The 52,856-nt window shown below is 41.1% G+C and overlaps 2 protein-coding genes across 3 annotated transcripts; one reads left to right on the forward strand and one right to left on the reverse strand.

Moving 5' to 3' along the window:
* Positions 1-3,377: 3,377 nt before the first annotated feature.
* On the reverse strand, positions 3,378-29,799 carry LOC124272438 (innexin unc-9-like). 2 transcript variants are annotated; one of them, XM_046707603.1, is made up of 3 exons: positions 29,717-29,799; positions 6,095-6,260; positions 3,378-5,347 (listed from the first exon to the last, which is right to left on the reverse strand). In XM_046707603.1, the coding sequence occupies exons 2-3, from the start codon at positions 6,257-6,259 to the stop codon at positions 4,286-4,288; spliced, it is 1,227 nt and encodes a 408-aa protein (XP_046563559.1). In that variant the 5' UTR covers position 6,260; positions 29,717-29,799; the 3' UTR covers positions 3,378-4,285. The 2 variants fall into 2 exon arrangements, with proteins under 2 accessions (XP_046563559.1, XP_046563558.1); XM_046707602.1 differs by lacking the exon at positions 29,717-29,799 and adding an exon at positions 28,529-28,692.
* Positions 29,800-35,205: 5,406 nt separating this feature from the next.
* LOC124272439 (innexin unc-9-like) lies at positions 35,206-44,955 on the forward strand. Its single transcript, XM_046707606.1, has 4 exons — positions 35,206-35,289; positions 40,761-40,956; positions 41,986-42,126; positions 43,159-44,955. Coding segments are annotated over exons 1-4 (1,296 nt in total). The 5' UTR covers positions 35,206-35,287; the 3' UTR covers positions 44,116-44,955.
* Positions 44,956-52,856: the final 7,901 nt, after the last annotated feature.

Here is a 52,856-nt window from a genome sequence, read left to right on the forward strand (position 1 = left end):
ACAAAGGACTTGGCACCGACCAACACACAGCGAGCGCCAACAACGTTCCCACAGCAACGTAATGGTGTAACTGGTCAATGAGGTCATCGTCGCGTTGCCCGTGCAGCAGATAGTTTTGCAAGCTGGTCAAGCGCTTGTTTCAACCTGAAAATATTAGTCCACTTTTCCTCATTTAACTGTCACAATGGACAGGAAACAAAACACGACATTTAAGGATTAAACATAATCTTTGTAGTGAGTGAGTGAGTGAGTTAAGGTTTACGCCGCATTTACGATATTCCAGAAATATCACGGCGGGGGCACCAGAAATGGGTTTCACACATTGTACCCATGTGGGAATCGAACCCGGGTCTTCAGCGTGACAAGCGAACGCTTCAACCACGAGACTACCCGTCCGCCCCAAATCGTGTAATGTTGGTCATACGACAATGCGTATTTGTACAAGATAACATAATAATAGTCATCTTTTCAAACATAAAATATAATGGTTTTCGCCAAATGGAGGGGCACAAATGGCCATATTTTTTTAAGAATGTGATTGTTGGTTCGAATCCAGATCGCCTGATTATATTTCTAGGTTATTAGCAGCAACACTAACGTGTTCGTAGGTTTCGCCAAGGTGGTAAGCATCTGCAACCTTCATCACTTCGTATTTTCTCAAAAATTAACCTGACACGCCGTGATACTACTGCTGATAGAACCGGGAATCCAACTCACTCACAAACTTCATATTTCAAAAAGATATTAACCCTTTGCAAGACATGGCAGATTTTTAATCTGAATGTGTCTGTAGGCCATATCACTGATGTCACGTATTATCGCCTTGTACAGGAAATACTCGAGTGGTCTGTATTGTGATAGGGAGACGAACCAAATGCATTTAGTATGAAGCAAAGTTAACAAATAAAATATCTAAACTATTTAATGAAATAAATGATAGCACCAAAGAGTAAATGTATTTAGGATTCGGATACTATAATTTCTATCAGCCTGACCGTTAGCTTGTTTGTTGTTACACGCCGCAATATCCCAGTTATATGGCGGGGGACTGTATATAATCGAATCTTGACTGGACATTTCTGTCATTGATATCATCAGTATCATTGAGATACAGTGACCTAGATCTCAGCGAGAATGACCACCCGATTAAGTTAGTCGCTTCTTAAACAAAGCATGGGTTGCTGAAGATCAATTCTAACCGGGATCTTCACGGATTTCGTACGATCGGGTTTGTTCAGCATATCCTACCTAGATATATGTGTCTATCGATCATGATGCTTCACTAGTAAGGTAATATTTAAAATATTAAAAGAACGGATAACAGGTTAAAGCACCCTCCTCCCCCTCCCCATCTCCTTCAATGAACATTTTCATGCTAAACGTCTTGCATGTGGTTAAAGTTTAACAAAATGATACGTCATTAACAAGCTATTTCCATAGTGAATGTTCAAATATTGATCTTGTTATGATTTTACAACACATACATATAAAGAAGTAAACAATGCATACCCGGCATGCATTGATCCACATAGCAAACTGTAGCGCAAATAGGGTTTGCGCAACAGAGAGAAACATGCGCTACAGTTTGCCTGTGATTGAACATAATAATTTGAAGGTATCTACTTACATTGGGATGAGTATCCTCCTTCCTCAATACTTACTGTCTCTGAAAGGTAGGTGCACTGAAATCGATAATTTCCAGTTTAGGTTGGTTTCTTTGATATTTGAAACACGTTACATGTCACCTCCGAGTATTAAATTAAAACTTTTGTAAACCAGTTTTATGACATGGAAACACACAAATACGTGCACATTTCATATATGGATCAAATGAGCTGTCGAAAAACGTTATATGTAGAATAGAAAGTTAAAATCTATAAATTTTGACTATTTGAATGAAATTTGATGACGTTGCGAAGAATATATTCGTAATACATAGAATTAATATTTGCTGTCGTGTTTCGACATCGGTATACCGTATAATCGTATTGCACGTGCATTTTATGCGATCGTTGTAACTAGTGCATACCTTGAAGTTTTACACGTGCTTAGATTAAAATTGCAGAAAGTAGTAAATTTGAAATAACAGAATGACTTATTTTGTCCAGTTGGATATAAATAATTTTATTTTTTATAATAACAAACTTTACTATTTTTGCTAACTAAAATATTGCATCTCTGAAAAAGAATATTTGTCCAAGTTCCACATGTATTTTTTTCTTTTCACACAAAACAATAATTACATAGTCGCTGTTTTAACATATGTCAGTGTTCTAGATCGGTGAAAAATACTAGACTAGTTAAATGCTCGTATCTAGAAAGCATACCATACCTTTGTTCGTCTCTCGATCCCTCCTGTCAACTGTTGATGTCGAGCTGTCTCAGGCCACTAACACAAGGAAGATAACGTCGAGACAGGTTCTAGGACTGGGAGGGGTAGTTGGGGACAGTGGGGATCTGGTGGTTATCTCACGTCTTCTAAGAAGGAGGAGGTGACTTGGAATGCATTTCGCAAGCATAGTGATATTTTCAAAGAAAAATATTACAGTATCATGATTGATATTTGATATCTTGAAGTATTGATAAAAGAATTAGGTGCTCTGTCTTGAGATGGCTGCCATTGTCATAACAGTCCTCCATCTTTGGAACGTGACCTGCTGTATATATTTGAAAAGTTCTATTCTTAGCATATTCGCAATACCTGGTGTCATGGCTGATTTTTGCAGTGACCCCACATTGCCTGGTAGGTCCTGTAGAATGTCTTTCGTCCAATACACAATATATTTTCTGACGATGACGTTTGTATATATGTTACAGGCCCCCCAGCACTTTGAATTTTAAGAGTTTAGATAATGTTTTATGATCCTTTTGCAAATGTGTTTTCCATCATTACATAGTCAATCACAAGATGATAATTATTAACAATAAAGATCATACAAATAAATATCGACGCGTATAGTTTTGCTGAACACTTACCTCGAGAACACACATGTTTTCTATTGTATTTGGGGGACTCACGCCTCCGTATATTAATATTCACATTCAAACTGGGGTCGTTTACTATCCTACATGCTTTTTTTAAAAACAACAACTTATTATTCTTCCATTTTTCGAGAGAAACTGAGAGCCAATTCAAATTTGGTGTTCATAGGTTTCCATCGGTGGAAGTCGGTTTGTTTGGGCGTTCTCAACGCTGTGTCAACATCAAAATACCGTAAATGACGCAATAGATATATTTTAATGTTTCCCTTAGGGTAGTCTGTCTTTAAACTGCATATTAGTTTGTGAACAGCGATGACACTAAGACAGAAAAATATACTTGCAATAAACTGAGAAATATCCATCATGGTTAAAGTCCTAAAAATAAAATAAAATAGTTAAAGGCACAATGTTGTTTTATTCAGTCCTGAAACAAATGAACACACGTGATTAAAGCAAGCGACAAAACTCTTTCCATATTCGTAGGAAATATTAGCAAATATCGGTCAATTTGTGGGTCCAATAATATGTTGAGTATATGACATACAAAGTGTGCAATAACAGTTATGATACATTGTATCATCTTGAGGATCACATGTTTTGGGAATTATTATCATTGTATTATGAAAGGGCGTGCTATTGAACTGTCTCCAGTTACTTTGTTTACAAACTAATATATACTTTTTACAAATTTTCAAAATTGTGTTCGTGTTAATGTTCTCTTCAACGAAACAAAATCGCCGAATATCATTTTCTACAAACGTTAATGTAAATTTATATTCTTACATGTAATCGTCAAATCTTTTCATAATTGTTTTTTTATCGCTTATTATATGTTGAACATGTTCAATCTACAGAGGATTCTCTCGATTATATAATGTCCAGATTTCTAAATCACAATATCCTTGAGACAATCAGTTCATCCTTCAGTTCATCAAAACGGAAGTAGCAGCAACGGTGTTCCTGTCGTCTCAGGAGTTGCAATTGCTGTGCAGAACGGGGTCCCGTAGTGGCAAATGTCTGAGACATATATGTTCTCTATCAGGTTTTTCCTTCCATTCAAAGCTGACAACTGAAATACTGTTCAAAGCTTTGTTGAAACAAACTCACTCTCTCACTACAAACCCAACCTAAGGAGACGTTAGGTGTTAGCAAACAGCAAATCTACAAAATCTTTAAAAATAATCATTAACTTTTTACCAGCACCACACGAGTTAAGGCGAAAACGTTAGTATTTGAAGGACGTCAAAACAATTTGTCGGCGCTGGAAATTGACTCAGGCATTGCAACTCAGTACAACCAGGAACTATTCAGGTCCGTTGGTAAGAGGTTTGGAATCTGACAAAAGGTCTTCATCGTCATCTGATTTGTGCAGCTCCTTCTTATACTTTGCCCAAAGAAGCTTCAGGATATCAAAGGCAAGAAGCTCCCCAGCGTTGTTCGTCACTATCCTCATCAAGAAGACGCCATCATCTCTCAGATAGCGCCTCACAAAGTGCTGGAACAACCGGACGTCCACTTCAAAATCCATCTGTCGGAGCATCTCGAGGTACTTGTTCAGAAATCCCTCCCTCCTTGAGGTAAAGACTTCCGCCACTGTCCACTTGATGAGGCTGATGAGGGTCGCCAGTGCGAGGATCACAAAGATGAACCACAGAGCAGCGTAAGCCTTCTCCAGGTACATGTTTATGGGTAGGGCGCACTGCACTGTGTGGCGTTGGATGTTTTGGAGCTGGCGGATTTCAAAGTCACACATACCAACCCGTGGGAAGTTATCCAAGTCCTTCATTGGTGCGCCAGCCTGTAACATCCTCACAACTTCGGCACCGTAACCCCAGAAGTTGAAACCAAGGAAGGCCGATAGGATCTGGAACTGTACTAATACATTGAGGAGGTAGAGGACCTTGACAAATAGGTAGAGCCTTGTCAGGAAGCGTCCCGAACGCTTCCCCAAACAGAAGGCAACGCTGAAGAGCATAGACTGAAATCTTGCGAGAGGACTGGAATCAAAGTGCCTGTATGACTTCAACCATCTGTGGATATATTCTACTGTGTATCTCGTGTTCATCTCCCTATCTTCTTCTCCCTCCAGCTGGGACTTGAGGGCCAGTTCCACGACCTTTTTTATGTTGATGCCAGAAAAAGTGTTGAAGGATCTCCAAATGAAATTGGGAAATTTGAACATGAGCGCTTGCATAAGGAACACCAGAAATACCCAGCGATAAAATCGGAGACTCCTGTCCCCTGACATTCTCTCGTCAACGTCCTCGGGGAGATATTCACTGAACGGCACGTTGTACATGTTGCTGATCCAACAGTACTGGTGGATGTAGGGTTTGAAATTTTCTTCGTTGTACTCTTTTGGAACCTTCAAAACAAAGAAGAGTCCATGCTACAATAGCTGTACATAAACTGATGAACATGTTTAATCAACTACAAACGAATGTTTCTAGGACTTCAGTCCTGCCCCATAACGAAGCATGCATGTGGTCAGGCAAGTGTGTTTGTTTAAATTGGCTCTGATCACCCAGCAGTGAATGGGTACCCAGTGGGATAGATGTTATATGACTGTTATTCTTCTAGCTCCTCAGAGGCAGCTTGGGTTATCCGGGGTAATATAATAATGCCTGTGCTTTGCGTATAATTAGCGCCACTGAGCATTACTAAGATGGGTATTAGGCGCTCTACAAATGTATTATTTATAAGTTTACCAGTGTACTCTGTTTAATGTACTACAGGTTATGTCACACGAGAGAACAGAGTTGTGAAATGACCATATGCTGGACATCAACAAAAGGTGTATTGCCTGTCAAGTATTTGGTATTGAAGCAATCAATATGAAACAAAACTGGCTTACTAAAACTGGTTATATATAGTACCGCTAATAGCCCTAAGGTTTGCAAATGACGCTTAACCGCACTGTTCCATGGACTATGCCAAGGGCCGTGCCATCCCAAGTGAAACACATTACCATAGCATAAATTAAGGGGGAGGAAGAGTAACGGGCTTGATCTAGCAGTAACATTGCTCGTAATATTTGTACAAAATGCGTCTGGAGTTACTTGATTAAGACAATTGACAGGTGAATATTTCATAAGCTGTGAAATAAACGTACCCAACAGTCGATGGAGCCCCATTTTGTTTTAGCGCTAAAGAAGACTGTCATAAGGACCAGAACGATGACCATCATCCTGTGGTGTATCTGATCCACGGCATCGTCGTCACGGATGAGACTGAATATTTTTAATGCCACAAACTTCTCCACAGCCTTCTTGTACATCCTGCAACGATTAAGACGGTGACGATTAAAATCTTATCCTTGAGATCCAAGTTCAAATATGTTGCTTATTAACGTATTGTATATAAGGTAGATCATATATTGTATATAAGATAGGCTATATCCACAATAATAGGGAATATGTGTTGTCAGGGAATATTATTAGGGGATGTGTATTATCAGTGAATATGTATTATTAGACAATGACTGTTAATATGTGTTAACAAGAATTCTGTATCATCAGGTAAATGTATTATTAGGGAATGTGTATTATCAGTGAATATGTGTGATTAGACAATGAGTGTTAACAGGAAATTTGTGTTAACAAGAATTCTGACCGTATTATAAGGTAATATGTATTATTGGGGAATGTGTATTATCAGGTAATATGTATTATCAGGGAATATATATTGCAGGGATTTTTCATCATCAAGGAATATGTGTAATTAAGCAATGTATATTATCAGTGAATATGTATTCTACCATGAATCAAGAAAATACTAGATTCTGATTGGTTGTTCAGAAAAATCAGACGGCATCAATTCTGGATTGACGCTCATCTGATTGTAAGGCCGCTTCTCCGCGCATTAACAAATCTTATTGTGAGAACTACTTCCGTTTGACCACAATGATGGCGGAACATAACAACAACAACTCCATGGATTTTGACGCGGTCTTTGGAATTTTCCACGTAGGCAATTTTTCGGAAGTTTACGAGATGGATTTCAGCGACGAGGAATTTAATGAAATTGTGTCTACTATTGATACCGCAGGTGAATTGACTATCACATATTCTTTTAAGTAAAAGCTATAAAAGTATCGTGTGCTTACAAATCCAGTCACAATATGTTTTTGCCCTAACTTATAACCAATTTCACAATGAAATTACAATAAAAATTTAAACTACATTTCTAGAAATCTTCGCCAATGCTGCTACAACAGAGAGGGACCTAACACCGGTTGAAATAAAGGAAGAACCAAAAGCAGGCAGCAGTAACGAAACTGAGGGTAATAAATTGACATGAAAATAATCAGATCTCCGCATTAACTTTCCCAACAAATTAAAAAAATGAATATTTCTCTCCGGGAAAATACACTTATAGCAATACATAAAAATCTGGACTAAAATCCTAAATTAGGCCACCATTACATACGCAACCAAACTGTTATTTTAATATTTTTTTTCTAAAGAGAGGCCTATCATTCACGAGCACCAAAATTCTGGACGCTTGGCTATAGTACCGGAAAGTAACCTGGATTCTATCTTCCTGGACGGAAGATCAAAGGCAACCCTTCGAACAACAAGCTGGGGTGTTAAAATTTTCAAACGTGAGCAAAAAAAAAATTGTTATAAACTGATACAGTAGTATAGGGAATGGGGGTTTTGGACCAGGTCCAACAAAAGCCTCTACAAAAGCCTTATTTCCCAAATAAGGCTTTGGTCGGACCCTTAGCTCTTGCTACCATTACCCCTACCATGAAAAATTAGTAAAATGTCCCCGGCAGCCACAATTCCCCAAGGGAGAAATAGAAATGTATTGTGCTTCCTCCCAAGGGAATTGTCATCTATGTCACGTTGACTGGTGGTAACACTGTGCCATACGGTACGATCAATAATTCTTCTCTTACAAACCCTCTGCCTGGCCCATCCCTCAAGTAGTACAAGTTAGGCTCGTCTGCTTTAATGTCCACTTTATCTATGTTGTAAGTTTTGACTGACCATATTGGGTCAGTGGCTCGCTTACGGCTATCACCCTCGTGTTCCCCAGGCTGGTATAGATACCTAACTAGGGCCCTATCTGGTATCTGTTTCTCTTTCCCACGCAATGGAGCGGCCGACTCTGACACTATTGATTTTAGTTTGATAGCGTCTGCCGGTTTCTTACCGGTGAGACGGGTGACTTCATGGTTGATTGCCGACACCACCTTAGGTAACCTCGTGACCCATTCAGTCGATCGTTTTCCCGGGGCAGCCAACTCCCTCGCATACTGATGTCCGAATAATCGCTCAGCCAAAGTCCTATTAAATCTCTCAACTATGGCTTGGATGCGATGAGCTCCTACCACACCTCGTCTCACTCGTACTTTGTGCTTAGCCAGCAACTGCGACACGACACCCATGAACTCCCGCCCGGGGTCAACTTGCGGCTCTGTTGGCCACGTCAGCGGACTGCGTTTGTATATGCGTTCGAATCCTCTGGCTACCTGGACCGAATCTTTCGCGGTCAAGGGTTCGGCTTCCTTGTAGCGACTAGCTATATCCACTACGGTTAAGGCATACTTGTACCTCTTATCGTGGGGTAGGAACAGTAGGTCTGCCTGGTGAACGCTATTAGGTATGTTAATACCAAACTTCCTTCTAGGCACGTAGCGTGGTGGCGGCAAATAGATCTGCCACAGGGCTTGTTTTTCAAACCCACGCTTTGGCCTCCTCGAGTACTCGCGCCATTTTAGCCAGCTTATCTACAAGCTAGCTCCTTTCCAGTACCCACGCGGGCTATAGTAAATAGCCTCAAACTTTCTCTGGTTCCGTGACATATTTATATCTATGTTCTTGGTTCAATTTTCTCATGCCCGTACGCGTACGTGTTTATCCCATCAATAGCTATCCAACGTTTAGTATCCATAGGCGACAGGGACGTCTTGTTTATAGTCAGTCCGTATATCTTATGGCCATCACTTCTAAGTGTGTTCATTTTATGTCTAAAGGTACGGGTCTTGAACAGGGCTTCCTTGAATCTGGCGTGTTTGATGTGTTGTTTCACCACGTACTTCTTAACACCCTTAGCCTTCCGGATCTCACTATTGTCGGCCTTCAGGATGGAGTACATCTTAGGTCTCAACCCTATGTACTCGGCTATTGGCGTGCCGGCACACTCGTCCTTCATCTTACCTAGGACTTTTTTATTTACCGTGCTGTGTATGGCATGGTCCTTGGGGTAGTCGCTGGTGTCGTACAAATCGAGGTGTTTTTTCATGTCCTCGTACACGTCCTCGGTTCGAATCTCCATCAGCAGGGGAATCCGTGTCAGTGTACAGCACTTCGCACCTGTCGTCGTACTGTTTCTTCAGCTCGTTGTAGTAAAAGTCGTACATCAGGTGTTTGGATAAATCGAGGATGCTCATCCCCACGTAAACAGGCCGGTTGAATTTTATGTGGCTTTTCTTCATGTGTAGGGCAACTAGGTCATCGGTGAATATCTTGCTACGGGTTGAATGCCGGACTGGCTATCAGTCTCCTGAGCTTGTCTTCCTCATTCGACCGAACCAGCTTCACGGTCACGCCAGCTTCCTCAGGTTCTCCATAGTCTTACCGAACACCGAGTTGTTCATGAGCTTGTAGAGATTTTTTTCAAAGTCACTGGTGGCAAGCTTTCGGAGGTCTGTGTTCATTCTGATGTAGGGATCCATCCATGGGCTCTGGTTGAACACGAGCACCCTGTGTATTTTGGTAAGCCTCATACCCAACGACAGGTACAGCTGTAGGTTGCGATAGTGAACGATGTACTTGGTCTTATTCATTAAGTTGGGCACGAGTTTTTCAACGTCAGCCACCCGCCCACCTAACAAGTTATGTTGGTACTCAGACATCCAGTCTGGGTTAACTCTCATACGTTCGGGGGCCAGGGGGTAGCTGTTGTGTGATGTGTGTAATGCCTTGGGGTACTCTAAGTCAACCTCGAGGATATAACCTTTATTCGAATCTGGCGCGATGCTCATAACATCAACATGTGACGCCCATTCGAATCCCCCTGTGGGTAGATACTGGCTCATAGCCCAGCCGTACAGGTTGTTGGCGTAGAGGTAGAGAATGTGATTGGTTGGCTTGTTAGGGTCGTAGCCCTTCACGTATTGATTATTTGCTTTCGCTTATCGTTTGGTTGCCATGGAGATCCCACCTCGCAAGCCTTTCTCAATGAATAGGTGCATGTCGTAATCCGTAAGCAATTCCAAGTTAACTCCGGTCTTTTTAAGCAAGGCATCCCACGACAGACCTGGGCTGGTGTAATACCATGCGGGGTCGAGTTTATACTGTTTGAAACATGTCCGCCTAAACGTCTCAAACACGTCGGCTAACAGCAGTACATCCGTCCTCAAGTACAGGTCGTGATAGTCACCCAGGTTCTCACAACCCAGTTTATCCCATACATTAATAGCGTGTGAGTAATCGTCTTGGGATATTTCCGAGTCTGTCAGATTGCTGTAAAATTCTCTGATGGGGGGTAGTCTGGTCTCAGCGAACTTGGGCCAACTATCCATGTACTCATAGGGGTACACACCCTTCCTCATAAGCAAGGGTCTAGTCTCGGCGTCTGTGTATCGATCGGTAATAGGGAAGGTATCATTGGCCTTGACCAGACTGTCTAGTGAAGACAATAGAAATTGTACTGAATCTATGAACCTAAGACCGTTTAAGCTGAAGGAGATGTATCTCTCCATGTTGTTGGGGATGCACGTTATATTACCATCGATTTTCGTGATGGCCTGCATGATCAAGTGTGAGTCATACCCTCTCAAGTTGTGAAAGACAACGGGGATGTTTATTGTCTTAGGGGTGATTCTAAGCTTGAGGTTACACGCGCTATGAGCGAGCGCCTCTATACTTACGGTTAATGTGGACAGTGATCTCTTACCGAATCACCGTTAAGTGGTGAGTCACACACGTGACAATTAGTGCTACAGGCGGAGCTAGCCTGTCGGCTTAAGGGTCATACACATGGGGCGACTCTATACAGCGGCGTTCTAATAATTTTTTCTTCCTCCTGCAAACACTTAAGAAACCTTTCAGCCGCGTCGGGACCCCTGTACACTACCGGAGCTTTCGTTTCCCCATCACAACGGACGACAACGTATCCAAACCCACAGGCTTCATGCTCCTGTGTTTTGAGTGTGAAGCTCTCACCTGTGGGAGCCCCGCCGGCGGCAGCCTCAACAGGTTTAACCAAGGCTTCAAAGTCGGCGTATATGATATAAGGCACAGACATTTGGTGCTTGTGGTTGCCGAATTTTAGGATATTGTCACCTTCCTTAGGCATGTCGACCCGTATGGCCGTCTGCCCCACACCTTGGCAATCCTCCCGGTGGGATTCTAATAAATCACCTCGTGTTAAACCGTGTAGGCACCGTTCGCAGAAGTTGCTCTTTTCTCTGTGTGCCGATTGGTCATACAACAACCTGCTAAAGTGTTTTATCCAAGCGTAGTGGTACTTGTCACCTCGCTGAATCATGAATATATTGATAACGCGTTGGGGTTCCCCCAGTTGGGGTTTACCCAACGATGGGCTGACTCTGTGTACTATTGTTGTGTTACCTTCGTGCCCAAAGACGTTTATAGCTAGATTATTCTGTTTTTCTACTTTAGTGATCTGAGATATGGGGGTTGGTTCATCTATACCATCCCAGTTGAGCCCATCATCTTGGGGATAACTAGAAGGCCTGTCTGAATGAGTGTTAGCTGGAAACAAGGCTGATCTGATAGTTACCCTCAGACAATCGTCTCCTCTATTCTTAACGTTTACTATGGCATGTTTTTTCTTATAGTAGGGAGGCAAGTCTAGGTATGACCCACCTCTGAACGGCACGTAGTTAGCTATGTCTAGATAGACATTATCGATTTTATCTACAGTCCACCCGGACCCCAAGTGCGTGTAGCGTTCTAGGTATTCCCGTATCTGCTGAAAACTGGTATCGATTGATGTGTCTATGGTCTCTATATGGGTCACGACCTCTTGTTTACCTCTGAAGTAAGGTTGAACGTACTCAGTGACCCTTCCCCCCACGTTCTTATCGAGCGACATTTTAACTGTGATCTGAAACTTGATACTTCCAAGATCGTTTAGTTCCTGGTTTATTTTATCAGCTATCAGAGGCTGGATATCTGCGACATCTATATTCCTATCAACATGCATGCGCCAGCCTCTCAAATAGTTACCTACAGCGCGCTCAGTGCGCACAAACTGTAGATCAATAGCTCTATTCTGCCGTAACAGTTCTACAAGCTGTGGTTTCCTCATACGGGAATACCCCCCCTAACCCCAAATCACGAACCTCAGCTTTTAGTTGTTTTACAGTAAGAGGTTTTGCTACGGGGGTATGTGATAACAATGCGACTAACCCGGCTCTCCCCAGGTTTGAATAACCCGTGAATCCAAGCTGTTTAGCTTGAGCTTTTGATTGTTTTACCGTAGGAGGGGCTTCTAAACCTAGTAATCTCAACAATGCTGGCTTCCGCATTCGAGAATACCTGATCACACCTCTCTGTCTTGCGATATGCTTAAGCTCGCGTATAGTAGTCATAATTGCGTACACACCTAAGAGAACCAATGTCTAATTGGACCACAGTAAAGGGAGGTAAATGACAAAAAATATAGTGAGGCGCTCATAAAATCAGAGGGTTATATCAACTATTCTTAGATGGGCCGTTTCGACCCAGTACTCACACTGTTGGACATAGTATTCCTTGAAGTTGTGCATGTATTCCTGTATACTTGTAAAACAATTTATCTGGTGTTGAGTCATGATGTCCCCCTCACATGTGAAGGGGTGAGTACACTTAACACCCTCCTTAATCCATGCCACTCCCAATGTGACCTGAAATCTGAAGCGCCCCAAGTCGTTCAGTTCCTCTTCGAATATGTTTTTAACCAGAGATTCGATCTTAAGTTCCACAGACATAGTTATACCTAGGTGTGCACAATCTCTAATTGGGGGTCTATCTTGAGAAGTCGCCTACGTTCTTTTATGTAGGCCTTTTTATTCTCGTAGATGAGATGATGTCTGACTACGTTCGCTCCGTGAGCTTTACATAGGCAGTAGTGCCCTTTAACCCTGATACCACACACAGAACACGAGTAGTTAGGGCTTCCCATGTGGAAACAACAGTATCCCTCAGTCCTACATTTCTTACCACAGGGTTCTTTCTTCCCCATAAGTATGTATTCGCATCGGTATGGAGCAGGTCTCATGTTTAGCATACTTATATGAGTACTTAGTCTAATTGCTTTGCAACCAACGCAGTCGCAGCTATACCCAGCGCTATGAAGACGGTCCATTTGCCCCTTGGATGGTGTGTAGTACTGAGCGAGTGTGGGTTTATTGAGCGGTTGCAGCCGTTTACCTGTTAATAAGAAGTATTCTCTCGCTGCGTCGTCGACATCTTGGAATGTTTTAACGGCATAGTTTTCACGCCTGAGTTGTTCGTTAATGTAATCGATCCTCTGGAGGCGTTTTTTACCGTACTCAGCCTGTGCCGCCTGTAATCGTTCTGCAGCGAGGTCGTGTCTCTTCCGTTCCGCGTCCGCGTCCGACCCCCGTAGTTTCGAGAAGAGGAAATTACTCCCGGAAAATGCCAGGGCATTTACTAACGCACCACCGACCATCATAGCTATCGTAGCCATCCTATATTTATTTCATAATATCTTCAGGTATTATCCCTTGTTTTACTAGGATGTCTTTTGTAGCCATCGCCATACCAAGGTTCATTATGAGCATACCCATATCCTGCAGGTTGAAATCTAGCTTGATAGTCGGTTGTTTAAGCACCATTTTGGTCAACCGAAGCGTACCCTCTACGGGTTAGACTGGCGACCACGGTGGCGTGGTATCGTGGTTGACGAACGTTTTCCCCTCAGACATTATGTATATGATATAAAAATATATATTTTATTGCATGATATGCGGGTTGACCTTTAATTGCGGGGGTGGAGGGTCTCCCTCCCTATGTCGTGTATATAACCATGAGATAGCCACGGCAGCAGTACATACAGCCAACAATAGTCGAGACGGGTGGGTCACCTTGATAATTTTATGTTGGTTACACCACCGTTTTTTACCGGCAGCTACTCTCTTAGGATTCTTCTGCCTGGTTACTGTGGGTGGGGTCTCCTCCCTGGGGGCTTCCCCCATTTGTTGGGGTTCCCCTCTGGGGGGTTCTGAAGGGGTCTCCTCCAGTTGGGGTTTCTCCTCCTGTGCAGCATCCATCCTTTATACTATTATTATTATTTTTCCTCTCAAATTGACAATGCTTTGCCGTGATAATCGCCGCCGTAACCGGGGCTAACAACATACCGTATTTGTGGTACAGCTCGCAGCTAATAGAGCTCAAGGCGTGTTCGATAAAAGGGTCTTTCTCGAGGTCTTCCCACAATCGGTGCTCCTGGGGGATGGGAAGGAAGTACGACGCAATACTAGTGTATATCTGGGTCATAGCCGATCCTATTGTTTTTGTCATTTCTGCCCCGAGCCGGGACTCGTATCTAGTGTACAGTTTATCGATTTCTTCGGCTGACATTTTGTGAATTTTATCTGGAGTGTACTCCCCAAAGTAATGTTTGGCTTTGCCACCAACAGCCAACGCCACCAGTTTCTCTCGCTTATCATCGTCCACCTGTGGTGATTGGGGTACCAACAATTGTTCAAGCAATTCCTCACACTCCATCTTATAATGTGATAAGTAAGTTTTAGTTTTAACTATATAATATACGATATAAGCGAAACACAGAGAAATAAAGGTTAAGTTGCACACGACGAACACTTCAAATACCATAGCTATAACTAAATGCTAAGTATTTATACTAAGCATTGCTAAGCTTTGCTAAGCATTTGCTAAGCATTGCTAAGCTAAAACACCCTATAGGCCACAGGTTGGTCGGTCTTGAGCACGAGCTTAGCGTGTTTAGTTTCAGCGAGCTGTTTCTTCACCCGTTCCGTTCTAATTTGCTCATCACATCGTTCTCTCTCAAACACTCCTCGAACGAATCCCTGTCCTTGCAGTGAAATAAGGCCACCCATCGCGTCTGCTCCCTGAGGTCTTTCAACACCGAGTTGAACTTCTGCGTTAGCACCCAGACGCTGTGATTTGCGTGTCGACCGGAGAAGGCCAGGTACGATAGCATGTCTCTCTTTTTTGTTATCTCGCGATTAACGCTGCAGTCATCCAGTATGAACAGCGTAGACTCTCCTTTAAATTTATCGTGAAGAGCTTTTAACCAGTCCTGCAGGCGTGTTCCCGGGTCGACTCTGTGTACGTCAGGGTCCGTCATCACCCAAGGTCTTTCCGTGTACGTTTTATTCATACTCAGAGTAGGGCACATGATAACGATGTGGTCGAACACATCCCTGTAGTACCCCTCCAACATATCCAACACGAAAACGGTCTTCCCACAGCCAGTCTGCCCGCACACTATGGCGCAGTGTGGGTCGCGGGGTAAATTAATAGATGGCTTGCACGAATCTCCCATTGTCTATATTAAGTTGCGCGTCCATAATAACGTACGGATATAATTTCAACTTGCCAGCGGGTTGAGCCTTCTTGGTAATCTGGATGGTTATCCCCTCACTACCGTTGTCTATACGGCGACCGCTACCGTGCAGTTTATCGTCATCCGTGGATCGCATGTCCAACCACAGCACGTACTTGTTGGTTAAGTATTCACCGATATGCACGGAGGATAGGTCCAGGTCTTTGGTTACGTATGGGTGTTGTTTGATCGGTAGCTTTTTTATCTCATCCCACTGCTGGTATGCCCTCATACCATGTCTGAATAGCTGGTTGGGCACGCCCTCGATGGTCACTTCCACCTTTTCAATCTCGGGGTTGAAAAACTTCTCGCTGTCCCTCCGGAACGGCTCGTAATCCTCCACGGGGACGATCAGGATACCTTTCATCGATCGCGCCGGCACGTTCAGGTTGATATTCCACACAGTGTCGCTCTTATCACGCACGATAGATCTATGCCTCAGTATGCGATCGTACAGGATGGCCACATTCCCCGAGTAATGACTTCGAACCTGCCTGGCCAGCTCGGGTTAGTGACCATGTCGAACTCCAGAGATGTTGTCTATGGTATAACTGGCCTCATCGCCGCCGTTAACGTCACGCATCACTTTGCTGTAGTCGTTAAACGTGAGCTCGTATTCAAGCCTATCACCCAGCGCGGCCTGGTAAAAGCGGCGCGTGTTCCGTGAGCAACTCGAAGTCGAGCGGCACGCAGAACCGGTTCCCGTACGCTTGAGCGATGGCCTTTTCACTGTCTGATAGCTTGTCTAGCTGGTCTTGCGTGAAGGCATACCCAATGCGCGACCTGGTCGATTTGCTGATGCCCTGGTACACGTCATTGACGCGTTCTCCCTCGCTTTTCCAGAGGTCCCTGTAGCAGTGAAACACGTCACTGTCGTCGATACTCAGCAGCTCGTTACCGGTGATCTTGATGGTGGTTTTCATGATGATAGCTCGACCTACGTTCAGCACTAGCTCGCGTTTGTCGTTGTCGGAGGTCAACGTGATGTTGAACGCCAGTCGAACAGTGCCTGGTACAATGAGGTCATTCGCGCCAAGGTTTGGAAATCTAACCAGCAGCGTTTGATTCTGGTCTATCTTGCTGGGATTGTTGGTGATGGTCACCGACTGGCGCACGGCTTTGATACCTAGGGGCTCTCTCGATCTTCTGAAAGGATCTAGTTTTCTACCGTACATTGTTATATAAATGAAATATATAAGTTTTAATACTAAATAATGGCTGAAGGCGGTCATGAAGAAATACCTATGGATGATATGTGGGATGATAGTGCCCTGGAGGATGACACATTCTCGCAAGGTAACGAACCCGTGAAGCAGGCCGTCAACGGGTTTTACGATGGTTTAAAAGAGGATAGAAATTACGTAGAGCCGTTGGGGCGAGACTATACCAAGTTTTTTGTTGATAGCAAGGACACGCTGCTTTTGAGGGCTAACCCGGATATCGATCTCATGAATAAGCGCACGAGAGAACCGCTTGCCTTATCAACAATGTTCAGTCGCCATGGGGGTGACTTGATCCGCGATGAACTAGGTTTCGTAGATTACGGTGGCGCACGGCCTAAGATTCCCATTCAAGATCTGCAAGACATCAGGGACGCCACATCGGATCAAGACATGACTGATATCATTGAAAAGCTGTTGGCCACCTATCATGACACCCCCTTACCCGGGTTCGAATTTACCGCTCGGGAACTACGGGGGCTTGACATGGCCATGCAAACCATTCGCGGACATCTCGTGAACAGCACGGCCAAACTGGACGCGTTAGACGACCAGATCTACCATCAAAAGGTCAAACTCGGTGAAACTGAGGACGAGACTCTGAAAGCCACCATCGAGAAAGTAATACGTTTTTTGGAAGAGGAAAGGAAGACCCGGCTGGAAACGGCATCCTCCTTCCGAGATCAGCTTCGATCCCAGGTCAGCCGTGTGCGGGAAACCATTGATCGGGTCCTCTACCAGGACACCACGCTAGCTGATAGGATTTGGATCCTGTTCCGGGAGCAAGGGATCACCATCGTCAGCATTCTAACTGCATTGGGCTTCATCATATCAACCCTGGTGGTGTCACTGACAGGGGTACGCCTACCGGCGGCACACCACCAAGTAGTGGGGGTGTCAAAGCCTGGATAAAAAAACTAGGGGAAACCCTGGCTAAACTGGCTGGTAAGGCCGCCGAAGCCCTGCCCGGCATCCTGGGTAGCATCGTCTCGTGGTTGCTGAGCGCTCTGGCTAAAACTGCCACGTGGCTTAGTCAAAACCTGTGGGCAGCCATCGTAGCCGTGGTGGGTTTGGTGTACGTAGCGGCTAAGGAATTTTTAACCAAATAAGCCCTAACCCGACCGCGACCCCGCCAACCACCAGGGCCGTTTTACGATCGATGTGCTGCTGATTGGACGCCTGAACGTGTGCAGGCTGTGTGTGTGAACCCACATGAACCCTAGGCTCCGGGGGTGGCGCCACTATACCCGTTTCACCGGTCGTGGGTGGTGGGGCATGGGGGATGTTGACATTGGGGTTGACACCAAACTTTTGGGCCGCCGTGGCTATGACTATTTCGTTGTTGTAGCCCACCACTTTTTTTACTCTCAGTTATATATCACTCGGGGCCATGTACAGTCCCACGTCGAACACGTAGTCGACTTTCGACCTGGCGTATTCCAACACGTCTTGGTAGCGTTTGATGGCCCTCGGGAGATCAACTGGAGCATTGATAGCATCCTCAACATCGACAACGAACTGTTTCTGAGCGTCGTAAGCAGTCCCCTTACCGAGGATGTTGGAACGCGTTTGCGCCTGCGCACCCAACAGCGCCCACACGTACGTTCGAATCGAGTCGTTCAATCTGATGAAACCGGCACGAGTAAACCCTTTCGACTTGTCCAGCATAAACATTTTCCAACTGTCTTCAGCGGATTGGGGCTGCTCGACTTTTTGGATGGTGAAAGGAATTCTACCTTGACCTGTAAAGTTCATGCGATCATCTCTCCATTCATTACTTTCCAGAACATAGGCCGGTGTTAGTAGGATATCTTGTTTTAATAAAGCAGCGCTGGCCTCTTTCACAGGAAGTCTATCACTGTAGGGAATACCCAAACCGTGGTTCGTACCCGGTATACGCCAATCCATCTTCGGGTTTAGTTCGAATTCGTTGCAAATACGTTCGTAGGCCCGTCTATCGTACTGGTTGTTTACTGCGTCCCATGCGTCGTCCTGTGGGAGCGGGGCGCTGATCTCTTTGAGGATACGCCTGACCTGGTAGTACACGTGAAACATGAACACAGACTGACTCAGCGGTCCACGCCGAGTGTCAGTCAATGTCACACCACACCCCGTTGTAGCGCACCACACGGCGAAGTTGAGTTGATTTTGCCAGAACTGCATCGGGTTGTTGAACCAAGCGTGGACTGCCTTGACGTTAGTCACCGAAAGCTTATACTTGTCGAACACATCTATGAACCGGGCGTCGAAATACAACCCATCAGCGACTACGATCTTCATGGGTGAGAAATTTACGTCCAGTTTAGGGTAAAACACACCAGGGGAGTACATTTTAAAACTATTATATAATGAGTTTATATACTCTAACATGTACATAACACTTCCAGGAATAACGAGCGGTGAGGCCGTTCAGCTGACGCACGCGATCGATAACACGTCGGGTCAACTCGAAGTCGCACTGTGCGATATCACCTACCTACCACGATGGACTAACATAAACGCTAGCAACAATAAACTGTTCGTAGGTGGCGCTCGCAACCAGATAACTGACGGCTACTACAGTGTGTGTTCACTAAGCGACGAGGTCTTCAAACCCCTGGGAGCCGAACTCAAGAACTATAAGAGGTTAACCCAGGGCAACATCCCTGATCTGATAATATCGGTGTTAGATATAAATCATAATCTCGTGAATATAGGATACCTTAGCATAACGCTGCACATAAAATGACCAGCGCACAAGGTCCCGGAATGAAGTTGAAAAAAAATGCATCAATGTGGGGATCTCCGACCTCGGGGACACACGCGGATTCGACGACCCCGGAGTAGATGGTAAATTGTACGCCTTGCAACTGAAAAACAGCATTTACAAACGCGTTGAAGTCCCCTCCGGTGGTACTAGCAACCTAAGTGATATAGTAGATACCACAAGAGCGGCAGTCAACACTAAGTACACCCTTGTCAACACCGGTGATGATAACTGGATAATATACCCATCGTTCGGGGGCAAACTGTTCGACTTAGACGATGTTGAGAGCACTACTGTCGCCAGAAACAAACCATATACGCTCGTCTTCACCGATGATGACAAGTGGGTGTTATTACCCGATAAAGCCGACTGGTTTCTCAATATTAAGCTCGGCTCCCCCTACGTGTTCACGGATAATAAAGACAACCACCTAAACAAAGTCGTGAACAACGGAACCCTGCTCGTGGCTTACGTCCCGACTCAGAGACGTGCGTAGTCATCGGCCCACTCGCCAGTATGGCAGCCCACATGCTATCGAGTAAAGCGGGCATGCAAAACGTGGTATTGCAGTTGGTGTCTGAATTCGAAGGCGTGGTCAAGATCCTGGAGAGTCTACTGGCGAACTCAACACTGGCCATCCAAGTCTACCTAGGGGAACCATCGCGGGATGATGTCGAGATCGTGAAGGGGGTCAAACTCCGGTGGGGGAAACAACACCAGTATCACGTTTGCAACGTTTACGTGCGGGTGGGTGTCGACTCCAAAACCAGTCTGCAGGGAGTCAACGTGATCGTGGAAGACACGATATCACTAATCAAGATATTCCTACCCGACAACATACACTTCATGGGGGTGCACTTCACCCCTGAACTATTATCAGAAAACCAGTTGGAAATTATATCGTTATAGTATTATAGCAATGTCTTGGCTTCGCCCCAACACTACACTTAACGACTTAGGGGACACGGAGGGATTCGATCAGCCTGGTGAGGAAGACACCTTATACATCCTACACTTGAAAGACAACGTGTATAGGCGGGTGTCGTTATCAGATTTTAAAGAGCCTAAATGGATAGTCAACTTAACCCTCACCTCACCTTATATCTCCCTGAAACAAAATACTGACGAGATCTCCGAGATTAGGAATAGCGGTACCATACCCTCGTGTTTCGTTCCTGGGCCTAATTCAAGTATTAGTCTAAAAACAGCGTCCACCCCCCATATGTTAATGGCATTCCGCGGGGGTGAGTTAAGGTATAACTGCTCTGAGCATATAAGGGTTCCGATTATGATACCAGACTCCACACTCATCATAGAATTCTATCTCCTGGGACATTCTGTTAGTAAACAACACCAACTCTTACCCGGGGTGAATGTGTACTTTAGTCCCAGGACCAGTGATGAACGTTACCGTATCATCGTACAAACGTACTCCTCAACAGGTTTTATAACCGCCTCAATGAGCCCCCAAGAGGATTGGGATGTTATAAATATAGGACCACCTATTAGATTCTCACCTATTCTCCTACCTGAGGGTTTACGCCTTATAAGCCTCAAGTACATTGATCGACTGTTAAATGAAACCCAATTAAAATATCTTTTGTAATATATATTATAGGATGGGGCTGTACCCAGTCATAGAGGAAGTAGCGAAGACACTGGAAACCGTAGACGGGTTCCGCTTGAGACAGTTATGTGATGTAAAACGCCAACTAGAACAAGACCGCGACACGCGGAAAGCACTATACAAGAAGTACCATAGAGCTTTCAATGCCGTGGACGGGACTGATACTACCCTTATGGCAGCCAGCATGGGCCTAGGGGCGGCAGGTGTTGGGGTGTTAGCTACCATCGTGGCTGCACCTATAGTGCTAGGTATTGAAATAACAGCTGGGGTGACAGGGGTGTTAGGGTTGGTGCTTAAATTTGTATCACGCAGACTGCATCGTAAGGCGTTGAAACACGATGAGATCAGGGTTCTGGCTGAAGCAAAGCTGAACACGGTGAGTGAGCGTATTTCCACTGCACTCACTGACAGTAAGATCTCAGAGGAGGAGTTTCGTTCAATCCTCTCTGAACTCACAAAATATGACAAAATGAAACAAGAGATTCGATCCAAGTCACGTAAGTCTGCTATAAGCGAGGATGAGAAAAAAAAGTACATAGAACAAGGGGTGAAAAAAGCCCAGCAAGCCTTTATTACGAACACCAAAGAGATCATAGGCGATTCACATTAAACTGTTTCATCGAGGTCAACGTGACATAGTGTCACGTGGAGCCAACATAGATAAAGTGAAAATAAAATCAGACGAACCTACCTTGTACTACTTGATGGGCCAGACAGAGGACTATTGATCCTGTCAACAGCACGTGATGCGTGGGTGTGTGTGATCACATGATACAATACCCGTTAAACTGACCTACTTCAGCTAAGTCCGCGGTAGCTCAGTCGGTTGAGTGGTGCGACCCCATTATGTATAGTCTGCGCAAGTCTACATGCGTATCCTGTACATGTGATGTGAGGTTCTCTCACCCACAATTCCCCTGGGAGGAAGCTAATACATTTCTATTTCTCCCTGATGTGATTTTCTAATCTCATAGTAGGGGTAGATGACACAATTCCCCTTTGGGAGGAAGCCTGGTCCAAAACCCACATTCCTATACTACTGATACCTAAAAAACCATATATTGAATTGTGGCTTTATTTTTCAAATTGAACAACCTATTCTGCATATGTCAATCATTTATCAAAGAAAATAAGTAATTCCTACGGTAATAAAAGAAATAACAAGACAACCCTACTGATAATACAAAGGTCCACTTGTCCTACCTCCATTTTTCCTTTTAGAATGGCTCTCACAACACGGTAAATCTGAGGAATTGGTCACTTCCAAAACAACTTGCATCCTCTGTTCGCCACTACCTTTTATGCGGAAGTTCGGACAACCGAGGGGGGATTATATGCCAAATCCTCCTACGTGGGAATTCGATCTTCCATCCACAGACATCTCAGGGCCCCGCCCTTTGAGAGAAATATCAACATCCTCCAAGATATTGAATTTCATAGCACCAATAATGTCTTTGTTGGAATGTTAAAAAAACTTTTAAAAATGGGCCTTGACAATTCGAAACACCAGGAAGCCATTTCAAACGCTGATCTTTTGAAATTGAGAAATAATCTCACAGTAGACACTCCCACTAACGTGCAGAAAAAGGTTTGGTTCGATATCACTCTGGGGTTGGGTCGTTGGGGTAATGAAAATCAAAGAAGTCTCAAGATAAATTCTTTCGAAGTTCAAAGGGATGATGTTGGTGCAGAGTACATTACTATGACCCATTCTGAGGCCACAAAGAATCACCAAGGCGATTTACGCGATACTGCACAAGCCAAATCCCGCATTTATGCTACCAACACTGATTCGTGCCCTGTGGCGGCATTCAAAAAATATGTCTCAAAATTAAATCCAGGAAATGAATGTTTCTTCCAGTATCCTCGAAAATCTGTCACAGAGTTCGACTCGTGTTGGTATACTTTAAAACCAGTAGGCCACAATGTCTTGTCACAAATGATGAAGGCAATTTCCAAAGATGCAGGTTTAAGTAAGGTGTACACAAATCATTGTGTACGTGCCACAACGGTCACTCTTCTCTCGCATGCGGGTGTTGAGGCAAACTGACAGGGCACAAAAATCAGCAATCTTTGATCAGTTACAGCACTGATTCTTCCGTTGATCAGAAACGATATTATTCTTCAGTTCTTCAGGGTTCAGATAACACTCCCAGTCAGGTAACATCAGTTTCAAACTTCAATCAGATGCAATTATCCAGTGCTGCCACTTCGGCTGCCTTGCATTTTTCGAACCGCAGTGTCACGGTCAACAACTATTACCGCGAAAGCAAGTAGGTCAAGGTGGACGACTCTAAGAATTTCAATGCAGGTGAAATACTGTGATGACTAATTCTGCCTAGAATTGTTGTCCAAATGAATTTTTATTTTTCCCGAAACGAGATGTTTCCAAAGAATGTTAAACTCAAGTTTGTTGATAAAACGATTTGTTTGTTATTTCTTGTGAGCGAGAAAGAGTAAGTGTGAGTCAATAGTGGAACGTTCTGAAAGCGCTTAGTGACCCTTGTCACCCCTTGGCAGGTAAGTCCAACTTCGAAACCGCTGTACGCACCGTAAATACCGCTTATTGCGCCAAGTAAAAGAATCTATTATTAAATGGGTAATGGTAGAATGGAGATAAACCGAGTGTGTTTGAAAATCAGAGACATGCTTTACTGAATTGATGGCGACTAAATATTACAATTGGAACCTCACGCTACGCGTTCGGTTCCAATTGAAATTTAGTCGCTACGCGTTCGGTTCCAATTGAAATTTAGTCGCCATCAATTCAGTAAAGCATGTCTCTGATTTTCAAACACACTTGGTTTATCTCCTAATTATTAGACAGTGATTGTTAACAGGGAATATGTATTAACAAGAATTCTGTATTATCGGGTAAAATGTATTACTGGGGAATGTGTATTATCAGTGAAAATGGATTATTAGACAATGAGTATTATGCGGGAATATGTGTTAACAAGAATTCTGACCGTATTATCAGGTAAAATGTATTATTGGGGAATGTGTATTAACAGGGAATATGTATTATCAGGGAATATATATTGCAGGGATTTTGCATCATCAGGGAATATGTGTAATTATGCAATGTGTATTATCAGTGAATGTGTAGTTTTAGACAATGAGTATTATGACGGAATATGTGTTAACAAGAATTCTTTATTATCAGGTAAAATATATTATTTGGGAATGTATATTATCAGGAATATGCATTATTATGGGATGTGTATTATCAGGGGCGCGTTCGGTTTTAAATGACATTTAGCAGCGTTCAACCAACTATAATCACTTCCAAAATGTAAACACAATAGGATTATCACCATTCTACCATGACATATCCACCATGAATAAAACGCGTTTTAAATATGCACCCATTACCCTTGCGTAGTGTTGTTTACCTTTGTAAGGGTTAATGATGCAAAATATTCCTACGCGCAGTGAACCGGCTCTCAGAAGTGGTTATTGAAAATTTTCACTAAAGTCTTCTAATCTTTTAGTAACAGCCTATCAAAAACGAACATACTTAAATGTCATGGTAGAATGTATATTATTAGAGAATGTGTATTATCAGGGAATATATATTATTAGAGAATGTGTATTATCAGGGAATATGCTTGATTAAGCAATGTGTATTATCAGGGAATATCCATTATCAGTTTTTACTGAAGTAAAATATGTTATCCCTGATCATTTACAGATGATAATAAATGCCTGATTCACAAAGGAAATGGACATTAATCGTCTCTTGGATCATACTTGCATCAGGCATGATTTTCGTAACGAATGCATCAAATTTGAATTGTCCTCCACATGTGTACCATCAAATTGTTTGAAGGCCTTACTGGGGCCTTGAATGTTGTTCCCTTGAGCAAACAACTTCTGAGTAAGAGTGATATGGTTTTGTTTGAAATATTGATAAAAATAGCATGCTCGAAAGGATATATTATCAAGGAATATGAATTGTTGGTATAGCGTATAATCAAGAGATATGTATCAACTGTGAATATGTATAATAATTGTAAAGGAACATGTATGATCTATAACCGTAAAAGTTTTCTTATGAAATTAATATGTATTATTAAGAGGGTTTTATGATTATACGGGAGGTGGGGTAGCCTAGTGGTTAAAGCCGTTGGCTCGTCACGGCGGGTTCGATTCCCCACATGGGCACAATGTGTTAAGCCCATTTCTGGTGTCCCCCGCCGTGATATTGCTGGAATATTGCTAAAAGCGGCGTAAAACTAAACTCAGTCAGTCAGTCAGTTTTATGATTATACAATTTTATAGTGCGTCACTCTTGTTATTGATGGGTAACCAAATTGATATAAAATGCATTTCCTTATTTTGACGTATACCATATGTTCCCTTATTGTTTTTTCAGGCAAATAGTGCATTTACCTGTGCTCGCGTTTATGACCGGTGTTACGAGAAAAAGGATAGGCTAAAACCGTTTGCAAAAACCTTGCATCATTATTTGACACTGTTTCATAAACGTGTGTTTATGCAGTCAGAATCGTTCAATGGACTTAGCTTAGAGAGGACATGTATCATGGTAATGTCTTTGTAGTTTTAATGCTCTGACTATAGTTATATGAAACATTCGAGTGTTCCTAAACAATTCTTCAGTTGTGCATCTGCTGTCATTGATCGTTTATAATGTAAACTCTTTCGCTTGGGTCAAATTGGTCTGTAACAAGCTTGTTTTTAAATAAGTTTTGAAAACATACAGTCTAATGATTTCTTCAATCTTTATATCAATGTGTCTTGTTTATAACTCTTCTCAATGCGATCAACATAATGATAAAATGAGCTGAATGTGCACGACGTATGGAGAGAACGTTTTATAGCGTACAGGAATTGTCTAAATAGTTACGGAAACATTAGGAATACTGGTAAGAAACTAACAAACACTGTCCATATGGCCGACAGCATGCTGCTATATTCGTTCTTGCGCTTGAACGCTCAAAACCTCTTAATGCAAATAGTACTCCAAAAGACTGGCATAATATCAAAACTGCGTGAAAATTATATGACTGAACAATGAGTAGCTTACTTCACGAAATGGTTAAACATTCCCCGCCATAATGGTATCATGCACACACGCAATAGGTGCATAAAAAATATGTATGTGTATATTGTCCCACGCCACACTGCAGTACTCCTGTAAAACAAGGGCAGCCTGTAAACAAACAGCCTTCACCTACCAATCAAAGGTCGAATTATTAATTTAGAATTACCTCTGTTGTTTACAAATGCTGCTTAAGAGTAAGGAAAACCGTTTAGAAATACGTGTATGTTCGTTTCGCAACTTATTTGGAGTTAGTGTCATGCCCCAAACATTTAAATTAAATCCTGAACATTTCAGGAATAACCATATTCATAATCATATTATTGAAAAGTGAAAAACTATTTGATACTCTGGAATTACCTTTGCTGGGTCCAATTAAGTACTGCTCATAAATAAAGAGGATCTTTAACAATATGTTCGATTTGCAACTCATTTGAGTTCGTGTCTCGCCCCAAACGGTCACCGGAAACCTCCAAAGGGAACCATTGTCACTCATTTCAGCTTCCCCTGAAGGTAGTATGAATACTCTCTCTTATTATTATTCATATTATTGAGAACGAGTATTTTCACGGATTTAACATATTCCCTGAAATAGATGTATACCTGCACATACGCCCCAAATATATTGCCTACACTAGTTATCACATTAATACATATTTACCGAAATAATTATCTCTTTATTAGTCCTATACCTGAAATATAGTTTAGCTAAAATATTATTTATACATATTTCCTAAAATAGTTGTCATATTTATGAATAGTTTCTAATATTGTTGTCATATTGAAACAAATTCCACGAAATAGTTTTTCGTATATATGCATATTTCATGTTGATACCATCTGTATACATATTCCTGAAATAATCATTGTTCTTGTATATATGCCCTCCCATTAGGTCCTATCAACCAAGAATATACGTACTGCTTCAGGATATGGTGGCACGCTCAACCTCAGTGTTACAACCACATGAACAGTGAATTAATTTTGGAGACCCAACAAAAATATTTTAAATGATATATAAAATCTTAATGTGAATTGTGGGGAATCACAAAATGCACTGAAAGAATTCACTTAAAATTTTGCAGGGGTATTTTGCAAATCAACGCCAAATCTCCAACAGTTGTTGTATATTGAGAACTTGGGAGGTACCCTTTATATATTAATACGTATGTCCGAGTGTTAAGTTATTGGTCTAAGTTATTACGCAGTGAGAACAGTATACTGCTGGTTATTTATGGTCTATGTTTAACGGGTTTAAATAGGGTTGTAAATCTTGGTTGATTGATGTTAAAATATGCGATAAGAACTTGGTTTGGACACGTTTAGGAATTTCCTGATGTGAATGTTGATATTTTTTGTAAAGTTGCAAAAAAGCGTCTCATTAATATTTATATTAAAAAATGGAGATCTGAGTTAGAGTTAGATGATAAATTATTTTAATACAAAAACATCAATGTACTTTTTGTTATGCAATGTACATTGATCAGGTTGTCAAAGATAGAAAATTGATCATGCAAATGTGAAGGTCCACTCATTACCTAATGTTAGAAATTGGTAGATACAATAATATTCCAAGGGAAGACCGTTTATGTGCATGTTGTAATAGCTAGGGAAATATTTTCATTGAAGACGAGTATCATTTTATGTGAATTTTAGAATTTTTACAGTTTAGAAAGATATATTAAAAGTTTTATTGGTTTGACCTAGTGCATTTAAACTTGTGTCATTGTGTAAACATGACCCGTTGGTAACAATCAATCTCAGTTTAACACATGTTACCTTAGCTTGTTCAGCTTGACCTGAGCTACTCTACAAATGCATGACCCGGGAGGTCAAATGGCACAAACGGCAGGTCGAGTTAACTTCATTAAATAGTGTCACAACTCTGATGTCACAGATGTGCCTTTTGATTTTTTTGGTCTTTTTCATAAGAAATAAATATACAATTTCAAAACTCATTGGCCATGTTATATTGTAAAACTAGATAATTTAATATATACGTACATTAAAAAATATTATCTTTGGATTTTTTCTTTTCAAAATTATGTTACAATATTTCGAAACCTGGATGGGCGAAGAAGCCTGGTGGCTTATATAGACGCAACTCCAGTACATTGTTCCAATAGCTTGATATATAATTGAAATAATTTGACAACAAAAGCAAAATACTGTGACAAAATAACAGATAAATGATTGAATAATAAATATGCTCGGCATGGTGTTGGTTATGCCTAACAACGAAATGAGCAGCCACGGAAAATCAAGTTATAGAAAACTTGCCTTACATTAAATATATACGTAGATTTGATAATTACCTGAAGCGGTTACTTTTAGAAATGAACTGTTGTAACGAGTTGAGAATGTCACTATTAGTTGAGTTATTCAATGCGCCGTTACCGTATAAAGCAGCTTTCACATCGTATTCTTGAATATAAAAAAATACACACTTGTTCTTAAATTTTGATAGTTCCGACATAATAGTAGATTTATTTACTATCTGCAGTCCGATTATCTTATAACAAACTAGTTTTCCCCATAAGAATTTAGTTGATGCCGTTTTCGCCATAAGATTTGTTGCCGTTTTCGTCAAGTCGAGGTTCCGTTATGTCCAAATTGTGCCGTTTTCGCCATGTGCCGTTTTGCTGTGGGGACATTTTAGCCTGAACCCGTATTGTGAGTGTTGATATAACCATTTTTTGTCGTTTTGATAACCTATGTAACTTTGCAGAAATAATTTTCTGCTTAAGAAATACACTTCGCTCTACCACCATGTATAGTGTAATAAAACACACTTTTGCCCTGAACTATTATAGTTAAAGCACGAGGACGCTTGATTATTATCGAGCAAGAAGCAGCCTGGACTCTATGTGAAAAACAAATAAGAAGATGCCATGCCGGAAAATGTTATCTCCCTGTTCAGTTAAAGCAACGAAATTCAGCAATCCTAGGAAATCTCTGTCAAAAACAAAGCTATAATACATGTATATGACATAGCATCACAATGATTCAACATCAAATTGTGAATACACCAGCTGAAAGGTGAGCGTATCCTACTCCATCGGTTGCACACATCATAATCAAAAGCATAGGCACGCGTAGTGGTCACCTGAACAGTAACGGTATCAACTTCTTCATGTAACTCATGCTTGTTTTAAGAGGCGACTAACGGGATCGGGAGGTCACGCTCGCTGACTTGGTTGACACAAGACATCAAATTCCAATTGCGTAGATCGATGTTCATGCTGTTGATCACTGGATTGTCTGGTGCAGACACGATTATTTACAGACCGCCGAAACATACCAGGATTATTGCTGAGTTCGGCGTTAAACAACAAACCAACCAAACCTCATGTAATTACCTTACATACCAAAGATATGACGAAACGACCTTTCACATCAAACTTCATAAATTGAGATTATGTATTTGAAAGTATATAATGTCTATCAGAGATACAAGAAAATTACAATTATGATTGCAAAATTATTACAATATGCTCCATTACCTGTCAGCTTGTATCAGTGTGTGAGCAAGTGAACTACGGCGGTGGACTAAACGCCAAGAGATAACGGTAACGAGATATCAACTCGCATGTATGAGGAAGTTGAGATTGCAATCCTGGAATGCCATTGGTTACACTAGCTATATGCATGTCCAATACAAGAAAGCGTCTTTGTCATCCAATACTGGTTTAAAGAGGAGATATCGCTTGTACAAGATCAAGCGATATCTCCCAAGAGATATCATTTTGGTAAGTTTTAAGCTGATTGGTCAATATTTTTGGACTACTTTCATCTCCAAGTGGGACTGAGTGAAGTGTTGCAACCGCCATGCTTCGCTTCGAATTGGCATTTGCAAGAGTTTTGAATTCTTTGGAAGTTTCTTCTTTGAGGTCGAAAGAGGTATTTTTGTTCATGATTTGTTCTTAGGACATAGAGGTTTACTTAAAATGCCACCAACAAATGGTGAAACTTATGCATTGCAGAATCTAAAGCAATAAATGTTAGCACTACTTTTATGTGCCGTCCTCCATCAATCCTGTTCACGTGGATGTATTCAAATGAACTTGTTACGGGTGACGTTTCGTTTTTAATTCCTCTTAAAAGACAAATTAAGTATGATAGTGGATGATGAATAGAATCTCATCCTCGTGTCTTTTGATATCAAATATATCACCACTCGTTGATAAAAGTGAGACAACTCCTCGGCAAGCCTCACTTATCAACTCGTATATTGCATTGTCCATTCTGACTTGCTAGTATGTTTTGCCTAGAATTGTTGCAGTGTACCTCTCAAGTGTGTCTCTAAAGACGTTTTATTGTATAGACAGTTCCACTGGCTACAGTCCATTGTAGACTGGTTACCTATGCCAAGCGCCTTGTCTTTGTTGTTAACATACCTGTTATTCTGGCGACTTGCTTCATGTTAATAACTCAGTAGGAACACTTTTAATGAGTTTTCCAGGGCAGGTTTAATCCATGTTTTGTCTTGTTGCAGTGTACCCCATTGTGTCAAGTCGCGCAGTTGTTGGTCTCCAAGAGATGTTTTATCATATTCACAAGACCATTGATAAAGCATCACCTGAATCCAAGAGCATTTTTGCCTTCAAACAGGCGATCATACCCAAACATACTGGAATGCCAGTGAAGCATTGCTCCACAATATCGCATAAGCTGTGGACCCGTGAAGATCCCGGTTAGCATTGGTCTTCAGCAACATATGCTTGGCGACTAACGGGATCGCGTGGCTCGCTGATTTGTTTGATAGATGTCATCGTGTCCCAATCGTGTAGATCGATGCTAATGTTGTTAATACTGGATTGTCTGGTCCAGACTCGATTGTTTACAGACCGCCTCCATAGAGCTGGAATACTGCAGAGTGCGGCGTTAAACAACAAACATGAATGGTATCTTCACCAGTTACAAAGGTTCTGAGTGAGTGAGTATGGTTTACGCCGCTTTTAGCAATATTCTAGCAATATCACGGCGGGGGACACCAGAAATAGGCTTCACACATTTACCAACGACATGGAATCGATGAACTCAATTCATTTCATGATAAAGTTGTTTTGGCACACCTTTGGATGGAAAACCCGTTTGAGATAACAGAGATCCAAGGTCTGGTTTTCGAGTAGTTACTTCATGACCTGAGGTCAGATTATGACGAAGTACTTTTCCGATTATAATTCAGTGATAACTTTTTCCCTAGCTACAATCCAAAGCAGTCATGTTGCTTATGCCAAACAATATGTATATCTGTTATTCTGACGACGTGCAGGCTGACAAATTTCAAGGCTTACGTATATAAAACTTGAAAAGTGTTATCACCCCTCCAAAGCACCCCAATATTATACCCCAAACTTACGAAATGCACGTTGTCAAGATACAATGTACCGCATGGGAGCTCACTTCATAAATGAAATGGCGATACATATTCTACTGAATCCATCCCGCCAGAAAAATGAAATACTTTAAATATTCCTGCTTATTGAACTCAAGGAGCAAACGGTATCAGTTTCGAACAATCTATTTCTTGCTAGCAGTCACACCTTGGGCCAGCCTTATCACTTACCCTTGCACAACGTTTTCTTGACCAACGGTCCAGCGTTGATTTGGGGTTGGTCAGACGTTGGCACAGATACGTACAGCCGACGTTTGATTAGCGTCGAGTTTGTTCCTCCCTACTCCCCAAGAAACCTTTTTCGTCTGTACCAATTCAGTTAAAGTGACATGTAGCAAATAGTTGGTCAATGAAAGGCAACCACTCATCGTACAGTACCTCTGAGTATTATGATTTGGTTGGTTGGTTGGTTGTTTAACGCCGCACTTGGCAATATTCAAGTTATTTGACGGCGGTCTGTAAACAATCGAGTCTGGACGAGACAATCCAGTGATCAACAGCATGATCTACACAAATGGGATACGGTGACATCACGTCACATGTGTCAGCCAAGTGAGCGAGCCTGACCACACGATCCCGTTAGTCGCCTTACGATTAGAATGGGTTGCTGAAGACCAATTCTAACCCGGATCTTCACAGGTACTAATTATAATGATAATAATTAGGTTTTGTATTTTCTATTCTTCTGAACCAAACCATGTTCTGTAAAATGTTTTCCACAATTAAATGATATTTGATTTTACAAAGAATTGGAAAATATCAGACAACAGGAGCTACACACAATGACGAGAAACAATTTTTGTTGTTGTTTTTTTATCTTGGCCTAACCGCAATGTGCAACATTGAAGGCTATAATAAGGCATCCGATGTCCCATGATCCATGTCTATGATTCAGTGAAGACTTTGATCATGATAGCAACAAATTGCCGAAGAATTTAGGATGAGGGGACCTATTTTTGTTTAATTTTTTAATGGCTAGTTTCATGCTTGCCCTTGACGACTGAATAGAACAGATGAGTATACTTTTCATTTTCAACCATTTTTGCGTGAATCATCCATAAATTCATTTACATACACATCGGTTTGCCACGTTGTCGTGTAGTTGCTGGCTGTCAGGTGTCCTCCTAATATTACAACCTTAATCAAAATAAAGCAAATTTGCATCACGATCACGATCAATTTAAAGATATTGACAAACTCGATTTTCTATTGCTACTATGATGACGAGAGTTGGAGAATAAGCTTAATTGGCAGGGGTGCCAATGTGGACTACCAACCTATACAACACACGACGGGAGTAAATGAATGACGAGTTTTTGCAATAATGTTTTATGATAGAATGTTTCAATCATATATAGAAGTACATATATACCAGGAACAGCAATGATATAGATAGCGTAACGTGATATATGATACGTAACCTAACGTAATACAAAAGTTTATACATGATTAAACATTATATATCTGAGTGAGTGAGTTTTGGTTTTACGCCGCTTTTAGCAATATTCCAGCAATATCACGGCGGGGGACACCAGAAATGGGCTTCACACATTGTGCCCATGTGGGGATTCGAACCCGGGTCTTCGGCGGGACGAACCAACGCTTTAACCATTAGGCTACCCCACAGTCCCTCTCACGCACTGTAATTAACACATCATCACAGTGGTCATTCACATAAAATGATAACATAACTGACTGACTGACTGAGTTTGGTTTTACGCCGCTTTTAGCAATATTCCAGCAACATCATGGCGGGGGACACCAGAAATGGGCTTCACACATTGTGCCCATGTGGGGATTCGAACCCGGGTCTTCGGCGTGACGAGCAAATGCTTTAACCATTAGGCTACCCTACCACCCCTGATAACATAATGTTCACAATTCACGATAAGAGGTAAACGAGTCATTCACATAATAAATCTACCACTGGCTATTTACACAGTGACTCATTTTTATAATAGAATGTTTCAATCATTTATAGGAGACTATTACATATAGACCATAAACAGCAATGATGTACGTTGCCAAGATGTTTAAAAAACTTTTCCCTAGATAAGCTTCCTGTGCATTGGTGTTCTAAAATTGCAAAAAGTCAAAGGCATTATAGAGATAAAGAGATTGACGATTGTAAATGGCAGCCATGTTGTAAAATGATCGTCACTGTCTAATCCGGCACCCTGTCTAAACCGGCATTTTATTTCGGACCCGTTGGGTGCCGGTTTAGACAGGTTTCACTGTTAATTACGTTACGTATTATATGATTAAATATTATATATAAGACGCACTGTAGCTAACACATCGCTCCTGTGGGAATTTACACAAAATGATAACACGATGTTCACAAGCGTGACAAGTTAAACAGAATTAGGTAATCTAGATACACCTGGAGTAGTACACGTGAATATATGAAACGTACACCAAAGTATGACGCGTTCCACATAAACCCGAAGGTGTTGTCAAGGGTAACATATAGTTAACATATACATCTGACAGAAAGCTAACTGTATAGTCTGGCAGAAAACCTTTCGTGACGGTGTTTACTCAAACACTACAAGTACAATCGTTTTCTAATTTGGCATGATGCATTATAATTTTTCTACCATTGTAAATGTCATGAATTATGATTTAATAATTAAAAAGTTGTTTAACAAACTATCATTAAAATATTGATATAGTTCACTATATGTTACGAGGGAGGAGTGCAGACAGAGGAACAGCCAGGTGTGCTATTGATTCATTTACCTGTGCCGATCCTTTTTCGAACATCTGGCTGTTCCCCTCTCTGCACTCCTCCCTCGTAACAAATAGTGAAATGTGTCAATAGTTTAATGATAGTTTCTTAAACAACTTTTTTATTATTTTGTGGACCGTTATGCCCCGATGTAATAAATACCCGCTCTTATCCTTGCATACCCATGTAACCGAGGTCAGCTTGACCTTTCTAAATCTACATTTACTAAAAACCTGCGACTCGATTTACACAACAGAGTAATTCAATGACTGAATTAATTGATTTGAAATTTCTTAATTAAGTTGCACAATCAGTAAAGAACAATGTACATATATTTTAAATATTTTCATTTATTTGTATGCCCGCCCGCTTTCTTGTAGGCTGAAGATGACAATAAATTTTTTTTTTAAAACACGGCGCTTAAATAAGGCCATGTGAACGCGTGACTATAAAAGGGAATGAAAAACTATTAATAATAATATTCTCTAAAAGTTTTATCACTGCGAACCATTCACTGTAACACATCAACTATAGGACCATTGCATGGAGATTGACGACCAAGAGTTACTTCCCTTACATCATTCAAGAAAATAGACATCGCAGCATTGCAAACTAGTCTGCTTGACAAAATGCGCAACTGGAATAACGCACGTACTTGTAAGACAGGCGCCTAGTCCAACTGAGGAATGCGGGTCAGCCTTAACGCCCCACAGTGCACTTGTGACAATTCATTGTGACATCGGTTATCCAAAACTAAAGTCACCCGAGTGAAAATAAATAAATACGAGTTTGAACAATATCATCACTGAGTTAGTGACGTAAGCTCTTGCAGATTTTACAGTATGCGCCACTCCCGCTATTTCGCCATAATTTCCGCTTATAGCGGAACTCGAAGGCAGTCACATTCAGTTGACAGTCAGTCAATATTAGAGCAAGTCGAGTGATATGTAAGTAAAATTTTGTATCTACTTTAGGACTCTGTAGCTCAAAGATATCATTTCTCATTATTTTCAAACTTTGTGACGCTTTAGTTTGGCTAGGACTGTGATAACCGAATAACTGAAACCTTGATCTTACGTCACAATATATTCCCTACAAAGGCTTTGAATAGGCCTTTTGTTTCATCAATTTAAAAAAATTCAGTTTTTAATTCTTCCGCGTTAGGAAGATGATAGAACGTTCGCAAAAAGATCGATAACGACATTAAAAGTTAGACACGTATAAAGTCCTCAGTGTATTCATTTAAAATAAAAAAAACTTTTTTAAAAATGAGCAATGTGTGAAAATGTTGATAAACCATTTCTGTTTGTTTACATGGCCACTTACATTGGCAGCAATATGATCACAATTAATTCGTGAATTTTTGTGAAAAAAATCCCCAACAAGTGCCCTTGTGGATACGTCTAACCATGTGACTTTTAGTATGTCTCATTTTAGTCGACATATCGATTAAGGCGAGGTTTTAGGTCCCGGTAGCGTTTACATGGTCTTGAACCTCTAGTCGAACTGCGATAATTCGATACAATAGATATCCCCCATGATGCCGAGATATCCAGGTTTCAGTTATTGCAGGGGTGAAATAAAAATTATAGTAAGTGAACGTTTTCAGTTTCCATTTATTCGATACTGGATATCAACTAAAACAGTGTTGAGTATCAATGCCTGTATACTAAACTAATTTACATTATACATATTCACATTCACTGATTGATGTTTCCATCCTCAAAAACAAATTCTGTTAATCCGCATGTTTTACGATATAAGGGTCGGTTTACAAATCTGGCCTCGATCTGTCATTTTATACGAAAGGCATGCCTTTTGTTTAATCAGTTCAGAGAGTGATAGGTATTACAGGCAAATGCACACTGTATGCGATATTTATTATGCTTAATAGGTCTCGTCATAGATATATTTTCTTAACAATTAGCAATCTGAATTGGCGACAAGTTTACTTCAATGAGATGAACTCTATGTATGTATGTATGTATGTATGTATGTATGTATGTATGTATGTATGTATGTATGTATGTATGTATGTATGTATGTATGTATGTATGTATGTATGTATGTATGTATGTATGTATGTATGTATGTTACAGAGGCCCAGATAAGCTGCGTATCCGGGTAAAGTACGCATAGAAAATTTCCAATTACGCATTGAAAAACTAATTGTTGCGTACAAATTATGCATTTACAATGTCAGATACGCAAAAAGTTTAAAACAAATGCGTACGGAATATATTTATAAAAATCGCTTGCGTAATGAAAAAGACATCGCTTGCTATCAAGTTGTACAGTTAGTATAGGACTAGTGTTGTACTGTCAGTATAGGATGAGTGATTTTTTATGAAATCATTTCCATTATATACCTGCTTAGTAAACTTACTCAATGACATAATACTTAGGTGAGTAAAATGACTGAAATACGCACATATCTGAAAGCAGTGGGTAACGTATATGAAATACCCACTCAATATTCATAATACCCACTCCCCAAAAATACAGTGGGTACAGTACCCACATGAGCTAAATCTTATCTGGAGCTCTGTATGTATGTATGTATGTATGTATGTATGTATGTATGTATGTATGTATGTATGTATGTATGTATGTATGTATGTATGTATGTATGTGCTAAAGGCAGAGTCGATTGTACAATTCTGACTATATCATGTGTACGTGTTTGACGTCGCGTTCAGCAGTTTTTACAGCTGTATGACTGTATGACGCGGTCTGTAAACAATGGTGTCTGGACCAGACAATCAAGTGACTAACAACATGACAAGGATTCGCGATAAAAAAAGTGATGATACCAGGTGGATATAAGTTGTTATTTCCGTCGTATTGATTCCGGGTTTGAATTGGTCTTTAGCAACCCATGCATAGCGTAAGAGACGACTAACGGGATCGGGTGGTCATTTTCGCTGACTTGGTTGACACATGTCATCGTATCCCACTTGCAATTGTTGTTGATCACTGGGTTATCTAGTCCAGACTCGAATATTTACAGACCGTAGCCATATAGCTGGAATATTGCTGATTGCGGCGTTAAACAACAAACAAACAAAACACATTCTATTGTATGTGTTTTAACAAAGAGGCTTCCAGCTTCGTTTTAAAAAAACAGTCAAACTCGAACTTTGAAGTGTCGAAGTTGCTGTTGTCTCGGAGTGACTGCGTATTCCTGCTTAGTCAGCATTTTGAGTTGTGCCGAACCTCGGATAACTCAAAGTATTAACGTAGGTCCTTGAGTTTCTTGAGTGTTAGACTGTGATAGATAGATTTAATATTTATAATTTCACCCTATACGTTACAGCAATAATACAAAATATAATTCAAACATTGGCTACACCCTGTGGTGTTGAGAGAGACTATTCTAAAGAAGATTCACATATTCACAATACAGAATAAAACAAAAATGCATTACTGTATTAAACACTTGACTTTTTTGTGGAACATCACAACAGGTTTTGACATGAACTATCTGACAAAACAGAAGCTGGTTTGCATGTAGTGAATATGGCATTTGATTGTTTTAGGGAGATCACCATTTTTACAACGATAGTAGTTTTGTGTTAAAACTGAAATAGACACTGACACTGAAGCATTATTAGGATCGACCAAGCAGCTGACATACGCATGCGTTTGTGTGCGTTTGTGTGCGTTTGAGTGCGTGCATTCATCTTGAAGTACTTCCCACGTAAAAGCTTTTACAACAAAACGATTTCAGCCTGTATAGAGTTACATTTTAACATTTTACACCTTATGTGTACACGTTTCAATAAATTGTTAGTCTGTCTCACAGTCCCTGAACCACATTATTTTCCCCACTGCCAAGCCCTCTCTGCCGTGCTAAAGCCCTAAATAAAGCAAGTCTAGATTTCCTCAGGTTCAGGTTCTGAATCTCTGGTCTCCCTAGGGCTCCTTTTCAATATAAATGGGCTTGTTTGTTACTATCAAAATTATATATATTCAGAGACTAAGCCTTAGTCTAATAAATCGTAAACTTCAAATTCATTTTATCAAGGACTGACGGTAGTTTGGAGAGAGTGTTAGTCACAGAGGGCCCGGGGTTGTTTTCGAACACATTGACCTGTGTGAAAGTGGCATTGCTCTTAGTCACGTTTGCGATAACACTCCCGAAGTCCAACGGGGATTTCCGGAGACAGAAATCAGCGTCCGGGTCTGTTGCAATAACCGACTCAAATAACGAGGTCAAATGACAGTCGGCAAAGCTCGTATATTTCCGACAGGCGTTGGAAATTTCCTTCGCTGAAACATTCAAGCAGTTATGTCGTAATGCGTAACGGAGCGCGAGCGTTTCAGGAGTTATCTCCCGTGTATAAGCTTCAATCTGATGTTTGCATTAATGAACGTGATTGTGGTATCCCTACACACCGTGTATTTCTCATATTTCTGAATCTGTTTCAAGACATGCCGTGTTTTTTATTTGTTTCGTTATTGAAACAAGTGATAAGAAAATCATATTTATATTTTACACACTTTCATTTTCTACGCGTCTATATTTTCATGGAGTACTTTACTAAATTGGGGCAGTGGGGTAGCCTAATGGTTAAAGCGTCCGCTCGTCACGCTGAAGACCCGGGTTCGATTCCCTACATGAGTACAATGAGTGACGCCCATTTCTGGTGTTCCCCGCCGTGATGTTGCTGGAATATTGCTAAAAGAGGCGTAAAACCAGTCTCACTCACTTTACTAAATAAGTTTCTTGGTCGGGTGATCGAAATATTCTCGATTGCTTGTAACATTTCCGGTGTGTTTAATTTTAGTATACTAGTATTTCGAATTGAGATCCCTGCATAGCTCGTCTAGATCTGCGTATTTTTCTAATATTTAGAAATATCATAGGTTCCACATACTTTTCTGAAATTCATTTCCAACATTTCGACATTTCGGTGGAGACAGATACATTTACTAAGAATGTAATGACTCCCCAGTACAACAATGTATGGATTGCATTCTTTAGAGGATAAGAAAACGAAACACATTTACCTGAATCGATTTATATTTAATTCCGACTTGTTTCTAATGTTAGTCTCGTTCCACATGAAAACACGAAATTTAGATAGAATAACCATTTTGGCAAAATAGGTCGTACCTACGTTTGAATAACCAGGGTTCTCATTAACAATATATATTTTATATCTGCAATGTACATTGTCCATAATTTTAAGTGGTAAATTCTATTGTAGTTTATTTTTCTAACCGGTCTTGTCTTTCAATATTTAGTTGAAACTTGAATAAAAAAATGATGGTGTATTTTCAAATATGGGGAGATATTAAAGATGTTTTAAACATATTAATAGTGTTTATTGCGAATGAAGTAAATTCACCCAAAGTTATCTTGAATTCCTTTACCCGTGAAGGTCCGGGTTAGAATATTGATCTTCAGTAACCCATGCTTGTCGTAAGAGGCGACATACGGGATCGGGTGGTCAGGCTTGCTGACTTGTTCACACATGTCATCGGTTCCCAGTTGCGTAGATAGATGCTCATGGTGTTGATTACTGGATTGTCTGGTCCAGACTCGATTATTTACAGACCGCCGCCATATAGCTGGAATATTGCTGAGTGCGTCGTAAAACTAAATCCACTCACTCACTTGAATTCCTTTTCACGATACACGATCTATTATGAACAAAAGATCACAATACATAATATGTGGCAGTGTGTGGTGTGTGTGTGGTGTGTGTGTGCGTGGTGTGTGGTCCTGTGCATAGCACCCAGGGCCTAGATTTTCGAAGCTCTCTTAGCGCTAAGATAGTCGTAAGTTAATGTTAATGTACGGCACTTACGACTATCTCAGCGCTAAGAGAGCTTCGAAAATCTAGGCCCTTCACTTAAGTTAAGCAACGTTGGTCGGGTGACCGGTCCTTGGATGGGTGACCGTGTTTGGAGGCTTGACTCCTGAGAGTTTCTAAGACCTCTGTCCTGCCCCACAACTAACAAACTCACGTAACACATGTGGTCTCACCCGATGCTAGTGGGTTTGTTTATGAATTGCCTATGTTCGTCCGGCAGTGAATGGGTACCCGGTGGGACAAGTCAGATAACCCTCTAGTGCCTCAGACAGCTTGGTAATCTGGAATAATTATGGCTTTATCATGTACAAGTGTGTGGAAACAGGCGCTTTGGTTATTATCATATCGCATAGTGGGATAGTCGTATGACGACATCTAATTAATTAAGATGATAAACATCATGCCATATCGTATACAGCAGACATGTTGGCCTTCGAACATCATATGCATGTACCCCTCTCGAGTGTATCTTTTCAAAGTTCGAATTTCACCGAGATGAATGATTTATCGAAAAAGGTAATTTAAATGGATTCCTTAAGTGTATACGTCAGTAACAAAATGTGTTTCATACCCTTCTTTTGTTGACGGTTTACCAGGCTTAGTGTGCTCGGATCTTTATTCGGCTCTGCCTCAGAACTTGTGGGGATCGGCGTTCCCTGCGACGACGGCTTCTCCGACCGCCTCAACCACAACTGGACGACATTCCTCCTCACGTTTTTCTGCCTCGTCATCACCACTACTCAGATCGCCGGCAGCCCCATCAAATGTTGGATCTCCAAGGATACCGACCATGTACGTGGGTATAGATAACTGGCAGGGTGTGTGGGTGGATGTGGGGGGTGGGAGTCAGTTTGTACGGGTATGTTACATCAGTGGTGGTCAGTTTGTACGGGTGTATGACGTCAGAGGGGTCAGTTGTACGGGTATACGTCATCGGGAGGGTGGGGGTTGGGGGTGGGGTGTGGGTGTGTGTGTGCAGTTTGTACGGGTATGCAACGTCAGTGGTGGTGACGTACGGGTGTATGACGTCAGTGGGGATCAGTTTGTACGGGTAAACGACATCAGGGCGGAGCAGTTTGTACGGATATACGACGTCAGTGGGTCAGTTTGTACGGCCATACGACGTCAGAGGGGTCAGTTGTACGGGTATACGTCGTCGGAGGGGTTCAATTTATACTGGCATATGCAATAAGAGCGGGTCAGTTTATACGGGTATACGACGTTAGAGGGGGTCATATACGGATATGTTTACGAATATACGAAGTCAGAGGGGTCAATTTGTAGTGATAACCGAAGTCAGATGGGAGAAGGGGTCCGTTTGTACGGGGGATCAGTTGTACGTATACAGATGGGCTGGGGGCATTTTTGTGATCGGCATACGCCATCGCAGGGTGTCAGTAAATACGTGTATTAATAGTAATAACGGCCAGTTGCACTACTGGCATTCCTCAGAGGTGATCGGTTGGTATGGGTATTCGACATGGGGAATAAGTTTTAAGTGAATATGTTATCAGCAGGTTCATTTAGTACGCAGACACACGTCTTAGCAGGTCAGTTGCATGGGCATAATGTGATTAGAGGGTATTCGACTTAAGTAATCTCATGGACAATCGGACGCACAGACAAACTCACTCACTCTCACACACATGCTCTCTCTCTCTCTCTCTCTCTCTCTCTCTCTCTCTCTCTCTCTCTCTCTCTCTCACACACACACACACACACACAATAAATAAAAAATAAAAAACGTCGTGCAATAATCTTCATGCGACGGTAAGCCTAACTTCACCTCCCAATGTTAAATGCTATATTTCCCACTTTCAGGCGGACTACATCCACAATTCCTGCTGGGTGAAGAACACCTACAACGCCCCCATCAGCCACCCCCTCCCGGTGGAAGAGAAGGAACGTCAGAAGGCGGAACTCAAGTACTACCAATGGCTTCCTATTATCCTCTTAGTCCAGGTGAGTCCAGAGGCTTCTGTGGAATCTCTCTACTCTCTTTAACCGTGTCATCACACTTCGACACATCTTGTCATCGTATCCCAATTGCGTAGATCGATGCTCATTCTGTTGATCATTGGATTGTCTGGTCCAGACTCGATTATTTACAGACCGCCGCCATATATTAGGAATATTGCGGAGTGTGGCATTAAACAACATGCCTGCTTAATCAAGATCACATCAAGGCTAGAATAAACTTTGAGCAGTCGTCGTGAAATTAAATACGCCACGGTGTACCTCCGTCACAGTTAATGATAATACAAAGTCCTTAACGGAACGTCCCTGAAGCAATGCAGAGACACAGGCTACAGAAAATACCAATCGTCAGGCTCAAATTCATAAACACTGTAGGTCTGTAACAACACAAGAAACGCCCGGATAAGGTGAGGTGAGGTGAATTTGGGTTTAACGTCGTGCTTGAGAATATTTCGCTCATATGACGACGTGCATGCGTGTGTATGTGTATGTGCGGCTGCTTGTACTAGCCCAAACTTAAGCTGGTTTTATAGTGCTAGCCCACTGAGATACCACGCCGCAGTGAAGCATGAATACCCCACTCAGACGCATTATACTGACTCCGAGCCGACCAGTCCTTGATGTACCCATTAATGCCGAGCTCCAGGCAGGGACCAACAAGTACCATATTTTAACGTCTTTTGGTATGACGCGGTAGGGGATCGAACCCGCGACCTTCCACTCTCCGCTGGGACGCTCTAACCACTACACCACGGAGGCGGTCCCCGGATAAGGACACAAAATGAGTAATAAACAAATCTATGTCTTCATCGCTGATGACAAGCACATGATGATAATTGAGCTGATCAGATGATGGTGATGATTATGACGACGACCCCGACGCAGGTAGCAGTTAATGTACTCAATCTTGTCCTACCCAGGAAACAGTATAAGTAACGTTGTTATATACATGATGTTTATCGTAAAATCTCAATAGCACAGAATCATAAAGGTATAATAAATCGTTCATATTTTCAGGCTCTGATGTTTAAAATGCCGAACATGATTTGGAGCCTGTGCCAAGGCAACGGTGGAATCAACATTGAGAAGATTACCTCCCTTTCACAGAAAACACAGTATTCAAAGCCAAAGGAAAGAGCGACGACCGTAACAAATATTGCAGCCTATATTCACAGCTGGCTTATCTTTGAACGCGAACGTAGGTACACCATCTTCTCGCGCATGCGCCGGCGGATGTCCAGACTTAGCATCCTTTTCTTCCCTTTAGGATCCCGCAACGGAACGTATTTGGTTGGACTGTATTTCTTTTCCAAAATTCTTTATGTCGCTAACTCAGTTGGACAATATTTCCTCCTAAATGCGCTCCTCGGATTTGATTTCCTCAAGTTTGGCATTCTGGTGCTCAGCAATCTTCTGGAAAATGGCGAAATCACGGACACGACGGCTTTTCCAAGAGTCACCTACTGTGACGTCAAAATACGTCAACAACAGAACGTCAACACCTTCACCTACCAATGCGTCCTTTCAATCAACATGCTATCTGAAAAGATCTTTGCTATTCTGTGGTTCTGGTTTCTATTCCTTGCATGCGTGAACGCAGTGTCAACGCTCGTGTGGTCCTACAACCTCGTCTACAGACGCAACAGGGTGCGTTATGTCGAAAAATATCTGAGCAGGTTCGTCAACGTTGAAGATGAAAAGGAACTGTGTCGCAAATTCATTGACGACTACATCCGCGACGACGGTGTCTTGGTTCTGAGAGCCGTGGCCAACAACTCCAGCATCATGGTGCTAGGAGACATCGTGGAGGCGCTGTGGCACCTCTTCAACAAAAACAGAGAAGTAAGGAACGAAAGGAAAGAACAGAGAAAGAAGGAACTAGAAAACAGAGACAAGATGGAGTTGGAGGTGATTTCAGATGGGAAACATGGCGCTACAACGCACCTCAGGAAATTAAAAGAAGTTGACCTGTGAGTACACGGAGCTCAAACAGGAAGATCATTACTGTATTGACATATATTGAATATTTGTTACATATTTTTCATATTCTGAATGTCTGCAAATTAATAGAAGTTTATGTGCTAATGCAGGGAGGTCATGCACAATTGATGAAAAGGAAATGATATCACTGTATTTACAAACAGCACCAATCGTGTATATGTTTCATGCTCTATATGAATAACATAGTGGCCATGTTCTGGCCACTATAACCTGTAATTACAATATTTAACCCGGGCAATGAAATAATGTTTTCACTTGTTTAATACGACTAGGAGAAAGTCGACTGGCACATCCATTTGGATAAGAACATAAATGAACATGCTCCTGCAATATCAACTTGCCTATCTATTCGTATATTTCAAGAGATTTTTATCTTTCATTTATACCTTTGTAATCATTCGCTGTGTCTTTGATATAAGCAGTTGCAATTATTGGAATGATGTGGTTATTAAGGTCTAGTCTCCGTAATGTAGTTTCTCAAATAGATGACATGAATATGTTTTTCAAATGACACATTAATTGTTTTCGAGATAGTTTAATATATTTTATTATTCATATTCTTCTTACCATGTCAGTAATTAAATTGTGCTGATTCTTATTAACACGTATACGCTTGATGCTGAGCTTATAGAAGGCCGTTTAATGATCCGACCCTTTCCTTGCCAAGCATTTACAAAGTAGGCACAAGTGTGTCTGTGTTCAAACACATTTATAGAGAATCGAAAAATGAACAAAATGAATCTAATTTTTTAAGAACCTATTGCAATTGTTGTCCCGCTATAACCAAAGACTTTATTTTTTGTTGCTCCAAAACATCCATTTACCTTTTCTGCAACGCTTCACCACTGGCTGATACCAGGATGTAGTACATGTAGACCCACGTTTCTTTCATACATATTGTGCTGTTTCCATATCGAGATCGTCATCTTACTGTGATAGTGATTATTGTATTGCTGTCGTAAAACAGCAACATATCATTCAGTTACCCGTTTGCATCTTATATTGTGTTTCGAATGTTTAGGATTTAAAGGATTGTGTGCTTGCGGGGGTGACAGTCCCAGCAGATCTGGTTAAAAAGTAAGCCTTGTGGTTAAAGGGTTTGCTCGTCACACCGAAGGACCGGGTTCGATCCCCCGCAATGGTACAAAGTGTGAAGCCCATTTCTGGTGTCCATCGCCGTGATATTGCTGGAATATTGCTAAAAACGGCGTTAAACCATAGTCATTCACTCACTAATTAACCATCCTAGTACTGCCTTGTCTGGCTGCTACTTCAGATCGTATCTCATGTATCACCCTTACACTTTATGTTTACCCTCATTACCAGGATCCAGTGGCACATGTTCACTTTAGAAACCTCTTTCATATCTACGGCGATCGTAAAGCCCATACCTGTATATGTAGATTCACAATACTCGTACCGTATATGGACCCTGCTCAAAAGAATCTCAGTCATGTATGTGTAATATGTATCAGTTAGTGTATACTAAGTACCAATACAGTGATACCCTGTTAATCAGGAAACCCCCATTTCCGGACAGTTATTTGTCAGTACTTTCATACATATGTGTATAATTGGACAAAACCCCTAAATGCTGATGAATACCTGATGAGGAAATATGTCAATTCGGATAATTCCGATCTGAACTGTACAGTAACGGGGTTTTAGCTGAGCGATGCGTGTTCACGTTGAATCGATGTGTTCCACAATTTCTGCATTTCAACTGTCTAGAAAGATCACACGGTGCTGTTTTTGTTTTCGTTATCTTTTTGTTATTGCTTTTTGTTATTATATATAACCATATTTGTCTCAAAATGGAACGCTCGGAATTGTACGATGGATGTGCACGCAAATATATTCAGTTTTAATTTCCAGCTGATGATATCAAGAAAATGAGGTTCCTGTATATGTGGAGACCGAGCTCTCTTTGCAGAAACCTATGATCGTGGGTTTGAATCTTGTTTCGCCCTGATTATATTTAAGGTTTGTGAGGTCCAAACCACGCTGGGTTTCACCACTTTGGTAAACGTCTGAAACATGCGGGCTTTCCTCCTCATTGAGTTGGGTGGTTTTGTAGCCTAGTGGTTAAAGCGTTCGCTCGTCACGCTGAAGACCCAGGTTCGATTCCCCACATGGGTACAAAATGTGAAGCCTATTTCTGGTGTCCCCCGCCGTGATATTTGAAAGCGGCGTAAAACTAAACTCACTCCTCATTCAGCTGAAACGCCGTTAGATAGCTGAAATACTGTGCAAAGCGGCGATAAAAGCACCTTCTTATCCATACTAAAATAACTGTACTCTCATAACTGTGATTAGACTGACTTGTAGTTTAGTTCGAACAATTTCAAGATGAAAGGGTTCTCTCACACCCGCAGGAACAAGAGTGCTTCCGTCAACAGACGTCGCTTGTAAATAATGACTCGCATTAATACTATACGTCAACGGCATTTATACCAATGTGCATTTTCTCTTGGAGCAATACCTCATCTAGTCATTTGCTATGTGAACAGAATTGAAAACAAACTCCAATTTCTATATCATTTGTATAGATGATACGACCTGTCAGTATTATTCCACAGATATGCTCAGATTTTGAGATGTATTTTATTCTTGTTGAGATGTATATGTATATTCTTTATACTTTCTTTACAATAAAACTTTTGCTTTTAGTTAACTGGTATTGTGTTGTTACTAAAATATGGGCATGGATTTACCCCGCTTTAAGCAACATTCCATCAAAAGAGTAATGAACACCATCTTGCACCTAGTTTGGTCTTATGTGATAATAACGTAAGGAATTGTGGTCTGGCTGTTAATTTTACAAATATTATCTGCAAAACATACTTTTTACTCAATGTATATTATTTGTCATAACTTTATTTTCATTAATTTGGTATTACTTACGTATTATTATCCAGCAATCGGTAAAATAAACAATTGAAGTGATACATTTTAAATTTCCGAAGCTTAACGGGTAAGCATAGAAAAACGAAGACACTACTAAACATTCAAGTAACGTTCAAAACACTGAACACTTTATACGAATCAAACTTGTATCCTCCGATCAACGAGTTTGATTTATTGTGGGTTTGATATATATGTAACAGCACGTCAACTTGAAAGGGGGGGGTGTTTAAAGAAATGATGCAGGTTTCAGGTTGACATTAAGTAGGGGTCAACTGTGCACTCAATTCACTCAACTACCGTTCATAAGCCAAGTGTTTTATGATCCACTTCCGTTTAGTTAAACACTCGGCCAAATTACAGCGAGTGAGTGAGTTGTACCCCGTCTACGGTGCATTTAAAGTATATAGTGTACAGTTAGCTTTGTATGGGAAAATAGACGTAACGTCTAGGTTTCCTCTCCGCCACGAGCACTCGAAGCAGCTTCAGCACAGCCAATACCAGCGGCTTCGTATCGCTAAATTGCATGAGTCTCTTCAGTTAGATGCAGATATAATTATATTTTATTTCTATTCTGACAAGAATAGGCACCTCATGGAGTGAGGAATAATCTCGCCGTTTTAAGTTTCAGCTTAGCTTAAAAGGCCATGATCGACGCCGCTTTTGAGTGACATCCAAAGCACAGGTACATGGTACCTGCTTGCCGTGTGTCATGTCTGCAAGTTAGATCCTAATGTAAACACACCGTTGTAACAGTGTCTGGAGCGAAGACATTATTTATATTTATTGACTCAATACGTATGTAACGGCGACAAGAGCAATGCAGGGACACAGAGATAATGAGATGGTTGCCTTCGTCTACAGAGACATTCCACGTATTAATGGCAACCTTAATGACAACCTTACCCCGACGTTTGAACACCAATGACGTTCTCGGTATTCGTGGTTCCATCAAACGACACCACTGGAATGCCGCCGTATGTTATTACTGCTCTATGGGACAATGCCAGTATTTCATGTGTTTGCCAATATGTATGTTTTACGTAGCAAATATGTTCAACAACTGTTATTACAATGTATGATACCATTTTCATGCTGGAATGGATAATGTTGTATAATACAACGAAAAGAGCTGCATTTTGCAAAGTTCGTTGCTATTTTATCATCTTATATTAATTAAAGGAGTATACACCTGTTACTCATGATGATGACTAGCCCATTTAGGGACGTCCTTGAGAAGGAGTGCTTGTAAACAGACATATGGGCATATGGGCTATAAAAACCAACAAGCTTGACATTGTATCTATTTTTTGGCACATCATAATGTCTCTGAGAGAATAATTAGCCGCGCACCATCATTGCTTAACATACCATGTTTAATGTAACGCTTTTACACAACGGAAAAAGCGGTTATTGATCAAGTCTAGATAATTTACTGATGTTATATCAATAATTATAATGTTAAACATCAGTGAAGAAGCAGAGTACAAATAGAACGCTACGTATACAATAAAAACTGGGAACATTTGAAACGGACATGGGGCCTGTATACGTACAAACACGACGTGCCCTATACAGTCGCTAAAGTGCCTAATACAAACGTACTATATCGCTAGTACAAACGTACCATGTGCTCAATACAAACGTACCATGTGTTCCATTCACGTTCGTAGTTCAGGTGGGGCAGTGGGGTAGCCTAATGGTTAAAGCGTTGGCTCGTCACGCCGAAGACCCGGGTTCGAATCCCCACATGGGTACAATGTGTGAAGCCAATTTCTGGTGTCCCCCGCCGTGATGTTGCTGGAATATTACTAAAAGCGGCGTAAAACCAAACTCAGTCAGTCAGTCGTAGTTCAGGTATGTCCAATCCACTCTCACCATGTTCCATTGCCCCACTTTCCACATGGCAAAGAACTATGCTTACCATGTGCCCAGTTTGAGCATTGCTGCATTGCTGCTACAAACTACAGCACGACAACCTTGTAAGTTAAATCATTTTTATAACTACAACATTCAAATGCACAGCCCGCAAAAATTGATGAACAAAGTTCAAGAGTAAGATCGCGACACAATAAAGTAGCCACGCTTATCTTCTTTAGCTAAGCAAACGTGTTGCATGCCCGACAACTGACTGAATTGAGTGTCTGACGACTGGTATGTCTGATCTAACTTATGACTTTTCTGACAACACGGTGTCTGACTAAAGTTATGTCTTCATGCGTGTCTTCATGTCGTTGTGTCTGACCACTGGAACGTCTGGCCTCTGGGTATCTGGCTACTGGTATGCATGTTAAATGGGCGTCTTATTACTGAAATGTCTGAAAACTGGATGTCTGATTACGGGTATTTCTGATATTCCTTACCTTTATGAATTAATTACATACACACATTTTCATAAGATTAGTATTTCCTTTTTTGTATTTTCACGCTTTTTCGTGTTATATTGTAATAAAGTCGTGACAGTTTTTCCGGTATGATTTCTTGACATATTTTTATGATTACACATATGCTGAGGTATAATGTTCTAAATCTTTGATCATCATGATTTCACAAGCGAGCATATAGGTATAGCGAAAAAACAAAACGTTATGAACAGGGCAGTTATTGTATTTGTAACTCAGGATCAACAAATTCTATCTTTCAAAATTGCCCTTGTTCACCAGCAGAAAATGGGTACCCGGTGGGATAAGTCAGGCGACAGCTTGGGTTATCCGGGGTTATAATAAGATTATGTTTGTGCGTTTTGAGCAGGATATGACGACTGAAATGCGCGTTATAAATATTCTACATTATTGTTTATTACTGCGAGGCAACTCTTCACGGCGGATTTTGACAGTATAAGGATCTAGGCAAACAAAGACATCCTGTTTGAGCCATAATAATAACTGATATTACGACATATTTTGACACGGGGAAAACCACTCTACCTTAAAGAGATCATGTTTCGGTTAACGTTGTTTGTACAAGATCAAGCTATTTCGATGACCTACGCAAGAGTGAGTAATTCCTGGGTCGTCGGTGACACGATTAAAAATATTTGAACTGTTCAGAAAAAAATCAATAGTTATAGTTTTTACGTTATAATAATATGATCAGTGTATATACATTCATTATTTATTACATTATCAGTGTATTTAATTTATTATTTATTATATTAAATTTATTCAAAGTTTTCCCTTAAGAGCGTATTCGCACTTGTAGACATGCACCAGGCTTTGACGTTGATACGAGATTGTATTGTATTGTCAGAGATGTACCACATTTTGAAATGGAATGACAATACGATCAAATGCATAGACCGACGCTCAGCTGGTATGAAAGAATGTGTGAGTGATTGAGTATTGTTTTAGGCCGCTTTTTGATATATTTCAGCAATATCACGGTGGTATGAAAGGGAAGGGAGAGAGGAAGGACGGAGAGAACAGAACAGGTTTAAGAGTGGCAATCTAATGTGAGTTTGGAAGAAAAATTAATAAATATACGTACATCATGTTTCAAAATACGGAGATCATTTTTTATGAATGTGTGGATTTTCGTTGTCACTAGCATGGGTATGCTTGAACCCTTTAATTTTTTTCTATTCACCTTTTTTAAGGTACAAAATCATGTCATCAAATGACAACCAAACATAAACCATACGTTTGTATGCAGAGTTTGGTACACTGACAAACATTTTAGATAGATAGATAGATAGATAGATTGTAATGGTGGGTTTACTTCTTAGTTTAATACAGCAGAGAGGAATGAACTTATATGTGTTTAGATAATTTATGTTGTTGCAGGTGATTAAACGCACAAAGGTTTCAATTGTTGGAGGGTGGGTCTGGTAGGTTGTGAAACACTTCTTTCTTATTTCAGAATATTTGCCACAGATAAATAGGACATAGAGCTCGTCTTTAACATAGTTTGGGCCAACAGAGTGGCAGCAGAGGCAGAGACGTTGACCATAGGGTGTATTTGTACGTCATCCATATCCAGCCCCAAGGACGCCTGATTTTGAAACAGCTCGTATACTGTTTCCTTCTGATAAAAGAATTTCAATTTCTCAATACAAAAATATTACATTGACATTGTAGGAAAAATGGGCACGTTGTACGCTAACTGATGGCACAATCAGACCAGAATCCAACCAATTCGGTAGAATTACTAGCATGGGTATGCTTGAACATTTTAAAGACATAAAGAATTTATCTATCTTAGACCTACATTGGTATACTGTCACGGCGCCAACTACCGTCCAGGGAGACTGGAGGGAAAATGATCCAGACTAGTAAGCCAATACACAACCAGATTGTTGATACAACCATTTATTAAAGCTAAGTACCCGCTCAAGCATGAATGAGCTTGCACCTCAAGCACAACAACAGAGCCGCTAGAAACAACAGGCTAACTAGCTAAGTAAACTCGACTTAATAGACTAGCTAAGGGATCAGACCATATATAGACTTGTGACACCCAATGAGTGGGGGATAATAAGGACCTAACTACTGCCACTTACAGGGAGAGTGTCGGGCCAATAAACATTCAACACCCCAAGTGATCAATAGGTCAAACAGACCAGAACAAGATGTACCTTCACAAAAAACCGTCTTGAGCTCCAAAGTTCCGCCCTCAGGTCGCCCCACGATGCGTCGATTGACAACTGGTAGCAGGCCCAACTATCCCCAGGTATGTTGGATAACTGGTCACGTCCAGCTATAACGTAACCGCGCGGACGTCGGAGAGGACAATACCCGACGCGAGGAAAGTTTGCATCCAGCCTCTGTCCAGGAAAGAAGTGTGCTAATACTTGGGTACGACTATAACTAACTTGTAAGTGTATGTACAGTAAAGGGGAACACATGTATAAGAAGAGCCTGACCTCTACTACAATTAGATATAGGTGGATATTGAGACAATAGTTTGTACAAGTTTGTAGTTAACAAAACCCCTGATAAAATAAGAGGTATACATAAAGGTTGGAGTGGCATAAATGCTTATATCTCCCTTATAAAAACTGATACAGTGCGGGAGTCACATATACAAAAAGCTAGTAAACTCCTGTACAAGAGGGTACATACATGGGTGGTAAAAGGTGTTAATTACAATGCATAACTAGCAAAAAGTAGCAACAGGGGACGCACGGCTCAACTAGATGAGCTGAATAAACAAATGCGCAGGCACTGACGGCCATGTTGCATGACACACACCAGTCGCGTGACCTATACATCTATGGTATAGAAATATTTTCGTTATTAAATATCCATGATTTCGAAGAATACTTTTTATAAGCGTCTTCAAGTAGAAAGGTTAATGGCTTAATTTCAGTTTTGAAATGATATTCCTGTTCATACCAAATTTTAAATGTTCCAGTGATAGATTGAAGTTTATAAATGCAATTGAAAGATAGATGGCGTCAAGCTATACTGATCCTGGTTGTACACAAGTGGTACTGAGACGGCTGACCAGTTTGTTATAAGCGATGTTACACATATCATCATAGTTATTATATTTTCAATAATCAGTATATTGATGTGACGACAATAAATTTTGTCGTTGAGTGTAGTCACGACAGGTGAACGTTTATATAGCTTTACTGATATTCAGTCATAAATCGTATTGTAGTCTGAAAATATATCCTTGAAACATGACATACACTTCACACTTTAATATTTTATGGTTATGGTGTTGTGAACAAAATACAGGTAACTTCAATACAAACAATTCGTTCATTTAAGAGAAATGCTGTAACACTGTCAGGTGTTCGTCCCCTTATGTAATTGATGTGTAACTAAACAACACTGTACGTTTCAGCTCATTGATAAAATATC

The sequence above is a fragment of the Haliotis rubra genome, unplaced genomic scaffold (genome assembly GCF_003918875.1).
Source record: "Haliotis rubra isolate DU_JTF1 unplaced genomic scaffold, ASM391887v1 Scf17, whole genome shotgun sequence".
NCBI lineage: Eukaryota > Metazoa > Mollusca > Gastropoda > Lepetellida > Haliotidae > Haliotis > Haliotis rubra.

Coding starts and splice junctions, on each gene's coding strand:
- LOC124272438 (XM_046707602.1), bottom strand. CDS start 28,689: ATGTCGGAACTATCAAAATTTAAGAACAAGTGTGTATTTTTTTATATT. Junction 6,261..28,528: donor TCTAAAAGTAACCGCTTCAG/GTAATTATCAAA, acceptor TAATCGTTGCAG/GATGTACAAGAAGGCTGTGG. Junction 5,348..6,094: donor GGGGCTCCATCGACTGTTGG/GTACGTTTATTT, acceptor TTTGTTTTGAAG/GTTCCAAAAGAGTACAACGA.
- LOC124272439 (XM_046707606.1), top strand. Junction 40,957..41,985: donor TCTCCAAGGATACCGACCAT/GTACGTGGGTAT, acceptor TCCCACTTTCAG/GCGGACTACATCCACAATTC. Junction 42,127..43,158: donor CTATTATCCTCTTAGTCCAG/GTGAGTCCAGAG, acceptor TCATATTTTCAG/GCTCTGATGTTTAAAATGCC.